This window comes from Xiphophorus maculatus, chromosome 23 (genome assembly GCF_002775205.1).
Source record: "Xiphophorus maculatus strain JP 163 A chromosome 23, X_maculatus-5.0-male, whole genome shotgun sequence".
NCBI lineage: Eukaryota > Metazoa > Chordata > Actinopteri > Cyprinodontiformes > Poeciliidae > Xiphophorus > Xiphophorus maculatus.
In genome coordinates this window covers 10,974,465-11,046,553 of record NC_036465.1, presented here as the reverse complement: position 1 = coordinate 11,046,553, position 72,089 = coordinate 10,974,465, and the positions used below count along the sequence as shown (strand labels likewise).

At 35.7% G+C, this 72,089-nt stretch overlaps 2 protein-coding genes across 3 annotated transcripts in view; both read left to right on the top strand.

The window, feature by feature from the left end:
* Window positions 1-15,338, top strand: part of LOC102236241 (GDNF family receptor alpha-4-like) — a 49,016-nt gene extending 33,678 nt beyond the window's left edge. The window contains exons 2-8 of the mRNA XM_023328301.1: window positions 2,985-3,260; window positions 3,450-3,530; window positions 4,918-5,263; window positions 5,803-5,912; window positions 6,593-6,727; window positions 12,104-12,255; window positions 13,794-15,338. Coding sequence (XP_023184069.1) covers window positions 2,985-3,260; window positions 3,450-3,530; window positions 4,918-5,263; window positions 5,803-5,912; window positions 6,593-6,727; window positions 12,104-12,255; window positions 13,794-13,934 — 1,241 coding nt within the window. The 3' untranslated portion in view covers window positions 13,935-15,338. The remainder of the gene's footprint in view (window positions 1-2,984; window positions 3,261-3,449; window positions 3,531-4,917; window positions 5,264-5,802; window positions 5,913-6,592; window positions 6,728-12,103; window positions 12,256-13,793) is intronic.
* A 15,484-nt stretch (window positions 15,339-30,822) lies between these two features.
* LOC102235983 (sodium bicarbonate transporter-like protein 11) lies at window positions 30,823-53,550 on the top strand. Of its 2 annotated transcripts, none has more exons than XM_023328328.1 (20): window positions 30,823-30,985; window positions 39,578-39,628; window positions 40,435-40,530; window positions 40,714-40,757; window positions 41,613-41,832; window positions 41,926-42,007; window positions 42,153-42,276; window positions 43,529-43,738; window positions 45,465-45,549; window positions 45,629-45,754; window positions 45,840-45,953; window positions 46,227-46,359; window positions 46,633-46,706; window positions 46,973-47,255; window positions 49,394-49,500; window positions 49,750-49,915; window positions 50,087-50,260; window positions 50,751-50,946; window positions 52,342-52,511; window positions 52,887-53,550. In XM_023328328.1, exons 1-20 carry the CDS (start codon window positions 30,925-30,927, stop codon window positions 52,951-52,953), a joined length of 2,583 nt encoding a protein of 860 aa, XP_023184096.1. In that variant the 5' UTR covers window positions 30,823-30,924; the 3' UTR covers window positions 52,954-53,550. The 2 variants fall into 2 exon arrangements, with proteins under 2 accessions (XP_023184096.1, XP_023184097.1); XM_023328329.1 differs by lacking the exon at window positions 30,823-30,985 and adding an exon at window positions 34,521-34,603.
* Window positions 53,551-72,089: the final 18,539 nt, after the last annotated feature.

Here is a 72,089-nt window from a genome sequence, read left to right as displayed (position 1 = left end):
TTCACCAAGTCTAACAGACACTTTAAACGCCTCCTCATATTCTTAATCAGGAGAGAAATGTCTGACCATCAACCTTAACAATAAATGAAACTCGATACAAGAAAATTCAGGAGATTTGAAATTGTAAAAATGTACTGCAAATTAAAAAGTGTGAGGTTCCAATTATCCAAAATAACTTTAGTAGTGAAAACTTATTTCTTGCTCTTTGAACTAAATAACTCACTATTAATCACAAGGAAAAAAGATATAAAGGCATTCTACATGTATTTATGCAAACCTCCATGATGAAGGATTGGTAACAGTTGCACTCAGGAGATTTAAATCTCATCTGTATGTTTTGCAAAAGTTTCAGACATACAGTGATCTTGCTAGTAATTTTCAACTTGTTGGCACCTGAGTGATGGATATATGGCAAGCTATTGTATGATATATTGCTATGTCTTACAGAAACCAGTTATAACCAGTACAACTGGTTATAACTTGATAAAGTTATAAATGCCTGATAAAGTTACAAATGCACCACAGGATGTTAATTTTTTTTTATATAAATGCCACTATTATTTGAATATATTTCACTTAATTAAGATTTTTATTTGACCTGTGTCATGCAAGACACGCTTACATCAAACTTTATTAAAATTATTCAAAGATATTTTACTGTGATGTAATAGTAATCTAATTTTCCCTTGATGAGCACAATCTTTACTGTTAGAGCTTCTTCTTGGCAAGAAGTAGTTTATTTGTGTGTGTTTATTATTTTAATGGTATTGAAATTTTTTATGTCTTTTTGCAGGTTTTTTGACTTGTTCTGATACTTGTTTTTTTTTCTTGTTTTACTTATTTTTATTAATAAATAACATTATATTAGTTTGGAGGATTTATGTAGATTTTGGAAATGATCAAATTTTAATGAAAGTATTTTACTCAATGCATTAATGCTTACCCTTAAAGCTGTGGTGGGTAATTGTGTCTGTGTTGAGCTATGCTGACTGCAAGAAACAGACCAGACATCTGAATTATTAATATCAGAACAAATTTAAAGGAGTCATATAGTAAAGTCATAAATATAAATATATCTACCTTTAATGAGCTGCTAAATAGTAAACAATGCTTTTCTGTAAACACAAATGCCAAATTTTATTTTAAACTCAGCAATAACTTAGTTACTTTTGTCTTTTGTATTAAATATTTGTACATGACACTTTAAATTCATTTCCTCTGTTTTAGGTCATGTTCGTATATTACAGTTACATTTTCCTGGTACTACGTTAAAATAAAGGTAGACATCACTGGTTGCTAGGGGGGCAGCTGAAGTAAATTCACAGATGGCTGAACCAGATTTTAGAAAGGGCATAGAGACGCAGGAACACAAGGGCTGCAAGGTTTTGGGAGTCCCAAAAAATGTTTTTGTTGTTTTGTATGCATGCTGCAGTGCATACATGCTTGGATTTTTATGTAAATACTGTTATCCCTTTGAAAAGGAGTTTGAAAAGTCAAACAGCAGAAAGCTGAAAATAAATGCTCCATGTCATCTTTGAATTTAGTATTTTTCAGTCTCTGCATTGCATTGCCACATACAGGCCTGGCATATGTACCATACTACTTCCGTATAAGTAACTTTTTTTTAATTTTTTTTTACAAAAGACAACTAGAATAGTCATTTTGGAAAAAGTCAACTTCCATGTAAACAAGGCATGTAACACCTTGAAGTTGATGTGTTTCTAACTATCAATTTTGTTTGCATGCACAAAAGAGTCTTTCAACACAGGGTACCACATTGTCCCAAATCCATCTTGGCAGATTGTACATGAGCAGGTATCAGGAGACAGAGCCAGCCTCCTTATACTTGAGTCATTTATAAAATGCCTTGATCAGGACCTATCTGATACCCAGGATACCATTAAGACATATCTAAAATTAAACAAACAAATAAATAAACTGATGAAGTTTTCAGGAATCAATAGTGCAGCTCATTAAAGAGAGATTAGTGGAGAAGGTCTTTAAACTTTAAAGGCCTTTAAAGACCAACAAAGAACTGTATGTGTCTCTCTTTGAACGGTTGTTCAAAGCCATTATTCATTTCTTTTATTTGATTAGTAAAAGACTACAGCTGCCCAAACATACCCTATATAGGAAATAAAAACTATACATTGGAGTCACCACTCTTCTCACTCAGATTATTCCATGTGCATGTAAATGTGCATTTAAACTAATGTTTCTACTAAAGACCTTCCCTAAGAATTAACCATTTTGCTCCTAGCCTCAAATGAAGATGATACAGTGAAACTTAAATAAAATAAATGAATGATACAAGAATTATTATTTCTTATACAAGTCCACTTTGGATAATTTCAAAGACATAACAAATCCATTCATTTTGTTTGTAAGTTTAGTCCTTAAAAAGCCAAATGGGCATTTTTTTTCAGAATAATTATGGATAAATTACTCTCAGTTAGTGCATAATGCAATTAAATCAAAGAGAATAGTATATTCAAGTTTTGCCAATGTTAAAGTTTTTTGAAATTGCATGAAAAAAGGTGGATAAAACCAGTAATTTTATAAGACACTTGTTAAGAATATATAATTTACTGTTCTTGTATAAAAATGAATCATCCCACCAGTACTGCAGGATTTTTTTGTTGTTGACCTAAAGCCAATAGGATGTGGTGATTCAGTGCTCCACAAAGTTTAAAATCTCTAATATATTCCAGCTTTTAAAGATGGGCAGCACACATTACATTTTCAGCATGTTGTATGAGAGCAGTGGCATAATCACTGCAGGATTTGCTCATTTTCACAATAAGCTGCTGGCTTATTTAACAAATTGTTCAGCATCTCCATAGAAAGGGATCACATTTGATCCCTTAAAAGGCTTTTCACATTTTCTGTTTTCATCTTCCTAAGTTAATCTTGTTGTTTTACTTTGGACCTCAAATATCCTAATCCATTTGCTCTCTGCTATGATTTCTTTTCCTCTGAAACAGCTCTGCTAGACGTTTTACTGGCTGGAACTGACTGTTTGGTGGCTGGAGACTCGTGCTCCAGTGATGAGACTTGTAGTCCGCGCCTACGTACTCTGCGGCAGTGTGTGGCCGGCAACGGCAGCATGAAGCTGGGCCCCGGTGCCAGAAGCCAGTGTGCCAACGCAGTGTCTGCCCTCCTGTCCAGCCCATTACGTGGCTGCCAGTGCAAACGAGGGATGAAGAAGGAAAAGAACTGCCTCAGCATCTACTGGAGTCTTCATCAGTCCATCATTCATGGTCTGTAATTTTTTTCATTTTAGAAAGAATGTTTTAATAAATCAAAGACACAGTGACTGACCAAGTTAAATGATTAATTTATGAATTCATCCTTTGGGATCTTTCAGTGACTAAATATAAACATATTTATTTTCTACATTTTTGCTTCATTCTCTGATCATTAATTTAGGCCATCTGTTATTCTTTCAGGACTCAACCTTGTGGAGAGTTATCCCTACGAGACAGTGCAGAGGGATTATGATTATGTTCGCTTGGCTTCTATTACAGCAGGTTAGCTAGCTTTCTCTTATTACCTTTCCCCCTGTTGTTTATAGCATTTCATCCTTCAAAGATATTTTGTTGTGGGAATAAGGCACATAATCCACTGACATCCCTGGAAACATGCCTAAGACAAACAAAGATCTCTTGCAGTCATGTAAGAAAATGTCTAAATATTTGTATAACTTCCAAAATCAAAGTTATTTGTTTGTCTTGTGAGTATTTTTGGATACAAAGCTCCTTTATATTCCAGGCTCGAAAAAAACATAATAATCTTTGTGTGTTACAGCATGCTAATGGGGAATTTGGTTTAACCAACAGATTTTTAGCAGTATCCTGTGTTTCCTTCATAGCCTAAGGCTTTCTAAACAATAAAATCGCACAACATATTAATGAAACCAAAACAAAAATAGAGAATATTGGACATTCCATTTCTGGTAGTGACAAAGATTGCAGACTTTGTAATAAAGTATGCATTTATTTTCTTTTACAATAATGTCTAGGATCCTCAAAGAAAAATGATTATCTGCTCTTTTAGCCAGTTCTTCTTCCAACCCTCAAACAGCCCTAAAAATGCTATGATGATATGAAGATGCAGCCCAGTTTTCATACAGAGCCCTTCTCAACTATTTGTGTCATAATAAATCCCTCACAAATGCTCTCACACTGAAGTTTGATCTAAACATTTTAGATGCTATGTGATTTTATCTTTTGAGACATAAGTTCGATGGTTTCACATAAATTTTTCATCCAGTAAAACAGTTTTGTCCGCGTGACATTGTCTTCTCGATTTAATTGAATAAAAGTTCCTTTTCAGGAGCAATTAATTCCTATGAAATAATACGATTTTTTATAAAAAAATCTCTGGAGTTTTTGAAACTCAAAAATACAGGACAAGCATGATAAACTTGACTTTTTTTTAAGTCAAACTCAATGGGAAAAATCCCAGAAAAAGCACTGAAGGAAGATGGCAATTGAGTAGGATTTTTTTATAACTCTTGCTGAAAATAAATCAGAAAGTGCTTCTGATTTACTTCCAGTGTCAGTTTATGTTTTGTTAAGGTTGTCCATACTTGTCTTATTTTTATCCTGCCCATATACATTGTGCAGATAAAATTTCACAACAACGTGGGAAACATTTTGAAATAATTTTATTGTGGTCCCATATACTGTATATCTCAGCACTATCTGAAAGAGTCTTGGATGGCTGTGGTTTTTCTTCTGTTAATGAAAGTTCACATGAACATATTTAGGTCAAGGAAAATATCTCAGCACAAATGATGAGTAATTTGAGTAGCTGCCACAGGTCGTACTTATTTACATAAACACAAACGTTTCTTGATATATTGCTATTACTTTTCCACTGACTTCTTGACTTTGAGCTTGCGTTCATCCACAGACTCGGACGTTGGCATGACAACTGTGAATCGGTGCCTGGATGCAGCCAAGGCTTGCAACGTGGACGACTTGTGCCAGAAGCTGCGCACTGAATACGTCTCAGCTTGCATCAAACCTACTGCCAAGTCTGGCTTGTGCAACCGGCCCAAATGCAACAGGGCCCTACGCAGGTTTTTTGACCGGGTTCCTGCCGACTACACGCATGAGCTTCTCTTCTGCCCCTGTACGGACACGGCGTGCGCAGAGCGTCGGAGGCAGACCATTGTGCCAAGCTGTTCCTATGAAAGTGGGGAAAGACCTAATTGCATTGCACAGAAGAAGATGTGTGATGCAGACTATGTTTGCAGGTTAGAGCAGAGCAAAATTGGAGCATTTTATTGTTTTGCATAGATTTTAGGCTGTAATAGAATTGCAATTCCCAGCTGTTTTTAGTAAGCGGTAAATGAATAAAGAGTAATTCATTCAGCAGAATGGATAACTATTTTACCTTAAAGCTTTCTGCCACCATTGCATTAACCACCCCACAGAAAGACTGTTGGAATAACCTGTTAAATATTTAGTTCAGACAGAGAAGCAGATGGATCAGAGTTATTGCTCATTGCTATCTCCTGTGCATGGCCATTATTTTTCCTCAGCCCCATTACACTCACAGGGCTTTACTAATGATCCCAGGTCTGGGGGATGAAATATATTATTCTTTCTATCACTTTCTGTCTACAGTTCAGTAGTTTCAGTCTCTTTAGCATTGCAAATAATATATCTTTCATGTCATGTTAATTAAAGATAGAGCGACATAATTCATTTAAAAAACTGGAAAGATTCTGCATAAACTTTACAAGTTTCTGTCATGTTCCTGCTGACTTGTGCCCTTGTTGTGCTTTTGCAGGTCTCGTCTGGCACAGTTTCAGTTTGACTGCGAACCCTCAAAAACATCTGCCAGTGGCTGCAAGGAGGGGAACTATGGAGCGTGTCTCCTCGCCTACACAGGGCTTATAGGTGGGCAGACATGTTACTCAGAGAAGGAAAACATGTGCAAAACGAAGCGATATAAGAAATGCTGCAGGAGAAAATGGTGATGTGTGAATGGAGGTGTGCACCATATGTCGTGTGAGAGATGGAAAGAGGCAAACAGATAGGAATGAGCAGAAGCTTGCTTGAAGAAGAATCAATGTACACAAAACACATTAAGAGTGAGTGGGAGACTTGATAAAATAAAATAAAAACTAAAACAAAAGTTCACGGTGAGCATCTCTCTAGGTAAACATATATATACATATGTTGAAAGGTCTTTTATATAATGTAAGGTGCAATCTCTTTTATAAGACTCTGTGAAAAAAAAGAATGACTGCCTCATTTCCTACACTGACCTAATGCATTTCAATAACTTTAAATAGTGCCCCTTAGCAGAAACACTCACTTGGCATTTTCAATCCTGCCTTGTATGTACTAAAGCAATTGGAAACCCACCTTCACCATGCTGATTAAAAACACAACCAAGACTTAAAATGGTAGAATTATAGTATTAAACCAGTGCACACTCTCTCAGACTTCTAATATTACAATGTCATTATCTCCTCACAACAGAACAGGAAAAGCAGTGTCCATTAATGTTTAGAAATGCAGTGTAACAATTCTGAGAATAATGAATATTTAATACTAATGCTGTCTGTCTGCAGGAAGCACCATAACTCCCAACTATGTTGACAACTCTACATCCAACGTGGCTCCATGGTGCTCCTGCTCACCAAGTGGAAGCACGAGGGATGAATGCGATCGCTTCCTGGGATTTTTCACAGACAACAGCTGTCTCCGTGAGTCCATAGCAACTGAACACGTTTAGCATCTATCTAGAGTGCTTTGGAAACCTTTTCATCACAACCACAAATTACATTGGGTTTTTAGGGACTTTATGTGAAAGTCTTACATAAAGTAAGGCTACACTCTGACAGTGTCCAGACCTAAAATCAGTTAAAATTATTGTCACAGATGTTTTCCTTCCGATTTGACTGCGCGTGAGGTGTTTTACAGTGAAACAGGCAAAGATTTTCATCTGGAGATGTTCAAAGTCAGTAGAAAGTAAGACTGCAGCTGCGATCTCAGCAAAAAGTGGTTCTACAAAGAACTGACTGTGGAGGGATGTGGAGTATACATGTAAATGGCAGGCTTTTCAGATTTTGATCTTTTTGATCTCTATTGTCTGCCATAATGTGTACTTCTAATATGACAAAATTGAAAAAGACATTATTAGGGTGTGAAAACATTTTAAGAATCTATACTCTCATTTTGTTTATTTTGGTGAGAAATGAGACTACATATACATTCAATAGATTAGAATAGAAAAGCCTATATATTTCTGGAAGTGTATTAATTATACACACATAGATGTTTGAAAACCTTTATTTCTATTAAATATGATTATGTTCCACTTACAGGTTTTTTTCAGCATTTTCTTTCAATCATAAACAGCTTAGTTCTGTCATGAATTGTAGAAATTTAGCACATGGCTTATTTCTGTTTTGTTCTGACTCTTGCTGTTTATTTTCTGGCCTCAGGCCCTGGTTGTTAAACCCCTTTGGCTTTAACTGACTGTACCTAATTAGACACAAAAGTCGACAAAGTGAATGGCATAGGATATATTTTGATGAAAAATGTTGTAAAACAACCCTGAACTGATTTAAATATGCAGCAGGTTTCTTAACTGCAACTTCATGGTTATAAAATATTTGACAAGCTTCAGTTTTTCCACACTCAGAAGACCTTGAATCTGAAGTTGAAGCACTCCTCACAAACTTTGCTGTAATGGAACTCCATTGTAAGCTCTCTGCAGTCATACTGAATGACTTCCTGAGCTTTTTGTGACTTGTGCAGAGTTAGTCAGACATTTTTCCACAAAGAATATTACAGAAACACTATTATTTCAACCCTGTTGGACATCTGCTGCTGATCATTGCATAATTAGCCCTTCAACAATAACTGCTAAAGTAACCAAAATCTAAATTGTATTATTCAGAAATGTGAAATAATTTAATTCTAATTCTTTTATGCACACCAACTAAGAAGAAACTGACATGCACATCATGGGAAAGAATTACATTAATTGAAATAATTGCTTGTGCCATACTTTTGTATGGAACAAACGGGACATAAGGCTGTATTGTATATATATATATATATATATATAAAGTTTATCACTTGACTGACATGTATTGCATAAAATTGATTAAATATCATTATCCAACTAAATCATTCAAACCAGATATTTTAAGCAACTAATTGTCTTTACAGGCACAGCATCTTCTACAGTTATACGGTGCAGAAAAAAGATCATTCAAATTCAAGGACACAGTGATGAACAACTTTACAAGCCAACATTAGACAAGCGCTACAGCTTTAGTTAGTTGAATTAGTCTGGATACGTGGAAAAAAATATATATCTTGCTAATTTGCTTTGACAGTTTGATTCTGATTGTTTCTGAGCTTCTCTTTCAAAGAAATCTCTTAATGACTGCAACACAAACTAATGATTTTTGCACTAGAGTGTTTATGTTTCTTTATGATAAAAATAAAATATTTAATTCTAGAATTCAATTGCCCAAAGTTGTGATTCCAGACTAAACACACTTTTTCAGATCAATCACTTTGCAGTAACTTAATGCATTCAGGCATCAAGGCATGAGGAAAACCATAGTCAAACTGAGCATCAGGACAAAGATGCTCAGTTTGACAGGAAAGAAATGAGATTACTTTAATGGCATGATGATTGTGAGTTCCACATGTTCTGGTCTGAGTATTTCAGAAACTTGAAGTTGCTGCAATTTTTATCCATATCTTGGCTGTTCAGAGCATGGTCAGGAGAAGCTTCCAATAAGCAGGAGATGTCTGAACAAATATGTCATATTTTGTTGTCACTGTTCAGATGAGAATGGGCAGACAAAAATAACAAACTGAAGCTGCAATTCAAGCAGATTCACCAAAAGTTGACTATGAAAGACAGCAAGAACATTACCTAGATTGATCATTCTTGATTAAAGTTGTAACATTCAGTTCGTAGAGTCAGAATATGGTATAAGCAGCATGAAATCATGAATCTATCCTGCCATGTATCAGTGGTTCAGGCTGCGGATAGAGGTGTACTGGTAGGGGTGACTTAGCGGAACAATCCTAAGATTGTTCAACTGGCAGTTCAGTTGTTGCTGAACTGCCATTTCTTCGTAATAACTGTATGTTCATCTTCTGGCAGGATGATGCACCATGTCACAAAGCTCAAACTGATTTCTGTAGTATGACAATGAATTCACTGTGCTCTCCACGGTCACCTGGTCTTAATCCAATTGAACACCTTTGTGATGTGGTGGAACAGCAGATTTGTATCAACGATGTGCAGCTACAACTCTGCAGTAGCTGTGTGCTGCTATCACGTCATGACTCAAAATCTCTGAGAAATGTTTCCAACACCTCAGTCAATCTTTACCACACAGAATTAAGGCAGGTTTGAAAGCAAAATGAAATCCAATCTACCACTAGCACGGTATACCTGCTGTTTTTATCCTAATCAGATTTTATAAAGAAATAACTTAAAGCTGCATGAAGCATTTTATTTGTTTATGCTGAATAGCTTCTGGACATACGTTATCATACATTATATATGATTAGCAGCTACATAGAAACAAGGGGTAAGATACAGCTCATTGTGATTTTTGTTTGTCTGATATTCTTTTAAATGCATAATCGCACTGCAGAGCAAATTTGTTTTTTGAAGGAAACAAGAAAATCATATTCACTAATCAGAGTGAATCATACATATCAGCTGAAACAGGAAGGATTCAAATAGACTTGATGTGAAAATCAAAGAGCACTTTGTGGCTGCAAAAAGTGATAGGACGAAGTTGTTTGGATTCTGCGAGACAGATGTTTCCCAGCAGGCTTCAACAGAAGCAAAACGAGATATATTTAAATCAGGCATTTTGTGGGTTTAGGAGCATTATCAGCGTGTGCTTGCTCTGTTTTCCATTTACATGCCCAGTTCGTCCTCAGTATTAGTATCCCCCTTGTCTGCTTACCTTGATAATGCTACCCGAGAGTTCACAGAGTCAGTTCCTATGAATTACAAGTAAGTGGCCCTGCAAATGTGAGGTCACTGCATATTATTTCCAAATGTACTGATTTTACTTTTTCATATGAAAAAAAAAGTACAGGAGTATCCCTAGCGATTAGAACTCTTTTTCAGTTCAGTCATTGAGTTAGTTTGTTAGATTTTTTGTCTGTCTGAAAACTGGAAAAAGCTGGTGTTGCTCTTGATTTGAATACTTATGATTACAGTAACAAATGGGGCATTATTTTACCCTCATTTATTAAGTCAAAGACTCTTGTCTGATTTAAACCCTGGTTTATATTTTTGCTAAACTGCAGGCTTTAAATGACTGGTATAAATAACAAGCCATTTCACTTTATGCTGTTGATTGCCGTTTAGCACTGGCAATTTTTTTTAAAATTACGATTATTTCCTGGCTGGTGCCTTGAAGGTACAGGAATTGGGGAAAACTCTGTCCGCAACAGTCTTTAGGAAGGTGGTGTGTGTCAGTACCATCAATATGAATGTGCAGTTAAAAGTTTTATTGCTGAAGAATCTTGTGCTCTAATGAGATGTAATTCATTTCTAAACTGAGCCACAAATGAAAGGCATTTGGTGTAAAACCACATTTTGTCCATTTCATATGTATCTGTTTCTGCTTAGCTGCAGAACTTTAATAGATACGCATGATTGAAATAGGTTCAAAACAGGGGGTCTCATTTTACATGTTTGAAAGGAACAAATGTAATATGGCCTTGTATTACAACTTTGCGGTCTGCTTTTAGTCTTTATATTGCAATTTAAGCCATACCTGTTCCATTAGCTCAGTTAACCTTTGGGAGTCTCAGATAGTTGATGTGCTATAAAAAAACATTCATGATGACTAACAGCATCCTGCAATCAAGGTCATCTTATATGTGTGCTCCTGTGATTTAACTATACAACGTTCACATGAAGGATGGAACCATTGTTATGTCACTGAAGTAATTTGACTACCTTCGTCATTTTATCATCAGGTGATGCAGCCATAATTCATTCAAGTGCAGGTAACTAGGAAACCATTAACTAAAGGGCAACACGTCATTGTACAATTGTGATGAAAGAGATAAATCTCTCTCTTCAGTATGAAAAACCAAGAACTATCTTACTAAATAACTGTCTGTTTTAGTCTAGAAAAATCCAGAGTTTGCCTTTCTAATTGAAAACAACTGATCACAGGAGAAGAAAATGGTTGAGTATGATGTGAGCTCCAGTAGACTTGTCTTTTTTTACTTTGTACCAAGCAGTTCAGTATTCTTACAGTTTATTGTGGTTTCGGCTGTATAGCTACCTACTGAGGTGGAGTGGACCATGATATTCTTTGTTATGACCTTTCACTTGTTCTTGAGCTGTAACTAATAATCTTGTAGAGCATGGAGGAAAAGACTGATCAGAAAAGGCCTACAAAGAATTTGTGAGTAACACATAATGTCATAAGATCAAACAAACATCCATTTGACAGACAATAAAACTTTTAATTAGCATTTTATTAGCTATCACAATTGAAAAAATATTATCAAAGGATGTCATAGTTAGCAGAAAGGTAAATTTTAATTTAATTATTGAACTTTTAAAGTACGTTTGTGAATTAATGGCATTTTCTGTTCTTCTGCTGCATCTCCTCAATTTTCCATCTTAGTTGCTTTAGCTTTAGACCCCTCATGACCTATTCCCTAAAGTGTAAATAATTAACATCCTTCTTACTGACCTATTTGAGTCTTTTTTTCCTTGCTTGTGTTGCGATGGTAAATCTTTGGCAACTCTTTTAACGGGCCTCCTGCCTGGAAAAGACAGAGAAAGAGGGATCTCAGCATTATTTAGCCAGTCCCAATGGCTTAACAGTTAATGAGGTCAATGCGAAGATGCAGATGCAGTCTATACGTGTTAAGACTGAGTACTTGCTGTTTTTCTCCTTTGCTGACCCTGTCCAAAATTGTTTTGGCCACTAGAAGTTTTGGCAATTAAAATCAGAAAAATTTGGAGGTGAAATAATTGAATTAAACTTTCAGGGAAAGAGTAAATAAGACAATAGATTGATTAACTCTGATAGTACATGTTTTATTATATTGTGTTTCAGAAAATGCTTTGAAAATGTTTGGAAGAGAATCAGAGCAGCAAACTCCTCTCAGCACACCGAGCCACAGTGGAGGAGACAGATGGAGCAGCACTTCCCAACCACAAACCACTGAAACTATGAGAAACATTCTGGAACCTATAATACCTACACAGGTGTGCACACGCTTTCTGTCCTATTCACCACAGCAGCCCTTCACTATGTCATGACCAAAATCTAGAATTAATGCAAATTAATTCTAGATTTTGATCTAGAACTCACAGTTCTAGACAAAGCATAAACCTATTTCAACAAATGTATTTGCATAAATTTGTTTTCATCCTGGCTGATACAGCAAAAATGTTGTTAGCCATTGCTGCAGGATGAATTATTGCTGCTAAGTTATCTGTTGATCAAAGCATAAATTTCATCTCTGAATATCCTCAAGAGTCACTGTAGCATGGCTTAAAGCCATGTTTCTTGGGTTTACATACTTTTAGCACCCAAAGTTGCACAGGTAACCCATACTGTGTGTATGAGATACTGTTTATGGTATTTCAAATTACTTCCAATACTCAAAATCAAACTATCACCAATAAATACATTTATTATTTGTCTAGTATCTCCTCCTAATTTTAAGTGTTTTGATAGATTTGGCTTTTTAGAAGGTAACATGCAGTAGTAGACCTTACAAAAAATGAAAGTACAATTTTAGTTTAAAAAACATTAAAAAATCATAATATATCACAAATAAAAAAAATGTATATAAAATAATCTGCATTTGCTTTGAAATACTCTCCATTAAAAATATTCATTTCCAGGTTAGACAAGTCTATGAACTTTTAGTCTATGCTTGCCAAAAAAATCTGAGAAAATGCTCAAAATTAAATTCTGTCAAATGAAAAAAAGTTATAAATCTTACATTTTTGACTACCTTTCAAAGAATCTCTTTTAAATTACATAGTTTAACTTTGGTCAGTGTTTTTATGTTCACTTGGTCAAATGCAGTCTATACTCTTTAAAAACTGGGAAATAGTACTTGACTTTAGAATGATTGGAGACTCAGGAGCATAAGGCAACTTTAGCATCATTATTGCATTACACAGTACTAAAAATGTTTCCACACAAACAACTTGAAAGAAAATGTGGGAATTTAGAAAAAAAATAGCTGACCCCAAATTACTCAGTGAAAACCTTGTTTATTTACTCTTTATAATTTTATGAGCTCATGGAACCTTTATATAATTATCTAATAAACTATTAAGCAAAACATATTAGGTAGTTGTACAACTCTGTTTCAATACAGAAAAAGAATAACATGTATAAATTAATGGCTTCTGGATGGTAAATCAACAATAGCACACTTGTCCTTTCCAGCAGCCATTGTACTGTGCATACAGCAGCAAAACCAGCTGACCAAATGTTGTGGAGCTCTGCTTATGTTGCTAGGTGACGGGTTGAGCTTTGCAGGATTTGCTAAGTAACCGGCTGGGCTTCCCACAGGCTTCGGTACCTGCTGATTTGTGACGTTACATACCAGATGTTTTTGAAACCGTTCCTTTTTACAAAAATTGGCTGAGTAGTTTTGAAGCACTTGGGCTGTTTTTAGAAACAGTAAAGACCCAAACGGAAGTACAAAAACATGCAAAATGTGAATTTTGTATAATTTTTCCCCTTTAACATTATACTATATTTACATTTTTCTCCATTTCAGGCTCTGGGAAATGAACTACTGGTGGGCCATGACACTCTTTCCTCCAATAGTCTCCCAAATTTGGCCCCACCTCTCAACGAAATGCTTCAGGCTGCCTTCAGCATTCTGTTGTTGCTCCTCCATTGCCTCTACGGACATTAAACGCTGCAGGGAAACTCGCTGAGGACCCTTTAAGCAGATGGAAGAAACAGAAGAAAACTGACATGGGCTATTATTCCTTCTTCTAAACATGAACAGTGGCACAGTTTTTTTCTTAATTTCTGTGTCAAAACAGTCTGACTCCACATATGTGGACGACCTTCTGCAGTCAGGCACCAGTGTGTACATTTGTACATTGTGTTTAAGCAAGCTGAAATGAAATTAAAATACAATTTCATGGACTAAGCCAGCTGTGTAACAATGCTACGTTTAACACAAATATGTGTGATAATGTACCATGTGATTAAATATATACCTGTAAAAATTTGTTTGTTTTTTGAAATGAAAAGGGAAATATCTGAAGAAAACCAGTGAACTTCGTGTCTGCACTGGTCTCAGTGCTTTAACTGTCCTGGAAAAGATGGAGTTTCCCACTCTCTCTAGTTGGCTCAGTAAGGAGCTTTATTTCTTCACGATACTGGAGTAGAGGTAAAATAGATTGTATTTAAACATCCTGAACTAAAGCACAGATTTCAAGTCCAGAAAGATCTACAAAAGATGCCTCCAGCTGAAGTACATAAACAACTCTGACATAATTATTGCCATCTCTGTCAAGACTGGAGAGCTTTGTAACAAGACTTTCCATCAAGGCTGTTGTGCTTTAGCGATAACACCTCTGTTTATAGAATATATAGGTCTTTGGTCTTTATCTGCAAAGACATGTTGGACTTGAAAGGAAATAACCAGAAAAGCTGTAGGTCTACCTGTAGCTGCTGTGCTTTGTGTTTGTGACTGTAATACCCTTTTATTTCTCATTGTGTTAGTGAATATTGCTATAAGCTGCACTCTGTTTTTTTTCTGCCAAAGAAGGAAGTGAACAAATTTGACATATTTAGTTTTCACCAAATGGAGCCTATTAGATATTTAACAGTAAAGAATGATTCTGGGTTTTCTGTTTGGGAACCTGCAGTGGATTCTTAACAGAGGCAGAGTTGTATTGAATAAAAGTTCTCATATACTTACAGACACCTGTTTTGGTTATTTTAAGCTATTTTTGTATAACCGTTTGTTCTCCCTCTTAGAAAGGAAGGGAAAAGAGCAGAGGTGGAGGTTCAGGGGAAGCTGGGGGCGCAGCGGGCTCCTGGCCCGGGCCTAGAGGGGGCCCGGATGGGAGGCAGAATATGACTTCAAGGATCTAAGCCTTTATCACGTCTGATGAGAGCTGGAGAAAGCGGGACCTCTCCTGTTGAGTATGGTGTATGTAGGATTATGTAATGTGGTGCCCCAGCAGATTATATAGTATGCTACCCCAGTCATTGTTGACTCATGGTTGCTAAAATCTTTACAAGATCAACTAATTTTAGTGACATAGTGGGTGTAAAATATTGAATAAAATGTTGTGCTACATGACTGGCTTTATTTTCACTCTTACATTTAACTTTATGACACACAAAATTACAAGTGGATCGTCCATAGTGTCTCCAAGTGTATTTTGGGTAAAGCTTTTTACCAGCTGTCTACCAACATCATCATCAGTCACTTGGTAACAGATGGCAAACTAGCTACAGCGTTTCTACGGACTAAGTTAACATGAGTGTTCTGTTTGAGCGCGTTTTTGAGCAGTATGGCGTTTATAGTTAAGGTTTACATTGGAGCCGCCTGGAAGAGCATCTTCCAGATTGTCCAGTTTGTGTGAACGGCGGCAGTTCAACGAGTCAAACAGGCTTCAGGCTCTGAGTTGAAATTCATTAAGTGTCAAAATGATCCGAATCCATCCGTTCAGAACCGTTCTGAACTGATTTAATTTGTGTCGTTTCATCATTAGTGACCAGTACCCTGATGTTTCTGTTGTTCTCTTGGTTTGTTGTATTTAATGTCAGATGGATTTCAGAATGACATAGTTGCATGTCTATGTTGTAAAGTTAAATTATCATGAGCTTTATTATTTGGCCCCCCTCATTAGCCCCGCCCCCCGGCCCGACTTTGTCTTGTTCCGCTAGTGGAAAAGAGCAATACAAAGGGACAATATTCTATCACATCATTTATTTTATAATTTATCCTGTGTATTCTGCTTGCAAAAAGATGATGCCCTGGCCCCTGACTGAGCAAATGTGTTTGTTTTTTGCTTGCTTGGGTTTTGGGTCAAAAACAAAATCTATTGAGAATGAATGTTCTGAATTTTAAAATACATTTTGCTCCACCATTTTACCATTGAACTCTGTTGTTATCTGCTTCTTAAAGGTTTTTGGTTAGACAAATAGGTATCATTTTGTCCTCTTATAACCTTATAAAAAAGGAAGGATTCAAGGAAAAATCTGCAGCAATAACACTTTGCGGCCTCAAACACAAATTCATGTAGAATCTTTCAAAAATTCATCCACAAACATTTCATGCCATTATTTTCCTTTGTAGAATTCATATAAAACTTATTTATACAAATTTCAGTTTAATTAAAAGGGGTGCATTCCATTAAAATAATACATTGCTGTATTAATTATGTTATTAATTGTTGATAATAAAGAACTAACTAAATACAGTATGGAAAAGTTTCAGGCATTCTATTAAATACTTTGTTCTTTATTTAGAAATATTTATATAATGAACTTCTTTTTATTTATTGCTTGTAAATTAAGTGATTTTGTTGCACTTAAAAATGCAAATATATATTCTTTATTCTTTCCACAAATTCAAATTCAAAAATACTTTAATAATCCTTAGGGAAATTAAATATTGTTGTAGCTCATTAATTCAGATTCTTTAAAGAGTATTTGGAGATGGCGATGGCTGTTGGCAGGAATGATCTAAGGAAAGATGTAAACAACAATTTTATCCTAACTGAAGGAAATTAAGAACTCGTTTATAAAAATATCATGTTTCCAGTATTTTCCAAAATAACCTTGGATCAAGATCTGGGTTTTGACAGTAGGAACTGTCCTGTTCTTGATTTTTTCCTTTTTGGGTTGTTGTCATGTTGCAGTCTCTTTCTGATTGTAGAGTGATGCATTCTCATGTCATTAGTGGAAAACACTGTTACAGATCCTGTGATTGGGATTTTAGAAGCTTCTTTCAGAGCGTTACAGTCCTCTCTTGGGGTGAACTTGCTTGGAAAACCACACCTGGGCATGTCGGCAATTGTTTTGTTTGTCCTCTACTTTCTACAAGTTGCAGTGAAATATCGCGTCCCACACTCATAAGCTGCTGCCATCTTATTTTTTAAGACTTATGTATATATATATATATATATATATATATATATATATATATATATATATATATATATATATACTTTATTGGGGAGTAATTTTTTTCCACATGGCTCTAAAATAAACTACAACAGTCAGAAGTAACTGAAATCTGCTAAATGAAAGGTTTTTTTGTGGCAGTAAGTGAAGCTTACCTAGAAATAACTTATCAACTTAATACACTGAGATGGAGGGAAAAACCAAGCTGTCAATTGATTGTATTGATGTTTTTCTTCTCTTAGATAAAGAGAGAAAAAAATGCATTTCAAGAGCCATAAATTAACAGTTCAGACAAATAAAGTTTTAATAGATTGCTATTATTTTCTCAATGCTTCTCCTCCTCACAGCCATTCAGGAAATTAAATTTGTTATTAGATTAAATTTCTAACAGGGGCTTGATCAAAAAAAAAAAAAAACATGATTCCCTAACCAAACATATTATTCCACCTAAAGGCAACTAATGCAAAACGTGTACTTCCTTGATGTTCATTTAGATATATATATAAATACATATTTTTAAAATAAATGGAAGATACCCATTACCAGATATGTACATAAAATAAAATAATAATAATAAAAAAACATTTTTATTTCAGGCAGATTGTAATGTCATTTTGATTTACCAAAGATATTTCTATTTGCATAATGGCAGAATAATCAGAGAATGATGTTTTTTTTTTTTGTTACTCAGATTCTGAAGTTTACATTCTCTAAGATTGCTAGAGTATCTTACATACATTACTATAGTAATGTATGTAAGACACTACATTATTCTAGTAATTACTTACTAATGAGTAAGTAATCTTACTTACTCTATCAACTAATCTTGATAGCGTAAGATTACTCCCTTAAAAAATAAAATAAAATAAAATGCTGCAGCTGTGTCCAAAACAACATTTGGGAATTTTTTATTGCAGGACAAGATATTTTAATATGATTAAAGAGCAAGACTTTAACCATAGTCTTGTTAAAATCATAGAAAAAAAAACAGGCAGTTATTTGCATTTGTATCATGTCATCTCAAAAAAATGTGTTTTTGAGGTGACAAAAAAACTTTTGTCACCTCAATATATCTTCAGTTTATATTAGAGATGTAAACTGCAAACTTGCACTTTTGTGTGTTTTTAAGCACATTGTGTGTATGTGTGGGCTTTTTGGGGGGGTATTTGACAGAAAGCGTGATCAGCAGCCAGGCCTTTGCATAGGACTGTGGCCACTGCCAAAAAGTAGAAAGATCAGTCTTTAGGATAGAACAGCTCATGCTCAAGCATGGTTAAAGCCAGGCTTTAACCATTGTCTTGCTCTTTAAGACTACGGTCTTTAAATGAATGAGACCTCATTTATTTAAAAGCTTGCATACATGCTTTGTTTTACCTTCTAGTAGGGACTCTCACTAGCTTTGCAAATGTAAAGAAATAGAGGATTATCATCCCAAGTCCACAGGTGCTGTTTCAATGCGTTGCGACATAAAAAGTATCCATCTGTGACACAATAGTGTTCAGAAACTAAATTAAAGCTGTTGTACCATGGGGGCAAAAGGATTAGGTCATTGTTCATTAGGTTTTCAGTATGTATTTCACAAACTTGTGACTAACATGAAACAAAACACCATCTGCTTAGCTGAGATATATTTCTTACTGTCAGCATCAGTGATTAGCTCTGCCAACAATTGTAAACAAAATGAGTTTAATTTAACTTGGAATTCCTAAAGTATGACAGACAAAAAATAACAAAAATCAAGTTAAATTAGGGTCCCTTTTGTGCCAGTGTAGTAGTCAGAGAGGAAGCAGAGCTGTATAACTTTGGGTGGCAGATTGAAGATCCTGAGATAAAAACTGGGAGTAACGTCAGTGAATAGGATTAGAAATTAGCTGATCAGAGAGAGATAATGTTGGGTGGTTTGGAGATAAAGTCAAAGGGGTTGAGATGGATTGGACATATCCTGAGAAGAGATAGCAGATACATTGGAAAATTGGATGTTGAAAATGGAGCAGGATAAGAAGAAGACCCCAGAAAAGATTTACTGAAGACGACATGATGATAAAACACATGAAGAAGCAAAGGACCAGGTGAGATGGAGGCTACCCCTGAAGCTACCCCTGAAGGAAATACCAGAAAGAAGAAGAATGGCATTGTAATATTTTTATTCCTAACATTTGGAACCCAGGCTGCATGGTGGTGATTGTATCCACTCTTGCCTCCAAGAAGGTCCTGGGTTGAAGTCCTGGCCGAAAGGCTTCCTTCATGGAGTTCGCATGTTCTCTCTATTCAAGTGGGTTCTCTTTTTGTTCTCGTTTATCCTCCAAAAACATCAATCTTACGTTAATTGCCAAAATTGACTTTATGTATGAATGTCTATATGCAAGGGTGTTAGTCATGTCCTGGCGACCTGTGGAGGCTGTACCTTGTCTCTCAGTCAATCTTGTGAAATCTAAAGGATTAGGCAATTATAGAAGAGGCATTGACGGATGAATGTCACTGAGTTTAATTAGGGTAAAAAAAATCCTCAAATCATCTGATCTAACTTGAGAGAGAAATAGGAAAGATCTAAACGCAATTCAATATTGCTTTGCAGTGTAAAATGAATATCTTGTCATATTTATCTGTCTTGATCATCTCATACATATTGTGATATTAAGGTATTTGGTATTCATAAATTAGAATGCTTTGCATTGTGCAGGTATTGTGGAAATAAATTTTGACATAAACTACAGTGTATGGACTTTACTGACTTTTCCTTATAGGTATAAAAGAACCATCCTGGTTTCAACTGTAAACATGGGAATATTTGCCATTCATTGATAAAGATCAGAACCTTGCACATGGAGTATAATAAGATAATCTTCTCAATATTGCTTAGATAAGCTGGTTGCCAAAAAACTCACAATCACAAAAGCTTTGGAAAATGATCCCTCGGTTTTCAAGGTTCAGCCTTGGTTAAGCCTTGCCATTTGTAGAGTTAAGCAGGTTTACATAAACATGCAGTTTCAGCTCAAATACGACCATAGACTTTGCAATTTGCTGTTGTTTTCCCCGCCCGGTGGAAAAAACCTTGACACAGCTCCCTGTGAAATAAAGTCTTTACCTGAGACAGTACAATACAGGACACCAACAAAAGATAAGCCAACCCAAAGCTCTGAACTCCTTACCCTTTCTGACATTTCCGAAATGTCATCCTCAATCAGAAGTCTGGTTTAAATCTTGTACAACAATCAAAAATACATGGCCATCATAATTCTTTGTAAGGCATCTTTTTGATATTTGTAAGATAAAAGTAAGAAGGGATTGTAAAATCTCAGTCGAATAAAGTTGATTACAGTCCCAAAACCTGCAGAGAAAATCTGAATTATAATCTGAAATATTTAACCTCCTCCTTAAAATTTTTGGGACTCATCAAGTCCTTTTCAAAGAACATAATTCCTCTTTGGCTAAAATCTGTTAGAATTAAGGGCTGCATAAAGCCAACAGAGGCAAATTTGTTAACATTGCCATGCCACAATTGTTTAAAGTTTTTTGAATCAGTTAAATTGAAGTTGCTTGACAGCTGTAATTGTCAAAAAAGAATTTGAAACATAACTAAGGAATTCATGTGCTTTTGATAATATACACAGAAAAGCAAAAGATTTTTGCTCAACCCTGCAGATCAGTGATTTCAGGTGTTTCAATCATTCTATGTCCACATAAATATAAAATCCAGCACCAGGAAGCAGACAGCCAACTACAAACATTGGTGACAGAATGGGTTGCTCTCAGGAGCTTAGTGAAATTTTCTGGTTAGATGTACATTGGACCCCTGGTAAAGCTGAAATCCACAAGCACTTTGGACCCCTCTTAAAAATACCTAACTGACCTCCATTTTAGGGTCATATTAAAGTAAAGACTCTGAGCCAGGCTTTCTTGTCCAACATCAGTGCCTGACCTCACAAATGTGCATCTGTAAGAATGGTTAAAAAGTTTAATAAACACATTCTTAAACCTTGGGAAATCCCTTCCTAGAAAGGTTATAGTTTTAAAGATAAATGTTGGGCCAATGTCACATAAAAATTTCTTGAGATGCCAAAGAAGTTAACATGTGAGACTTAAATTTGTGGCAATATAGTTTACAAACAAATGCATAAAGATAGTCTGAGTGAGTTAAAATCACAGAGGTCAAAGAAAGAGCCAAAACATCTGGGAGAGGTTGGTATTTCATCATAATGGAAGGGCCTTGGGTATACAAAACTTAAAAAGCTTTCAAGACTATTGAGACAATTTTTAGGAAATGTACAACTCATTCAAACCTAGTTGGCTGCGGTAGAAAATAATTAATCAAGAGTTCTTAGCAACTTAATCAGGACAAGTCAGAGAAACATGCATGTAAAAGGAAAACACTTACAACATGACTTTATAAGGGCAGATAGACGGGCTTCTGTGGCAGCTATAAAACATGCACTACAGGAAAAAGCACCTTGTATGGACTCCAAAACCCAGACCATTTTGGACCACAAAGATTTGAAGAGGAGTACAGGGTTTGGGGAGACAGCACTATGGGCTGCTAAAACCAGACTGGAACTTGTTGGAGTTATTAACCACAGGTATGTGTGCCTTGCAAACAGCCAAGCATTTGACCTGAGCAGCCTGGCCAGTCACCAGATTTAAATGTGACTGAAAATGTTTGTGTGATTTAAAGAAGGAAGGTAGAAAAACATCAAACATCACTGAGTCTGAGTTCAGAATCTGACTCCAGAGTGTTTGAAGCTTTTCAACACTTCTTTAAAAAGTTGTAAAAGCTAAAAAATGCCTTGAAGTTGAGGATGTAACACAAAAGTTTATATTTTACTTAAAACTTCAAAGTTTAACAAACTTAATACTTCATCCACATCACCAAATGCCTTTAAAGGAGACATATTTTAATACTTCTGATTGCAAGTTTGTATACCAAAATAAGAAAGAAATCAGGAAAATATTATGGTATTGTAGAAATAGTAGGTAAAATATTGTACTATAGTTAGAATAAGCCAGAAAGAAAATGTGGGAACTGATAATACGTGGCAAAGTAAAGAGTATTCACCTATTAAAGTTTTGTCAGGTTTTTCTTGTTTTAACACTTAAATGTTGAAAATGAAACTAATTTTAATAAGGGCCAGCAGTTTTCAATTTTCTTTTTATAAAGAAAATAAGATTTTATTTTCCAATGTGAAACATATATTACTCCCTCTTGATAAATCATGACCTAACTGTGACTGTCCACATTTTTTTGGTTCAGTATTGAAATCCAACTCTGTGGTGGACTGTCAGTCTGTCCAGGATTTACCTCGCCTCTCCCCCAAAAACACTTCATGCCCAGATGATCTAAAGACATTTAGCACAGCTTACTGCTTAAGCTCAAGATTCCAGCAACACTTTATGTACTGAAGAACCAACATTATTAACAGAGGAACACATTTGGCTCAAGCATTCTTCACTTCACTATCTTTGTCCTTCTCCATGCACCTTGGAAGAAGGTGAAGTTGTGCTCAAAACCTTTAAATCCGTTGTCAGAATGGTTTGAAGCAAATATAGAAGTTTTTAAAAGTGTGTATCCATTACAGAGCATTTCAGAAAAACGACATCATGTTGATAGTATGATGGTGATAGTTGTGATGCTGATTCAGGAGTCTGAATCAGATATTTCTAAAGGAGAATGTTTAGCCATTCATTCATGACCTGAAGCTCAAATGTAATTAGATTGTGTATAGGACAATGATACAAAGTCCATAAGTGAAAACAATTTTGGAAACAAAGTTGGATTGGATATTTTTTCCTTTTAATTTTTTATAGTTTCTGTACATATGCATAGCTTTAGAAGCATTTTTTAAATCTCATACCTATGAGATGAAACATTTTATGGAATAATTTTCCTACTAGCAAAGAATCTTCTAGCTGTAAGAAGCACTCTGTGTGCTTGATGAAATTTGTGAAATAGGATAATTACTAGGATCTATCCAGATGAAAACATTCAGCAATGTACATCAAAATATAAAAATCCTATTTCCAGGAGTTATGTAATATTATTCATACAGCAACATGTGCATCATCAGTAGAACTTAATTTCAAACTTATTTATGATAACTGATAAGACTTGGCACGTCAATGGTTAACACAGCCACAAGTTCAGGAAATGTCTGCCTGAAAATGACACTGCGATGTTTGGTAGAAGTACTAGAGTTTATTTCAAGGTTTTCTCAATTTGGTTCAGTGATCTTCACTGAAAACCAAATAAGCACCCATTGCAGCACTTCTAAGTAATGAGCCTTGGTGTCTGTAATGATGGTTCCAATAAGTGATTTTCCAGTGAGATAAACAGACAGATGTTCTGACGAGCACATTTCAAAAAACATGTTTAGAATAGAGGAAATTCTCCTGGAACATATTGTTCAATTTAAATGGGATTTTATGAATGAGGTTTGCAGAGAAACCTATGAAGTTTCATCAAGAGTAAAATGTGGTTTTACTCTTTCTGTAAAACCACATTCATACTGTATCTATTAACATGAAGAAAGACCCTTTACATAAGTGACCTTATGCAATCAGATTTTATTCCCATCAAATTTAATGTGTTGGGTATTATACTTCAGCTTGATAGTGAACATAGTACTAGTGCAATTAACTGAATGGCCTGAGTAAAAAGGACCCTTTTATATTTTTAGCAAAATAGTAATCAAAGAAAAATGTTCCTGATTAACATCAATTAAACGAATTGGCAACTAAACTGTTTTGAATTTAATTAGCTAGACATTCAAGAGAAAACATGAGCTCTTATCTTTTTTACAGTTTTAAAAGCAAGTACTACTGCTGACCTGGAAGCTCAGATGATTCAATCTGTTAACCTTGGACCATTTCCATAACACTAATGTCTCAGAACGTTTCTCTCTGCATTTCTGCTCTGCTGCTAAATGAGACATTCTGAAGGCAACGGGCTGGTAGGTTCAGTGTATGGAGATGTCATTTCACATCCAACTCTCATACTAGACTTGCCCTCACTCAGTCACTATCACTGCATTGAAGCTGTTCAGACTAGACCAAGCAGCAATTTAGCCTGAAGAGAAGTCTTGGTCTGGGCAAAAGACTCTCCGTCTGTCTTTTTTCCTGCAGATATCCACCAACGTTTCTGCAGATTTAGGTCCAGATGCAGACCAAGTCAATACCTGCCTGTTGGCAGCACTTCACTTGATCTAGTGAGACCTGAAAGAAATAATAGCTCTTATCCTCTACAACATAAGAAGTAAAAAATAGAGCCTTAAAGATTTATTAGAAACAACTGAAATAAAGATAGTAATGATAAACAATATTTCACCAACTAATAAATGTTTATTAAATATAGGAAACCAAGAAATTACATTTAAGTAAGAGTTCACAGCCTTTACCGAACACTTTGCTAAACCTCTGGCAGAAATTATAGCCTCCACTCTTTCTGAATATTTTATGCTACTACCTATAATTGCCTGGTCTCCCTTGAAGAAGAAATTGTTAATTTGAGCATCAAAATTGTTAGCCTCAGCACTTACTTCCTGGTTAAATAACTATTAAGTAAATAAATAACATGCCACAAGCTTAGCACACCCACCTTTAGGCAGTTCGACTCAAGCTCCATCACGCTGGGATAACAGACATCCGTCAGTGATTTTCAGATCTTTCCAGAGATGTTGAGTCAGATTCAAGTCTGGAGTCTGACTTGGCTTGGCCACTCCATGACATTCATAGGACGGTTCTGAAGCCTTTCCTTTAAGATCTTGTCCATGGGCCTTGGGTTGTTGTCCTGCTGGCAAATGAACCGTTGCCTCATTCTGAGGACATCCTGAAGCAGGTTTTATTCAGGATGTCTCTTGACATTGCTGCATTCATATTTCCCTCTGTCCTGACTAGTTCCTGCTGCAAAACATTTCCATAGAATGATGCTGCCACCATTCTCCAGGAGATGACGAGCCCTGCCCTGGTTTCCTCTACACATAGCACCTGGCATTCACACCAAAGAGGTCATTCTTTGTTTCATCAGAGCAGAGCATTTGGTTTCTCATGAACTGAGAGACATTATATATAAAGGCGTGTGTCTTTCCAAATCAAGTCCAATCAACAGAATTTATCACAGGTGGATTCAATTCAATCGCTAAAAAGATCTCAAGTACAATCAGTGGAAACAGCTTAATTTTGAGCTACATTGGCAAAGGCAGTGGATTTTTATGTAAATGTTATTTCTTGGAAGATCTTTTAGTAAAACTTAAAAAAAGCTTGTTTGATTAGGAATGTGAAAAATTAAAAACAAATGTGAATAGAGCTATTACCTAAGAATACACAGTCCCTGCCAATAATCAAAGTTCCTGAATAACCACATTTCATTTTCATCAAGTTCATGGTAAGGGATTCCATCCAAAAAATATATGTTTTGCTGATTGCAACAACATGCTTACAGGCTTATGTAAATTTTCATTTGCTTATTCTACTTATGTTTACACTTTTTCATTTAAAATCCAACAATGATAAATATAAAGAACAAGAGGAAGTACAGCACGGTTGTTGCAGGAAAGTGATCCAGTATTATACTGCCCCCTAACGTTGTTGGTGAGCTGTAAAAATGTCTTTAAAACACATCCATCACACTTAGTTTCTCAGAACATCCACATCAGTGTCACTGAAATGACTGTTGTAAGTGCACTAAGGGTGATTCATTGTCTTCTCCGATCGTTCTGACGCTTCTCTCTGTAAAGGAGCTCAGACATTCAGGGTTTTTTTTTTTTTTCCATAAAGACAACTTGCACAACTTGTCTCTTTCTGCTGTCATGGCAACAACACTGTACTATACAGTATATGGAAGGCCAAACAATTATATATTATACTCAGAGTTTCTCTCAGACCATTTGAAAATGGTGTCAAATTTTTAGTTTTTAGGTTACAGAAATACATAACGTCAAGACGTGACAATTAATATGTATTGATTCATTAGTCTCAGACATTTGAAACATAAAACTAAAGAATATGCCATGCATCAAAAGGTTTTCATTCTATTGTCAAACAGCAGAAAGTTATATGACATATGCTTCTTCTTTCTCCCATTTTCTTTATCATGATCAGAGATTTTTACTAACTGAAATGACCTCCTCAGTAAAGCTAATCAGATTTTTAACACTGCTTTAGAGATGAAAGATTGGTCCAGGAACTGCTTCTGAAAGAGCTGCAGTGAAAGAAGTTGATGTTTTATAAATATCATCCTAAAACTGGCAGGATTTCATATGCCCCTTGTGCAGCATAATAGTACATTGCAGCATTAAGCTACCTTGATCCAAGTCCTCCCTCACCCCTTATTAGTGCTGCCTGAGTGCCTCAGGTCTACTCAAGCAGAAAATAAGCCCCCCATCTGAGTTATTATCCCTGTTTTTGAAGCTTCTAGTTCACCTTTCTGGCTCACTGTGGTTTATTATCTTGTTCAGACTTTACTGCTAGACATAGAGAAGTAACATCTCCAGCAGGGTCCACAAAACATAGTCACTTATTACCTTATTTTTGCTTCATTAACCCCAAAGCACCTGCATGAACCCTTTGCAGCAGTTTACCTCATTGAAAAGAATCTTCATCCTGCTGAAACCAACCACATTAAAAAGACATTTAGCGTGTGTACATAACACTTCAAGCGATGGACTTTAAACCATTGCTGATTGCTAGTTAATAACTATGTGACTACTCACTAACAAAATATTGACAAAGTGAATAATTAGAGCTTAATAAATATAATAAAAGGCTTCCCACAGCATTTTTAAAAATACCTTCATGTCTGACAGAAAAGGAGTCCAACACTGAGTAAAAAGTAAGGGAGGCTCCAGAAAGGTAAACTAAAACAAAGTCATGTAGTAGAAAGGATAGACTGCAGAGATGCATTCCTTGACTACATCACATATGGATTGCAATTTTTTTTTCAAATAGCCTACTGTATGATTAAACAGTAATGGTGTGAAATTGAATTGATATTTAAGTTTTCTTGCTTCACGTGATCCAAGTCATTTTCATCAGATTAACATTTTCTATTATTTATAAACAAACCATCCTTGTAGACAATCAGGTCCTTCGAAAACCTAGACAAGGTCTGTGTCCACATTGTCTGAGTAAAGTCAAGCTTGTTCCCAATGCAGGATGGACTCCTGCTGGGTCAATGCTGTTTGTAGCGTTCAAGGACAAGATCTCAAAAATAAAGGGTCTCTGGTGTAAAAGCATTTGTATTTTGCTGACAAAATGATTCTGCTTGTATCTTAGCCCTCCTGTTATGTTCATTTCTGAGGTGCAGCAATAATGTTCCTGGGTCAATTTGATCCATGGAGTATTTAATCATGCAGTAGTGCCAGAAACCAAAAAAATCTTCCAAAACATTTTTATATCTGATTATTAACTCCAATACTAACCATTTCAATCAATATTTGGGCAATTTGGGCAGTTTTTTTTATTTATCACAAATAAATGATCAATGACAACAATTTACTCATTTACTCGTTTGGACATAAAAAAAATTATTAAAAATTTTTATGTCCACTGAAAAAAAATCTAGATACAAAAAACAATAATTTCCTTGAAATTGATCTTTTGTAAAAAATGTTGTATTAAATTTTGATAAGTTTCTTTCAATGGGTGATCTTTATAATTGAACTTGAGACACATATACTGTTCAGTAATGGTGTGAAATTGAATTGATGTTCAATTCAATTTCACACAGGACATATAGAATTGGACATTTTTTAAAATCTTTTTTACCCTTCAACTTGACAGCCATGTCAAATTGACCCGAACAGTATCTATGTAAAAAGTAGGTGCGGGGGGATTGCAAATGTGTAAAATGTATACGTTTTCAATTTATATGTAGAGTGCACCTATTAAGACAAAGAGAAAAAGTTTCATGCAAAAATAAATATGTCTGACTATTTAAAAAAAAAAAAAAATTAAACTTTAAAACGGGTCAATTTGACCCGCAACATAACAGGAGGGTTAATCCATGGCCTTCAGAGTGCTCAGCCAAGTGAGAAGCAGCTGGCATAAGAGTCACTCCCTCCATGTTGGAGGCCATGGATCTCAACCCGATTTGGGTTTATTTCTTTCTCAGGGGACACATTAGACTTTGGCTCTAGGAGTTTAAATATCCTGGTTTCTTTTCAAGAATAATGAACATGTGGTCTGTGAAATTGATAGGTGGATCAAGCCATATCCGAAGTAATGTGGGCACTGCTCCGGTCTGACTTGGTAAAGAACGAACTGATCCAAAAACTCACTTTCCTATTCATTGATCTATCTTTATTTTAACCCTCATGTGGAACATTATAAGATACAGCATTGAAGAAAGTCAAAATATGCCAGGTACCAGTGGTGAATTGAGGTCCTGCTGTGTGCAGGCTGTGCCTACTCTCAGAAATACGATGATGAGCTCTTTCATCTGGGAAAGCTCAAAGTACGGTCACCGTTTCTCCACATCTGACATGTGAGTTCTCCAACATGTGAGTTAAGCATCTGATTGATTGATTGATTGATTGTGGATGGATGGATGGAAGGAAGGAAGGAAGGAAGGAAGGAAGGAAGGAAGGAAGGAAGGAAGGAAGGAAGGAAGGAAGGAAGGAAGGAAGGAAGGAAGGAAGGAAGGAAGGAAGGAAGGAAGGAAGGAAGGAAGGAAGGAAGGAAGGAAGGAAGGAAGGAAGGAAGGAAGGAAGGAAGGAAGGAAGGAAGGAAACAGATCATTGAGAAAATATTTGCACCCTGTCAGATTTCTTTCATTTATTTTTTATTTTTTGGATACCCTAACCCAGTTTTCACATCATCAAACAAATAATAAAAGAAAAAATAAATAAATAAATAACCTGAGTAAATACCAAAACCCTTTTTTAAGAGGAATAAGCTATCCACATCAACCTTGATTTTCAGAAGTGTTTAACAGATTGCATTATTATTTTCATATTTTTGTGATGTATGTAACAGGCCGCTCTTATAAATGAGACAAAGAGTCTCGAGATATTTTTCCTGTATAAATAAAGGATTTCATATGCTAAAAAGTAATCCTCCTCCTTGTTAATTTTTAATTGACGGTGGGTTAACCTTGCTTTTTGCAAAGCTCAGGTCAAAGAGATGCTATTGCCAGACCTGTAGAAAGATAAAATCATTCAAATAGAACCAGTTTAAGCAACATAAAGTAGAGGAAACGTACTCAGAAGTACATGCACAAATTTTCTGATTTACAGACATTCAAGAACAGAGGACACATTTACTGAAAGTCATTGTTCAGTGTTCATGACTGAACAATAAGAGACTGGGAAAATGTATCATCCGTAAAAGAGTTCAAAAGCCAAAATTCCTGCTGGCCAAAGAAGACACAGAGGCACTGCTTACATTTGCCAAAAATAACATCTTAACTCCTGAGACTTTTGCATAAATATTCTGCAAAATGATGAGAGAAAAGGGGCGTTCTAACAATTCTGGTTTGTATTTACTCAAGTTTTCCTTGATATTAAATTAAGTAAATGATCTAAAGTATTTAGGTGCTACAAAAACGTAAAACAGAAGATATCTGTTAGTGGGTAATTCTTTCTTAGAGCAGTGCCCATATAGCAAATACTTTTTTGGCTCATCTGGAAAACTCTGGTACTATACTCTAATGTAGAAGTAAGAATATTAAAAAGGCTAATTAAAATAGAGTTTTTAAAAAAAAGATTGGTCATCAGTGAGATAAAGTTCTCTATAAACTACAATACATCTCTACACAAACTTTTACAAGAAAGCAGGAGTGGAAAGGTCGCATGTGCGTTGAATATGTGGTGTTTGTCTTTGACATAATCAGTGACAGATTACACAAAGAGGTAGATGATTTCTCTAAATTTAGATTTTTTTGTTTTTGGGTGTGGCTCATACCAGTAGTGAAAAAGCGCTGATTTTCAGGAACCTTACTTTTATTTGCTTTAGTTTTAAAGCATATATTTAAGTGAGGAAACAAATATATTTTATTTATAAAGAATCTTACATAGGTAAAATTCCCAAAATCTTTTACAAAAACAAATCATGCAAATAAAAGTCGGATTAAATACAAAATGAAATGAATTATACAGACAATTTAAAAAAATACATTTTTAAAAGATCTTAAGGAAGACCCTGTTTGAGAAATAATATCTTTAGATGCTTTCTTTTAACAAGTCAAAACTCTCATGGCAATATAATACAAAGATAAACATAAGCAAATGAAAAAATGCACAACAAAGTTGCAACAGTGTTCTGCATTTAACTCAAAATATTGAAAGTGCTCTAAATTTGTTTGCATTGCTATAATTGTTAATGTGACTAATATTAAAAACAGCAGGTCTCTTTCAGAAAGGAGAAGTAAAAAGTAGGGAGGTGGAACTCATAATTAGACGCAGAAAGGATTCATACATGTCAACAAGTCACAAAAAAGTAAAACCAAACATCAAAGATGGCCAGCATGTGCTAAAAATAGTTTACTCACCTTTTTCCTGAACCTCCCTACATCTCTATCATTCTACTTTGCCCAAAGCCCACCTTAAACTTCTTTATTAGTTTAATCTGTGAAAGCCAGATCGTCTGTGATTGGCAGGAAAGACATTAAGGTGTTACTCATTGGCAGTGACCCGGTTCCCATTTACCGGGATGTCTGTCTGGGAGTCCACTCCTGCTGCAGTTCTTACAATAGAAGAATTTTGAATTTTCATCTCCTTCTTAAATGACCTCTCACTTCTTGCTTGAACTGGAAATAAAAAAGCCTGATGAAGAACAAAAAGGAAGTAGAGGAGATGCCAGGAGTCACAGTAAATCGTTATGCCGAAGGTAAGGGCTATGCAATAATGTTAAATGCAAAATATTTGTTGTTTTGTTTTATATAAAAAGCTTGACATGATGACCATTCTACAGTATTTATGAACTCATTCTCAGCTACACAATTAATTATTGTGCCTCCAACTAATACTTTTCATGTTTAGAAATAGATTAGTTAATGGTTGTGGATGTAGCAGCGAGCGCTGAGAGAGGAAAGTGTGTTAATGATAAGTACAAGTTAAACAAATATACTTGGTGCTTCTTTAAACAATTTGGCCCAGTATTCCAATGATGTATTAATTTGAATCCTTAAGGCTTAAAGTTACAGAACCGTGGAATATCAGATAGGCTAAGCGTGATATTTATTAATCCATAGCACAGCTTTAAAATCTCAGTTCATGATGTACATGAGCTGCAGTGTTCTCTCTGTGAGGCTCAGAATCAACAGAGGGTAAAATTGACTGACCTCTCATATGAAAAGTCAGTAAGCACAGTTTGTCCACACGTGCGTTCATATTTAATGTTTGACTGCAATAAGGATCACTGTAAGATCTGACATTCAATCGGTTACACATTTATAGTTTTCTGTCAGAAATTACTTCAGTTGCTCTTATACATCATTCACTGCTTAATATCTGCCTGCTGTTCCTGACCGTTTATAGATTTAACCTGAAATATGTAGGAAGTATTTTTATTTATTTTCCTTTGTATTTATTTTATTTTACCCCAATAATATTAGCCTCTCAGGGGTTTACAAGAGTGTTTGATCCAGTTTATGCCTTCAGGTGCTTGTGGAGTTTGCCTTCATTAATGTTTCACAGAGACTAACTGACTACATACAGTACAGTACATATTAACACACATGAAAAACACACATAACCCGCACATAATGACTAAACATTTCCTGTATTAGGTCAGACGGTATTACCAAGATGTTCTTCTTTAGGTCTTAAAAATAAGAGCGATGTATTTCTTAATATTTTTTCATTACTTTTAGTGAAATTCAGAAGAATAAACACACTGAGCTTAAACTACTGTACCATTAAGTAATTTGGCAAAGTCCAAATGGTAAGGCCATTGTTTTTTACGTTTCCAATTAAGTCAAGTCATGTTTATTTTTATAGAACATTTCAGCAACAAGGCAACTGGACTCACAGTCAGTAGAGCCTTTATCTACCAGGACTAAAAGGCCACTAAGTGATGAAGAAGCCATAAATATAACAGACAGATTATGGTTTGCAAATGCACTCAGGGACAAAGACCTTACATTTTGAAAATATTTCCTGTGGACTGCTAAAAATTTAAATTATACCTAAAAATGTTTGGCCATAATTAGCATTGGTACAATTGAAGGACATAGGAAGCCTTACAACACCTAACTGTGAAGCATGGTGGTGGTAGCATCATATTGCTGCAGGACAGACTTTTACATAACATCATAATAAAAGATTCTGGACAATACAAGTGTAAGATCTCAGCTAGGAATTTAAGTTTAGACTCAAATGGGTTTTCCAAATGGACAATAAGCATAGCATATTGCCAAATTGTTTACAAATCGGCTTTAGAGCAACAAAGTACCATTATAGAGCCCTGATCTCAGTCCCATATATGTCCAGAGTTTAAAGTGTGTGTTGTGAAGTTGGCTACAAATTTGACTCAGTGAATCCAGTTGTGGAGGAACAGGCCAAAAGTCTAACAAATTGTTGCAAAAACCTTGAGAAAGGATACTCACTACATTTGACCCAATTAACATTAGTTTATGATTAATCTCTCTCAAGACCATTTTCAAGGTCACCCAAAACTGAAAGTTTTCACAGTAAAAGGTTTAGGAATTAAAAATGAGATAACATGTTCTCTACAGACGTTGCTATTTGCATTACATAATGGGAAGCGGATTCTTTGCTACCTCAGAACAGACTCTGCTTCCATCTTGTGGCATAAAGCAGACTTACGTCCACTTTTATTTCAATTATTTATGTTTGTGTAGTCATGAAGCTGACAAGAGCATTGTTTTGTTCATCGTTCTGATCTCCTGCACCTGTTACCACCATGTGATAAACTAAACAGGATTCTTTGGTTTTGTTTGCATCCACCACCACAACAAATCTCAAGCCCTGCATGAAATAAAAACTCTGCTGATTACCTAAGTTGTTCTCCACAACTACCTTTGGTGTTTGTTACGACCAACCTGTAAAGGTTTTATAAGGGTTTTAACTTGTTGCACAGCAATGGCAGTGAGAACGAGTTTGTCTGGTAATCAAGAATGTCAAGGTTGGCTTTCATGTATTCTTATTTAATGTGATTTTTTTTTTTTCCCTGCTGAAAAAGTGATTCATTTCTGCAAGGCTAACAGCTATTTTGTGTTTATAAGATAATTAGACTTTGCCAAAACATCACTGAGCCCAGTTTTCTTTTTACACCACCTTGTCCCCTCAGATTAATCTGAACATTTACTTAAAGCAATACTTTTTTATGAAATTCTTTGAGTTAGGTTCATTGATTAAGTACTATTGCTTTTCCTTTCCAATTTTACATCTCTTTCACAATTTTGTGCTTTTTTTAGATCTCATTTTTATTTTATTTATCAATTTTATCAAGAGTGTTTTCAGGGAATCTATATGTATATCTATTTATTTATTTATTGCATCCTTTTTAAACCACATTGGCACTATATTGAATGCCCAACTTAGATTGCATCGTGTTTCTAACTCTACAATGCTGTAACAGTTGTTATCAGCTGATGGCGCTAGTGCACTGAATGTAGCATGGAGCCAACACAGAAATCAGAATAAATAACGTTTGTCATTTTTAGAATCTCATATATTGATATTCATTTAGTAAAGGACAAAAGTTTGTGGCTCACCGGTGTGAACTGTTGTGGTATGAGATGTTGCTATGAAAAATATGACTAAATAATATAGATGTATACCAAGATTGATTTTCTTTTGAATCAGGTGGACTGGCAAACATTGCTCAAACCATGCTTGTTTACTTATCACTTTTCAGGTAACGCTTAACAGCTCGACAAACCTATTGATGTTTATTGAATTTACTGGCAGTTTTGAATGTGGGTTAAATGTCCAGGTGCATGGACAAAAAAATTTGCTCATCATGCTAGTAATGGCAGCAATTTTTTGAGTCAATAACATTTTGCTAAAAATGTAGTAAGTTATGATATTGGTGTACCACGATACTAGCACTCATCTAATGTTATAATCCTCATTGTAAGGTCCTAAAAGGAGGCTCCTAATGTAGCATCTAAACCTTAAGTCAAATGTTACAAAAAAGAGATTAAAAAAATACCTTGCTGTCCTTAGAAATATGTTATTGAAATGCTCTAGTTCTTAAACTCAAGAACCCAGAATGAAAGGGAGAGAAAAAAAAAACAACTTCTCATTCTCAATCTTTTTTTTCTCTGCCCTCCCCTCCCATGCTCTCCTGGAGGAGGTGCAGGGAGGTGACTTTACCTCAGTGTCCAAGCCCATGATGTGTGTGTGTAGGGGGGGATATTAACAAAGAAAAACTGGTGGATGAAGGGAAGAGGGATGATGGGTTGACTTTTGGAAAGCATCTTTATTGAAAACCTGAAGAACATGAATTCCAAAAAAGTCCTCCATTTTGCTCCATCTGGTGAGTTCACAGGGGTTTTAATGGGGCTAGAAGGTCTTTTCATAATGCAACCTGAGCCAGCTGTGTCAAGTGTATGAGAAAGCCTGTTTACAGAACGCAGCTTTTTGTCTGGTTGAACTGTTAGTGTTCATTAAACAAAACTTTATGCATGATATAAATTGTCAAGGAAATTGTAATTACGTTTATTTACTGTTTTCTTTTTTTGTTTTGTTCAGTCCTTATTTAGAAACCCCTTTGTTACAGAGGGCAAAAAATTATGTTTTGTTGCCAGGAGGGCATATGAGTCAATATTTACGTCATAGCAATAAATGGCACTTCCATCAAGTGTTTTAAAAAAACAGGAAACAGGCAGGACCTAAATTTCCTTCTGTACAAATGCACTACAACTACAGAAAGAAGCAACTTTTAAAAACTTGATTATTAGACTTTATATTCATTCTTAATAAAGCAGCACTTGAGCAAACTCTTTGTTCAAATTGTTTGACCTCTAAATTCCAGGCTGTAAATTCTTTTGTCTCTCAGCTGGAACAGGAGGATACGTTTCTTTGTTGTTTCTCTCCAAGAACTCTTAGTTGGAATGTGTCTGTGTTAGTTTGACCAAAGTACAAAAATATTTTATATGCCCATCTTTCTGCTACTTCATTAAAGAGTTAAAGTAGTACCCAGCTTAGTTTTTTTCACTTTTCAAGGATTATGAAGATTAACTGGCAGAATCTAATCTAGTGAAGTCTCATTTAGACAATTTCAAGACTAACATTGATGTATGTATAATAGTAAAGCTTGGAAAAAAAAATAGATTATTTACATTACGCCTATATCAGTCCCATGCTTTTTTCTTGATTTTATGATCAGACATAAAGGCTTTTTATAAGTCACCCCTGTAATTACTGAGAAATGGCTCCTGAAAACCCATCTGTCGTACAAGGGTTAGTGCCACGTGTCAAATTAACCTCCTTGATGTCTAGTTTGGGGGGGAAAGGCATTCAGATATGTTCTTTAGCTGTTATACTGCATCTGATGTGTCACTGGTTAAAGTTGGTCCAGCAGTCAATTTCATGGATTCAGATAAACACACATTAGTCTGTTCTTATCACCATCCTTTGAGGTGTTTAAGTGGAATGAGCTGCAGTTCCTGCTTCCTGGTATTTGTTTTATAACATGTGAATGTGTACATTGTGAAATTATAAACTTTTCATGGTACATTAGAGGAACCTGAACTGTGAGTGCTGTCTTGACTCAAGTCGTTATTTTTAAGTTATGGTTGGTTTAAGTATATTTAGGTTAATTTTAAGCTATTTTTATGCTTTGTTAAGTTAACCCAACAGTTTTTGATGTAGTATCAGTCTCTCTTTTTCCCAGAGACCGAACAAGCATTTTTTTCTTTGTTTTTGCTCAAGGACATTCACTTTCCAGCCTCAGATAACAGAGAGTCTGTGAATAATAAAACAATCCTTATAAAGTTGGACTTTTTTTTGAAGAAAATGCTCTCAATACAGACATCCAGTCATGTTCAATAGCTTAGCAGGGTTACAGAATCTCAGATTTTAAGTTAAACAGAAATTGATAAAAGACTAGTGACTCCTTTTAGTTTGGTTATCTAGGTATGTATTTCATATTTATTGACTCTTCTGTTGCCCAAACTACATCTTTTATCAAGTCTGGTTAAATATCCTAACTTTTATTTATAATCTTGTTGATAAACAGACAACAAAAAAGCACAGAAAACACGCCTCCATTTCCACACTTTACATGGTGTACAATATATTTCAAGATTATGACTAAGTGAGAAAGCCTTTTTCAGTGTGAAGGGAATTATGAAGTTTCCATATTCTAACCAAAGGTGGTAAATATAGCTCAATGCATACCTCAGGTTGTATTGAGTCACAGTTCTGAAACAAGTAAAGGTTTTTTTATTCAATAGAAAGCAAAACTACTAGACATTTCTGACAACATTTTTATTCAAGGAATCTGTTATAATAGTTCTCAAGTGTAGCCTGCACAGAATTGACCATTTTTTATAGTTAAAGGATGGATTATAAAACAAGAAAACCACTTGAAATTGATTAGTGCTGCTGTTTTGGAGATTTTCAATAAAACTATGCCAGCATTTAGTAATAAAAAATGCTCAAAATACTTTGGACCTCTTTTGATATATAAACAATCCAGCTTATCAGTTGTAATCAAATGCACAAAAAAACAACTAGTAAGAAAACATTACTTTTTGATGAACACCTTTGAGCTGTCCGTTGACATATAAATGTGTCATAAAGGTCATTAGAAATAAAACATTATTATTATTATTATTATTATTATTATTATTATTATTATTATTATTATTATTATTATTATTATTATTATTATTATTATTACCTTTATGCACAGAACTGGTGTGGTTGCATGTCTGTACTACTAAAAGTTATGTTTCATCAAAAACATAATATCACGTCTCTGATGACATGATCAGGAATTCATTGGAATAGTTACCAAAGCTCAATATAGCAGAACACCTTTGGGATGTGGGTTTGAATATGAATCTGCATTGACTGTGTGATGCTATCTTGCCTACATAGACAAAACTTTCTGAACTATTTATGATGCCTCAATGAATCTGTGCTATTATTTTTAAATTTGTGGCATCTGTTATGTAAAGAGGCAAGAATCATGAACAGGGAAATACAAATTTAAACTTTCTAGTACCATGAGAAGAAAGTGCTGTGAAACCTTTATTAAACAAGGTCAAAGGAGCAGAGAGCAGACTGTTTTGGTTTCAGCTTTGCTCTGTGGAAAAAGTCACAGCTTAGCTTTACTGTTCTGTCCCAAGACTCCATCATGTTTGAGATAGTGGGCCAGGTTCCCAGCAGACTCACTGGCAGAAGCTGGCAGGACAGCAGGTAAACAGAAACAATCTAATTTACTTCCTGTGCTCTCTTCTGACCAAACAACAGCAGGTAGAGGAGATAAAACTGTAATTTTCTAATTCTAATTGTCCTGCATATTTTCTTTTAAAGCCTAAATGCCACTTTTGTCAGCACAATTTAAAAGACATTATATTTCAATACCAATGCTGCATCTATCGTTGAGAGTATTAACGTCAAAGCTGACCTTATTTTGAGACAAGACTTAAAAGATCTCCAAAATCATCCACACACCTAAGTTAGGGCCAAACTGCTTGTTGCAAAAGGGCCGTGGGTCCCCTGTTGTCTCCAGACTCCTGTGATGAGTCTGGAGAGTCTAGAATAGAACTCTATTCTATTCTATTCTATTCTATGTGGAGGAGGCCTGGGAATGTTCTGTCTAATCCGATTTGAGATATAGCCTTGCTCTGGAGCCCCTGCAGCCAAACTCTGCCTGAAGCAAAAAAAAAAAAAATCCCTTCTGCACAGCTGCAGCAGCACCTTGAAGATACATGATCACCCATACAAACACTGCACACAGCTGGCATCAGGTTTTTGTTGTAACCAAATGTGAAAGAATTTTGCTGTTTTTTTAGCCTCCCAAATATTTTCCTGACCCACACCCACCATTCGCTTTTTAAGAAATTTAAAGGTTAAGTTGTCACAGTGGGATGTAAATTATTCAGTAAGCTCAGATGGTAATGGGTAATTAGTAAACCATTTAATGAGAAATTTTACTCTTGTGTGCAAGTTAGAGAAGGGTTGATATTTTTCTGGGGTACGTGAACATGTTATTTTATCATTTTTAAGAGAGCAACCTAATTGTAGGTGTTTTTAGGATTTCAACAGAGAAGACCATCCACCCCATTGCAGTCAGATAAATTAAACAAACTTACTTGAAAATATTGTAATTACACTGTATTTATGTTGCATTTGTTCAATCAAAATAAATAAGGAAGATAGAAAATGATGCCTGGAAGTCACTGGTTAAATCCCACTATGTTTTCATCTACACAAACATTAAGTCAGCCTCATGCTTTGCATAGTAAACTATGAAAATACAGTAGATTGTTGAACTTTATCCCTCTTTTGTATTTTTCAGCTGGGGCTGATGGTTCAGCGACTGGTCACTGAATGATGGGAGCTCTTTGTGTCTGCAGTTTTTGTCTTCAACTGGTGTAATGCAGTTTAACCAGCTGAGACCTATTTAACAGTTGTAGACTGAAGGATTTTACATCCTTCTATCAGTGACTTTTTATCTGAAGCCATAACATGGCTTCAGACATCTTTTTATTCTTACACCTCACCCAAAAGTAGGCAATGATTTGTCTAATTGGTTCTTGGGATTTTTTCAGTTCAATTTACAGTAAAATGTCACACTGATGCACTTTGATTTACACATACTGGTCTATTTCAAACCTCAGAGAATTAATCAACTGCTTTCAGTCACAGCATTTCCTCTAGTGCATTTGCAAACTACAAGTTAGGTTTTCTATGTTGTTATTGAAGTAAAAGCTTCTTCATAGCAGAGTGGGCTTTCATCTCTTTTTAGCACGGGACTCAATTGATTGTAGATATTAACACTCTACGAGTTTCAAGAGGCATCTTTTGTTCTTTTTCTGTGGCCGATACAAACATCATTACCTACGCTTTCCTTACTGTATGCAAACTTATTTTAAGGAAGTATAATTATTTTTGAGTTTAGAAAATGTTATGGTAAATATCTAAATATCTTTTAAGAAAAAGTAGTGTTATCATGTATTGAAAAACTTTAAATGAACAACTTTATCTGCTGACAGAAATGTTGCCAATTGTAGCACATAAAGATGGTAAAAAAATAAAGTTTACTCTGAAAAAGCAGTACAGGTCCTCATACTGCTCAAACTTTTGGATGATTAACTTTTTTCACTATTCTCCTCTGCTTAGAGTTCATACGATTCTAACCTTTCCATATCTGAGGTGAGGGATGGTGACTTTCCAGACAATACAAACAACAATAAAAATCTTTAATAAAAGAGACAGCCAGCTTGAAACTGAGCCTGAAGCTTTGTAAACATGTTTATTTTTTTCACTTCCACAGAGGCTCCATCCACTGGGAGGTCTAAGAATGGATATGTTTTCCAGGAGTTGGGTATGTAGCTGCATCCACACATAATGTTTACCAAGACTGCATTTCTCAGCCTAGTCCTCCCCTCTTATGAACTCTATGTGCTCTACATTTCATCAAATATTATTTGAGATATTTTCCTGTGGGATGATACATGCATCAATATATTTAATTGGTTCTTTATGCTAATATCAAAGTTTCTCTTTGCTCACTGATGGCCCATTTCACATCCTGCTGAGCACAGCCGGTCCATTCTCTCTGTGGTGGAAGGTTAATTAATAGGTGATAAACAAGGCAGGTGATCTCTGAGTTAATGATGAGTTGAAGGAATAATCATTGCACAAAGCTGTGCTTGTGAAGGGTTAATTTTCTAATTCTGAGGCGGTTTCTCTTCCTCCCATAAAAGTCGCAATCAAAAACCCATATTTATTTTCTATACATGAAGGAATTTACGAGAGGCTGCTGTTGTTATATTGCAGCATGTCTGGTTTGAGGGGGATTTTTTTATTGGGTCTCTCGCTCTCTCTCCCTCTTGCTGTTTTCTTGTCAACAGATGGCAAAGTGGAGGAAGGGCAGAATAAATTGTCCCTTACTGGAGATGCTGTTAATGTGGCTAGCATCCCATTGATTCAAAAAGCAGTTTTATCTCAGTGTGATCATAACGCAGCAGCTTTGGAGGCTCTCTAATGACATTTACAGCTACTTTTATGCGATTACCTCAGTTGTAAAACAAATTATTTGTGCCAAAGCTGAAACTACAGAGTGAGATGTGTTGCCAAGACTGAGACTTGTTTGTTTTTGTGATTGCACTTTAATGTTTTAATCCACAGAGCTGAAGGATGGAGAGAAGGAAGATTCAGATCAGGACTCACCAACCATCATTACAGACAACATTTATGAAAATGACATCCATCTCAGTGTTTCAGGTTTGTGCCTGGGGAAGACATGGAGTTTCTTCTGAAAAGTTTATGGATTTAGCCCCTCAGGTCAACTAACAAACTACAGAGTAATATTGCTTTATACGAGGCATTAAAATAAACTGGAAATGTGAGAAAAAATTTGGATATGATGACAAAATCTAAACATTTTATGTACTTATTTTTATACAGATGCTGAAGGTCCTGGATATGGACTTTTAAACACAACAAGAAAAGTAAGATTTTATTTCTCAGGTGTTTTTTTAGAAAAACAAAAAATAACTGCAAAACAGGAAACTTTTTAAATCTAACTTTAAGATTCCAAAAACACAACAAATTGCTTATACAAAAACCAAATAAAAATTCTGTATTGGAAAAAAAATCTAAGAACATTTTGTAATTCAAAAGCTTGTAGAATCCCCCTCAGCAGTAATTCCTCTCTGTAGACGTTTTTGTGTTTTGCATTGTTTTGGAAGAATTTTGATCCCCTCTCATGTACAACATTGATTCAATGTGAATAGTTTCCGAACTGATACATAAATAAGGAATCTGGAATTTAAAGAAAGGTATATTTTATTTTTATTACAACAGAACAGCTTGGAATGACCAAGATCTCGTTTATTTAAGTTATATAAGGTAAACAATCACAACAAAGAGCCATTAACATAATAAAGGCAGCTTGCCAGTAAACTTTTGTTGTCACAAAATGATAATCAAGAAGGGTCAAATAATTAAAAGTACAAAAATAGAGTCCACAAAAAATATCAGCATTCAGCAGCATAAATGTGTGACTGTGTAAAACCCAGGTGGAAAATAAATGGTGGTTTCTGAGAGAGATAGCTGTAGTAACTGCCTGAAAAAAAGAGTTATTTTAACAAAGTTAGAGTGAAGTAAAGTGATTAGTAAAAAAGGTTTTCAGCCTTTAATATTTCTGTGACATTTCTTGGAAGTACTGTAAATTATATTTCTTCTAGCACTCAGTTAAAATTAAATGTCTTGAGTTCAGTTTCTCGTAAAAGGCCCATAAGATGACCAATTTCCTTTTGAAGTTCCTAATCACATATACCGTATTCTGTTCTCCTTCCTATCAGTATGTAAAACCCATGAACTTCCAAGAGGAAGTGCGTGCACACAGAGATCTAGACAGCTTCCTTTCTCAGGCGAGCATCCTTCTGGACGAAAAAGCTGCCACTCTGGATGAGGCTTTGAGACGAATGATTGCTCACATGGTGGAGGACGGCCATGGCAACTGTAATGTAGAAGAGGTGATGAACTCGCTGTTCACAGATGCAGGAGGCAGAGATATTAATGGTGAGTGAAGAAAGGAAGTCTTCACAATTATTTTTTGGCAAAAAAGATTAAAACCTTAATTGTCTTGTCTTGTCATTTGCTCTGCTTCTCCAGTTCACCTTCTGTCGGAGACTATTCAGGGTGTGACTGCTACTTCAACCGGTATTCATTATCAGCAGTCTTGGCTTTGTATTCTGTGAGTTAAGCTGTGACAATTAACCTTTCTTACCATGTTTATGATCACAGAATTTCTACATTCTACCAGTTCTTCTTGGTGGTGTCAGATCATTCAGACTTATCAGTTTTAAATGCTACAGCATCCCCCCCTTTTTTTTAAAAAGCTCCAATGTGAGAAACCTGCAGAGGCGTCATGTTTGCATTACCCGTCTGGAGATTCCACAAAATTGGGGAGTCAACTGCTGCGAGGCCCGTTTTGTTATCCTGATCCTCGCACCGCCCAGAACGGTAAAGCAAAAATTGTAAATCAAATACTTTGAGCATTCTTGGGAACTTTGTATGAACAAGCTTTAGCAACAATGTTTTAATAATTCCATTACTTTAATTATGAATTTGAACAGTTCTTTTATCAGGCTGGAATAATTTTTTGAGTAGATTTAACCCCACAAGTCTTTGGTTAGCTTCATATTTATCAAAGATTCCAGCTTCTGGCATATTATGATTTTGTTTGTGATTTTGAGAAGGCCACTGTAAACCTTATTTTTCCACTTCATAACCAGTGAATTTCAGTTTAGATCAGAAGTTTTAACTATTTGATCTAAACTATCGCCATCAGAAGGAAAGGGGGATGTTAGGAAAGTTGTGATTTCCAGAAAAATACAAGAACCAATAAGGTTTGTGGTTTTTATGAAGTAGAACCTGCTACAACATAAGTCATTGTTCACAGTAACTTACGTTGCTGCTGCTGACCGAGAAATAAGGCCCTGTTTCTAATCAACACATTGAGGCTCTACTGAACAATGCAGCTACCCACATGACCAAATGTCTTTTGGAGAAAAGTTTTATGGTCAAATGAGTTAAAGCTGAAGCAGTTGTCAGTCTAACAAACTGACTTATGTACATTGTAAATTGTACATAATGACTACAAATTGCAATGGTACCTGTCAAGCATGGTGGTGGTAGCAGCATGTTGTGACTAGAAGTAGTCATGGATTGAACACAGTGGATAAAATAATGAAGAAGCAGGTCTGCGTCCAAATTAAGGGTAGATGGTCATCACCTGGACATAGCTGAATGTTCCAACAAATTCCAGCAATGATACAATGAAAACATAAGAATTGGTTTTAATTAATGAAGCAGGTTAACTTTGGGGTATTAGAGTGCTCCGACCTCAACCCTATCAAAAATAGTTTAAATGAACTCTGACAATTCTGCCAAGAGTCATACTCAAGTAGCAACCCAGAAAACTCCCTAGAAACTTGTTGATGATTACAAAAAGTGTGGCTTAACATAAAGGTTGCAAGGGAAAATTGTATATCAGTGGAACTGTATGTTTGTTTTGGAGTCGGTATGTATAATTTTGACCATGTGTGGATTGGAGGAAAACAACAAACTCAAATTTGACAAGCCATTTTGGGGGGGGTAGAAAAATCATTGAGGTTAAGGATGATATCTAGCAAAATATGTGAGATTGAAAAAGTTTATGTAAATAGGACACTTTGCATCTGTTAAATTCCTTTTTATGAACAATGTTTTGCAGAAAAGCACCAAGACAGCTGTTGAACTGGGTAGGACATTTGCCACAATGTTCTCTGACATTGGCTTCAGGCAAAAGCTTCTAGAGACCAAAACTCAGGAGGAGTTCAAACAGGAGCTGGTCTCCCAGCGACACCGGCTCTCTGTAGCCAGTGAGAAGACAGTCGTAGAGGAAGTGGAGGACTCAGACCCACAAAGAGGAAAAGCACTCCAGGTGTGTAATAAAAGTGCAAACTCATAATACAGGCAGTTCTGTGTGTAATCAGTCTCGAATTTACTGATATAGGAGACCATATATACAACAGGGTGATAAATGAATGCCAAAACACATTAACCAACGGGAAAAAAAATGTCTGATAAAACATCCTTATTGCATTTGCGCTAGTGTCTGCACTCTGCACTGACTTCTCAAACTCTCCAGATGTGGAGACCACCCTTATGTTTTCTGACACTATCCAGGCATATAAAGATGTGGTGCAGTAAACTAGATGAGCCAAATTATCTGAGTATCCTGTTTGTACATTCTATTAGCTAGACTGGTAGAATGAGAAGCAGCTGGGCAACAGTACAAAAAACTGGCAACCCCTTCACTATGCTGACGGCAAAATGTCTGCAGCTAAGTGAAACGATAAACTACGTACTTCATTATATGCAGTTTTTAAATTTGGAGGAAATGTTTGTGTTAAGCAGGGGAAGAAGAAGGAACACCCAAAGGCTGAAGGGAGAGAACATGCTGGTCTGGGTTGTAAAAAGGCTGCAGCTCCCAACAGGCTGTTGATCTGACTGGACTGAAAACAGCACTTTGGATTGTAGCTGTCAAGCTGCCTCTTAACCTGTGATTTAATTCCAGTATTGTCAACTACAAACCAAACAAAATAATCTGGTACATTTGTTTTTATGGTCATTTTATACTTGCTACACAAAATTTAAACACCTTATGTAGCATGCATATGAAAACAAATTATTTCCAAATAAGGAGCATACACTCAAATTATCATTCTGACCTCTCTTGCTGATTAACCAGGACATTCCCGACCTAATATCTACATTTCATCATAGGAATGAAGAAAATTACCCACATTTTCATTGATTTAGCATTTTTTTACCCAAAGAAAATGTAGATTCGCAATAAGTTTCCTTGATAATTGAATCGTAAACTATCTCAACTTTTACACAAGAAATTATTTGCTTGATTAGGAATATTCTGAAGGCACATGTTGAGGATCCAAATCCTGCATGATGTCTTTCCTAATCTTTAATATGCATGCTGTGTCAACAACAATCAATGTTGCAACGTTAGAATGTTGTCTGTTTTTAATTCCTAGACAGTGAAAAACACAAAAACACTTTGTTTAGTTTTTGATTCATGAGACAGAAATTTATTCCAGATTCTATTAACGATCTTATACACACTGGACTAGATAATAAAATCTTTACTTCAGTGAATTGCTGCTGGTTTTACCAAGTGGGTTTAAAATGTTTAGGTATTAAATTTTGTCAGTATTAAAAAAAGGTCTTAGATGGATGTGAAAATTTTCAGTGAAAAACATTTGTAATACAATGAAAAGAAAAAAAAAACTATCCTTCATTATAATGATAACCATACAGGAAACTTTCTAGAAACAAGCGTATACTGACCTGTTACAAAAGGTCTCTGTGGTTCTTTTCAAGATCTCACTATTAAAATTTAGCTGAACAAATCATTGAATTGAGTTTGTCCACGAAAGAGAAATAGCTAAACACAGAGGCACTGGGCTGGTTGTACTTTCCATGGGAAAGAAATGTGAAAAGTAGACAAAGATAATGGCAGCAATAGATCTGTCTTTGGCTTAACTGCAGGAGAGAAACATAGCTACACACAGAAGCACTGGGCCAGAGGTACTTTGTATATTAAAGAAAAACAAAAGGCTTCAATTGCTGACTATATTCCTGTCTCACAGTGCAGAGATTTCTTCAGAGCCGGTAGAGGTGTTTATGATGACCTTCGTCGGAGACTGCCTCTTTATCCTTCAGACTTCACAGACGGTATGGCAATGTTGTGAAGTGTTTTTTTTATTTAATTTTCTATTTGAGGTTTTTACATCTTTGTTTACCCAATTAACAGGTTTAACAGGGAAGGATCGCTGTTTACTTAAATATACCACCACGGCTATCTTCCTCTACATTGCCATTCTCCTGCCTGCAATTGCTTTTGGTTCTCTGAATGATGAAAGCACAAGAGGGGAAATAGGTATTGACTTTGTCTTTATTATTATCTGATACATCACTATTTTTATATATCACATGCAACATTTTTTTTTTTTTTGCATGGATAGATGTTCAGAAGACCATTGTTGGCCAAAGCATTGGAGGAGTGATCTACTCTCTGTTTGCTGGTTCCCCTCTGGTCATTCCTCTGACCACTGCACCACTGGCCATTTTCATCAGCGGTGGGTGTTGTTCTGTAATTTTTGAAAAAACAAAAAAAACCTAGAAGTGGACTTAATTTTTACCAGTTAAATTTTTTATTAAATCAACAGAAAAACAAAACATTTCAGTTTACACACACAAAGATTCATAGACAGGGTGAAACACTGCTATGATATTCAGAACAGATAATTACATATTTTTCCAAGTAGTTTTACAGAAAAAACTTTTCTGAATTTGAAAGAAAAAAATATTTATGAGTTGGTGCCTGTGTGTCTTGTATGTATAATTCATAGTTATCAGGGGTATCTGTGATGACTACGACCTCGACTTTGATGCTTTCTATGCCTGCATCGGTTTATGGAACAGCTTCTTCCTTATCCTCGGGGGCTTATTCAATGTCAGCCTGATGATGAAACTCTTCAAACGGTGAATACACAACATGGCTCCTTTTCTCCTTACAGACTCTGATTTGTAACACATTAAAAGAAGCATTGACCCATGGGGCCACTTACTGAAGTGAAATCAATAAGAAGAAAAAGTTTTATTTGTTATAAAGTTCTGGCTTCACCAACATTAATCGTGTTCTTTGTTGGTATAGCTTCTGTTAGGTTGCCTTGAATAGGCTGTTATGTCTGTGTTTTTATAAGTAAAAACATAAAACATGACTTGTTATTCTTTTTTCTTATCTTTATCTCACAGCTCAACAGAAGAGGTTATTGCATTGTTCATCTCCATAGCTTTTGTTGGGGATGCAGTGAAAGGCACTGTCAAAAGTAAGTCTAGAAAAGGTCAGGATACATTGGCCAATTTGTGAATTTGTCCATTACAGATAATGTTGACTAGAAAACATGGTTTCTGAGGTATTAAAAAATACTGATATGTGTGACTGCTCACATAAAATGTAAAAATATTTTTATGGTCGATTGGAAAACAAGCAACAAGGAACGCTCCTTAAAACAAAGATTTCAAATAATAATAAGCAGGTTTGTATGGCATTTTCCCAACTATTTTTACTAACCTCTCACATCCTTCCCCATAGTTTTTGAACACTTCTACTACGGGTCAACGTTGGCAACCACAAACAAAACTGTGGTGCTTCAGCAGATAAATGAGATACTAGATGGGACTGAGAACCAAACAACCACCAAGCTGGAGCATAAAACTGGGGCGAACATGTCACTGTTTGAACATCCAGAAGAGAAAATGTTAGTCTTCCTGCCGGAGACACTGGTGGAATGCACAAGAGAAAGGCCCATTCTCTGTCTGCTGCTCATGTTGGGGACTTTGTGGCTGGGTTACGCACTCTACCTCATCAAGAGGAGGTATGGCTCCATTTCACATTTTGAAGCCTTGTTGCTCCACCTGGCTTGTACTTTGCTTAAAACTAAATTAATTTGAATAAAGTTTCAGTATTGTCTTTCACTGTTGACACTTTAACATAATACAATTTGATCACTAAATAAGCCAGGTTTGCATTGATTCTTTGAACATACTAATATTTCCTAGATTGTGACACCCTATACAACTTAAATGAGATATTTGTATTCATTATTTTAAAAAGACAAAACCTTTCTTCTATTTTAACTTCTATTTTAGGCCAGTTAGGATTAACACAATTTTTTATACTTAGTAAGTGTTAGAATGAGGGAAAGTATTTTTTAAGCACTTTCTTTAAATACAAAAGTTTACATACAATTCCTTAGTATTTGTTCAGATTGGATTTTGAACTGAATGTTCTGGCTATCCTTCCACAAGCTTCTCCCAAAATGGATTTTTTGGTCCATTCCTCCAGACAGAACTGGTGTAACTGAGTCAGGTTTGTAGGTTACCTTCACCTTTCTGCCTCTGCCCTGAAAATTTGTGATTTTGGGGCTTTGTTACTAAAATATTGTCTTTGGAGTCTTTAAACCTTAGAAATAATTTAGTGTAATTCTTAGGATCACTGTCCATCTTAAAGACCAATTTTTTTCCAAATAACTTCCAGGCTAAGATGATACTTCAACATTGGTACATAATGTTTAGTCTTAATGCTGTAATTTGTGATGTGTTTCCTGCTGCTTAATACCCATATATAATGATGTTGCCTCCACAAATGCTGGCATGATAGTTGGGTTGTTCTTCCAAATTTTTACATTCTCAGCATGGTCAGCCAATTCAGTTTTAGTTTCATCAGATGTCTCCAAAGATTAATGTTTTGATTTTGGAGTTATGGCTTCTTCCTTGATGAATAGCATTTCGACTCGTATTAGTGGATAATAACACTCTCTTAACAGGTTTGGCCAGCATTTTGAAAAGGTTTTTTGCTTTGCCTGTCTCCTCCCTGAGTGGTATTTTTTTCTGAACATCAGAATTGCAAAAGTAAATCATAAAAGCCACCAGGGTGAACAACCTGTTGTGAAAGGCATTTTAAACGATGCCTACGACACCAAACTGCATTCTCTAGATCAGTGTTTCTCTGCTGTCCTTCATCTTTCATATGTAACTCTTCTCCGGCATGCCTGATTCAAATAATATTACTTCCTGCATGTCATTAAGTGCTGAAGAAACCTGATAATCATACTTATTTTAGTAATGTGAATATGAAAAGAGCAAACCCTAAAACATGCAGGATAGTGGGCCCTGAAGTAACTGGGTTGAGAAATAGTGCTCTAGAGTTAGTGCAGATATTGCTCTTGAATAAATATTAACAAGAGAAGGTATTAATGTTAAAACAGGGTGCACCACCCCTTAAATGCCTCCCAAGTAAAGGCAATATTTCATTCGTGTTGCATCAGTTTAGGCTGGCATGAGAAAAGGAGAGGGCATTACATCAGCCCTCACTTTCAGTTCAAAGCATCTCAGCGATCTCTATTTGCTCACGTCAGGATGGTAAATAGACAATTTTTTATTTCAGCTTCCTTTTCAATAACGATCTAAAGCAACTTGAAGAATCATCATAGAGTTAAATAAATTCAGCATTCACATTAGGCCTGCAAGTTTCCTTCCCAACTCTCCATCTGGGGAGTTTGAAGAGCATCTGTTATGCTATTACTCTGGCACCATTAAGTTATTAAACACATTTACACATTTGTTCTGTCAGCAGGAAGTCTTAGTGACAAATGACTTTGCAGTTGCACTAAAACTGACTTTTGTGACAAACATGATACTAGAGGCAGCAAAAAAATTTTAGTAAAAAAAAAAAAAAGTCACATTCCATAATGCAGGCGGGAAGCACCAAGCTATTTATGGATTTTAACTAATTTCCTGTAAAATAAAACTTGAAAAAGATTCACATTACCAATATAGAAATGTTATTTTCATAACTTTTAGTGCCAGTCATGACGTTACATGTTTTGTTATTGTTTTCATCCTAAAAGAGTGAGTACAGCAGCAACTAGTGTGAGTACCATGCAGTCTTGTATAACAGACTGCATAAAAGTTATAGAAAGTTGTACTATGTGATGCTTTATTCCCCATGCAGCCTGTACCTGAATGGTAAAATCAGAGAGGTGATGTCTGACTGTGCCTTGCCTATCTCTGTGGTGACATTCTCCTTCATTGGCTCCTATCTTTTCATTGACATACAGCGTGAGTACAGAGCCGTCAAATCAAAGCATTGATAGAAGATTACCCTTGAGGTTTATACACGCAACCTTGGCACATAACACCTTTTGTGATTCAACGCTTCTGTGGCTTTTGATGTATTCAAAAGACGAGAATATTAATGTTCCCTAAACAACACCTGCATGCAAGAAAGGATCCTAATTTTAATTTCACATTTTATCCTGACTTGTTTGTGCTGTGCATGTGTTTATAATATATTTTCTCTCTTATAAGTTCCTGTATTCAGTGTCCATGATGGTCCGATCTTCAAGTACCCTGCATTTGAAAAGCTGTCAGGACTGACTCCACTAGCCGCGGTCGGACTTGGTTTCCTGCTTGCACTGCTAATCTTTATCGACCAGAACATCGTCATCTCACTTACACATGTACCAGAACATAAGTAAGGCTCCAGCTTGATGTTTGAATACAGCAGCAAGACAAGAAAGTATGACAGAAATTATGTCCTATCCTTTTTCTATGTAATAGCTTCTGAATTAGAACAGAGGAACTCCTCCTTCTACACTTGCCAACAAGTTGGACCTTTATGTGTGTGTATGCACATTTTCACCAGGTTGTTAAAAGGCACAGCGTTCCACTGGGACTTAATGCTGACTGGCTTCATCAACATCCTCATGTCCTGTCTGGGGTTGCCATGGATGCACGCTGCCTTTCCTCATTCCTCCCTACACGCCCGTCAGCTTGCCAAAGTAGAACAGCACGTAGAGGACGGACATGTCTACACAACGTGAGTAAAGTTAAAACAAGGTCCCCCGAAAAATCTAAATGGTCCAAATGCTTTTCTCACTATCCAGGGAAGACATGTTACACTTCTGTTGGATTTTTAGTGCACTGAAACATGCAGAGATTATAAGTATTTGCAATTTGATGACAAAATTAAGCAAAGTTTGGACATAATTGGTTTAAGGTTTTGCTCTTGGAGAAAGCTGAAGCTCTCTATCAGTGTCATGTTTTTGTGGGGTCTAGCCCTCGAGAATTGGAGTTGCCAGACCGCTGGCAAACAATACAGCAGGGTACCAACCTATTTTGTATTGAAATTAAGCAATACAAAATCCTTTTGATCCTGAAAGTTTAAATTTCCTACTATATAGGACACGTCAGCCAACCACGATAGTTCACTTAATTGCTTCACTGCTAAAAATAAACCACATTCTTATCGAGATGAGCATCAGTGCTATGAAAAAGCTGTTTTTTTAGCTCTGTTTCTGTCTTTTTAGGATTGTTAGTGTCAAAGAGACGCGTCTAACCTCACTAGCAGCGAACATCCTGATTGGCCTGTCTGCATTCATGCTACCTATCCCTCTTCAGTGGATCCCCAAACCCGTCCTCTACGGCCTCTTCCTTTACATTGCAGCCACCTCACTCGATGGAAATCAGATGGTAGATCGCATGACCTTGTTGCTAAAGGAGCAGGTGAGCAGAAAGACCACAAAATGTTTGGTTCACCCATCTAGTGATAACTAAGATACATCTTTCAACTACTTGGTTATTAATTTCCGTCCTGCTGTATGCTTAATTACAATGATGAGAAATACTGGGATTCAAAAATAGTGCATAGAAAAGAAACAACAAAACAAAAACATGTCGATTTAGATTTTTAAGTATCAAAGACTTAACAAAAATAAAGGAGGACTATGTTTTCTGGTTATAATAACGATAATGTAATAAATACAGGAATCATTGCCGTAATACAATGGTGCTGTGTGTGCCAGATTATCTTGCTATAACGAAGATTTGTCTTTTTCTCTATCCATTTCGAATTTGTGAAATAACAGAATTACTATAAGATAGGGTCAGCAGCAGTTTTCATATTGGTAATGTGGCTCATTGCCCAGGGCAGCACAACCTTGATGAGGATTATATTTATTTTATTTTATTAACAAATCAGCCATTTGTGCTCCAAAGTAATTTTATCCTTCTTATTTGCATGTCTCCAGTGCTCTGCATAGCATAGTCACTGTAATAAATGTTAATTAAACTGCAAATGGCTGAAGTTGGTATGTGATTTAAACTGTCGGCTTAGGCACAGAAGAAAAGAGCTACTAAAGTCTTATTTCTGATACAGAATCGTCATGTGACTTGCTAAATTCACAAAACAATGCCTTTGCCTTCAAAGATGGCAACATTTGTAATCTTTTACAGATGAAATTCAGAAAGCCTTTCTTCCATGTCATTTGTTTTTCACTAGAGATAGTTTTTGCCTGAATGTCTACCTGGATGAGCATCTCCCTTTCTATATCATTGACACTAAACAGACAGGAATCCTGAACCAATCATATTCCAGGAAATCCTCTTACACGTGTGGTGGGAAAAAGTGTTGTGGCGCCCCAGTGTGGCAACAGTCTGCGTCTAATATCAGTAGTAAACAAGATGCACCTACACTAGGGGTAACTGTAGCCCTCCAGTCCTACTGCCCTGCAACTTTTAGGTGCATCCCTGCTCCAATACAATGTAATGAAAAGGCTGAATTATCTCCTCTGCATGTCAGCAAGTTCTGATTGAGGTGTGTTGGAGAAGGAATGCCTCCAAAAGTTGCAGGACAATTTAACTTGAGGACTGGAGATTCAGACCCTTGGTCTGCACAACACCCAACTAGCCTACTACGCTACAAAGCTCCACATGAAATTATTCATTACAAAACTTTGGGGCACAAATGAAAGAAAAAAATGTTCTCCTTTTTTAAAACTTCATCTGGTTGCCAGAGAGCATCAGTTCTAATTCCACCCTGGGCTATTTCCATTACATTGAACTCAATCTAATTTAATACAGCATATTAACTGTGAGCATATCCACTTCCCATCTGTCTAGACGTCTTACCCTCCAACCCACTACATACGCCGTGTACCTCAGAGAAAAGTGCACTACTTCACAGCAGTGCAGATGATCCAGCTGATCATCTTGTGTGCATTTGGGATGTATCCTCTGCCCTACATGAAGATGGTGTTTCCTCTGCTGATGATCCTACTGGTCCCTATTAGGTGAGACATTCACAGCCAGCAGGGGGCAGAATGGCTTCAAAAAGCCTAAGGTTCAGTGTCAGAAGATTCAGTTTGATCAATGCTTTGATTTTACTCCTGAAATATGACTCAGAATTACTTTGACTGTGGAGTAAGTTTATATAAATATAACATTATTAAATGTATAGTATATATGATAAGTTTATGTACACACACAAGTTTATATACTTGAATTTTTACCTCAGACCTAATCTCTACATGTCCCAACTTGTAAAAGGAGAAATTACTCAGAAAAAAATATTGTGACATTTTTTGTGGTTTCAACAAGTTGCCTTCATGATCATATGTTTCAAATAAGAAAAAATCCTTTTAATGTGTTGTGTTTTTTGATCTCAGGATCAGCTTGCTTCCTCGAATGATTGATGCCAAGTATCTGGACATCATGGATTCCCAGTACATGTAGGACAGTTGGTCAAACTTGCGAAAAGATGGAAGACAGAAGGGAACAGACTGACAAGTTAATTAAGGTTTTAGTCACCAATGTACCTACAAGATTTTGCCTGAAGCACCTAATAGTGACAGACTTTGTTTCCATAAACTTCACTGTAACTATAACTTGCATCAATCTGAAGTATTTCTGCAGTTTAGTGGCACTCTCATAGGTAGAAAAAAACACATACACAGATAAACATATGTGTTTGTCACTTTTGAACGAAATACAATTTTTTATTGTTTTATTCAGATATTATATTTTTTAAATGAGGGTCACTTCTGTTTTAACACATGCTGATGAGGTGACTTCACTACAAGCAATTTGGCCAAACAAAACATCTTAACACTTAAAAATTATCACCTCTCGTAAGCAGATTTCATTTAGTTATGAAGCTTTTATTCTGATGAGTCACATGACGTACTATACGCTGTCATGGCTGTGACAAATTGTTTTTTTATTTAAATATTATAGGGTCGAATGAAAAAACTGTTAACCAAACTGGTTTAATACAATTTACCACAGTAAATTTATATTTTTCAAAGAGAAATATGCACAGACATTTTTTTTTTTTTTGCAATTCAAGTCTGAAAATACAAAACCATCCCACTGCAGGGCTCTTATAGCTTGGTGGAGGACGGCTGAGAGTATTTTGATTGGAAAAGGAAACCAATAGATGGCAGTGGAGGATCACACCTCATATATTCAAATCCCACCTTGTGCATGCATGTTGTGGGGTGTGTGTATGTGTATGTGTATTATCCATTGTAATACAGAGAAAAGGATATATTCATGGCAGCCTTCATCTTGTAAAAGAAATGGTGATAATGAAGTTATGACCACCCAGTTATTAAGCATGAGTGGTTTTCAAATGCCACCAGGTTTATATGATCAGACATCTAATTTGTTTCATGTGTTTGTTTTCCTGCACAGCCACTTTTCTAATCCAACACCTGCAATATTCGTCTGTTTTCATTAAAACTTTCATTAATACTTCAACGTTGTCAAAGCAGCTACTGTTTTCTATTTTAACTGTCTGTACTCGGTGCTCTCCATATATACTGTATGTAGAAATGTGTGTTTGATGTGAACTTACAATAAAATTCAAAGCATTCATATTCACAAGCTGTCCACTATAATGAGACAATAAAGTGGCTATTAAAACAATCGGAGAGAGCAGGAAGTAAGGGTTTTAATTCAAAGGATTAATTTGCTTAAAGAAAAATACCCTGTGTTGCACAAATTTTGTTACGTATCGAAAGGTAAAATGCCAAAAAATAACAAAAAAACCCCATAAAATTCTAACATTCAAAAACTAAAGAAAATATTACTGTTTGAAAATTAATTAGAATGTGATCTGAATTGAGGAAGAGAAAACTGAATAAAAAAATTGAGAAAGGAGATCCACAATATCAAAACACAACATGTTTCAAGAAGCTGGAATGTTGTTGTATTGAAATAAAAAAGATATTTCTATTCAACAATTTGGCTTATTCTCATCAGGGAAGCAAGTCAGAAGTGTTAACAGGTTAGTTTTGTACACACAAAGACATAAAGTCGCATGATTATACTTTTTGATGCACCAAAAATCATACACGCCTTTGGCAGAATTAAATTTAATAAGCTTGATTCCAAAGGGCAATGAGAAAGCAATTACTTAATGCTACAGAAAACACAATGGGAGCTAATCTGTTTTTGATTGCATTTTATTTTACTTAAAAAAAATTCATGTCATTTTCTCGTTTTGACTGATATCTGCTTTGTAGAGTATGACTGGAAGGCCTCCTTGTTGTCCCCGTTAGCTTTAAGACAGGTGACAAGGTGATTCGGCATGGAGTTTGAACATTCTCTCTGGATTTTCTCCAAATACTCTAACTTCATCTTTCAGAACAACAAGCTTGTTTAGTTATTTGGCTTTGCTAGATTGCCCTTTGGTGTGAATGTGCACATGTCTGGTTTGTTGTGTTGTCTGTCTCAGTGCTGCCTTGTGATGGGCCACCGTAAGCCTTTTCCCAATTCCCAATAGGGAACTATGCAGGTCTGCAATCCTGACAAGAAATAACCTGAACCATGTCCACATCCCCTGCAGAGGGAAATAAATTTAAGTCATTTAAGTGAACTTGTTTTGCACAGAAGAATTTCTTCCTGCATCCAAATAAAAGGGCAGGTTTAAACAGGAAGCCTTAACGGTTGAAATCACATCATGATGACCTTCATGTGTGGCTCTTAAGTCTCAGTTGAACAGGAATGTGAACCATTTTCAGGAACGAGAGGAGAAATCCAGACAATCCTGCCATGGCTTCACTGAGATTGGTTCTCTAAAGGGATTTGAATCCCATGAGGAAAAAACGAGGCACAGATGATGCTACTGTCACCACCGGGATGCATTAACCTCTTGGTCACCATAGAGATGCTGTCAATTAATTTGCCTTCAGAGCAGTCTTAAGTTTCATTTGTCTGACAACTATATGGAACACCTCAGCCTTATGTGAAATCTCTGCTGAATAAATTGTGTTTTTGTCAGGGCAGGTAGTGCCCAGCATCTTCATTAGTCCTTTCCTGCACATTTCTAATGGCCTTTAGGTACCCGTATTGCCTTGTCTACCTGTCGTCTCCTGCACATTAAGGAGGTGTCACCAGCAGAGTCTGTGTGCCCCTGGTAGCCTCTCAAGTCAGAGAAATTCCAACGTTCCTCTAGACTGCCTCCCTCTGACACCAGTCAGCTCAGCCCGATGGTGCAGGACAGCTAGAGAAAATGAGCCTCCCTCTCCCAGACACATAAAGAGTAGCAGCTCATAATTATTAACTTGCATGAGTCCATAGAATCTATCTTTCTTCCCAAAATGACAGATCATTTTATCATGATTCAAAGTGTGAACCAGCTTTAGAAAAAACAGAAACTGTATTTGGATTCTATGCAAGATAATGCAATTTATTCCTTGTGATTATTTGCTTATTGCAAACTGAGGTAAAGTTCCATGACTTACTTGGATCATTGACCAGTTGAGTGGTCCAATTTGAGACAAGCCTCATCTACTAGACAAACGGTTTGCAATTTACTGAAGTTTATCTTTGGCCTAAGGTCTGTCCTGATCTGCAAAATAACCCCAGAGTCATCTTTCCGAAACAATGCTTAAACATATACAAGAACGAGAGGTTCACATTTGAAATATCATCTGCATGAAAAAGATGAGTTTCCACAACTACTGTTTTTTTTCAATTCAACTCAGCAAATTTATGACTTGCACTGTTTCTTTCCAGCAGAAAGACATTGTCCTTATCTATTTGTATTGCTTTGAACATTAGCATTTAGTATTTTACCTGAGACCTGTCCTGTAGGTTTTAGAGTTTTTATTTTTTATTTTATTTTTCTGATCACTGCTCAGTGCTGCATCTGAGTAAACTTTGAATTATCCAATAAGGGGAAGACTCCAAACTTTCTTTCTTGAAAATAATTTCTCAACTCAACAATTAGATTGTAAAAAAATTTTATAACAGCTTCCATTTCAGGTTTCTGGGCAGCCACAGAAGCATAGAAGACTAGAGCAACTGCAAGTGTCTTAATGGCATTTGCTTGTTGGTTACCCATTAGATTTTCTGAGGTGTAAATGTGGCTTTAGCATTTTAGAGTGTTACTACTACTAAATGGAAATGGGACACTGTCTAGTGAGCTATAAATCTTTATAATGTGAGACAGATTTACAAAATTTCACAAACTAGTTAAAATATTTACAAATGTATTGTGAAGTTTGGTATGAAAACAGGTGTCTGTTTTTTCATTATTTTTGGTGAAATGGGATTTTCTTAAATAGCATATTCTGCCATTTTGTATAAGTCATATAGCTCAAACTCACTGTGGAACAACAATCCATAATGAGACTTCAAATGTTCAATAATGTACTACTGTGAGGGTCCTGCATATTTTTCGAAGACAAACCTTTATAATCTCAGGGTTCTCATTGCAAGTGCAAAGGTTCAAAATGGATGGATTGACATAACTTTCACCAACAATTTAGCACCTTAATTAAGTCACCACCTGTAAGAAACTTGAATAAAATTCTAGACATTTCCAGAGTGCATAGGAACCCTTTAATTATAATGCAATAAATGACAATATACCCCTAATTGTTGTTTTAAACATTCAATTAGATCTGGCAGATCCGGATAAAATAAGTCAGTTCTTAATAATCGGTAATATGATGACCAATGTACTCCACTCAAAGAGAAGAATATCATGTCTAAAGGGCTGTGTGTTCAAAAATTTTTCCTGTAATTATACTAGAGAACATACAAAGTGACACAGGCTCCCTTGTGTGAGAGTTTGTCTGCATGTCTTAAACAGAGAGAGCATCAGAAGGAAGCTCTTTTCGTCTGAGTATGTGTGAAGATGGCACCCTGTAGAGAAGACAAAACAGAGCAGACTATTTTTGCTGTATTTTTTTTACACCTACACCGTATAACATAATTTATTGTATTTTTAGAATCACAGATGGTGAACTTGCTTGGTTATTTTAAATACTCAGCAATATTAAGTGGAGTTTGCTAATTCTTAAGCTTTGATGTTGATAAGGTGACACATTTGTATCCCTTCTTTGGTCAGCAGCCTCTGAGCTTAACACAGCCAACAATAGGACAGCGCAAAAAGGACTTTCACACACAAATTAACAAAGGCGTTCTCACACATGCTCTCACCTCCAATATTCACACTTCTGCTTGCACTTCATTTTTATTACCCTTGTACTTAATTCTTCAATGTTCTCTTCAGTCTGGTGAGAAGAGGAAGCCTTTGCAAGGCAGGACTTACACTCGCTGAACCCACGAAAATCAAAATGGCTAAGGTGACAGCAAAGACACTTCTCTACTGCACGAGCTGTTGTAGCTAACACATAGGATCTTGCGTTAATAAGTAGGCTGTTCAAGCCACGTGCAGATATCAGGATGAATTATCATCATGTAAGTCTGTCTGGTGTATCATTACTGACAATGGAGCTGTGACTTCTCATGTGCAACCGGAGCAGGAGAGACCCGCTTATAGTTCAATATGGGCTAATAGAACAGAAAAACAGGAAATGAAATCACCCAACACATACTAAAGTAAAATTGCGCTCTGCATTAACAGCAGTTAGATATTTAAAACCTAATGCAACAAAAGAAAAAAAACTCTAAACCTGAATATCAAAGTAAGGACTTACTTAGATTTTAAAGTCGGTTCCAGGGATACTGATGACTGATAAGATCAAGAAAATTCTGACTTCCTAAAACCCTCCACTGACAGAATGAGGCGACCTCGACAAGACGGTGGGCATGAATAAGCTCATCAGAGAGTTGTGGAAATGGGGATGCGTGATATAATTAGTAGGCAATAACAGCAGAAGGACAGAAGCTGACCAAGGAAGCAAAGACCTCCTGGCTCTCAGAGGCGCAGTCGAGACCTCAAAGGTTAGCACTAACAAGATATTGACCAGAGGGAAGGTCAGGGGCTGCAGTGCTTTGTGCTGCATCAGGACAAAGCACTGCAGCTACTGTCCATGACCTCTATGATGAGTGACATGCAACATGGAGCCATTACTGCAATACGTTTAGCAAAAAATATCACTATAAGCGGCTGTGGCTTGTACTGTAATCAGAAACTCTCTATTATACAATAACCAGGCATAACATAACAACATTCGGCCGATAAATGGAATAACACTTTTTATTTAGACATAATTATCATTATCAATATAATGTCTTGCTCTTTCTGTCTGCTTAACTAATTTATCTTTCACCTGACTGCATGAAAAGTGGTCACGTCTGATTGAGCTGAACACTTTTCAGTGGGTGGCTGGGGGGGTATATAAGGCAAAGAGGGAACGTTTTGTCCACAAAGTTGATCTGATAGAAGAAATGGGCAAGTTTGAAGATCTGAATGAGTTTGACAAACAGACATCCCACAAGACTGCAGCTGCTGTGACATGTGCATTAAAGTTCCTATAATACCAGATGGACCAAATATGCAAACAGTACAAATGTTAAGCTGACAGAATATTAATAGATTTTATGCCATGAAACTGAATAAATAACCAGGTTAATAAAAAGCATGATTTCATTTCAACATCAACTTTAGAAAAACAGGCTAGATTGTATGGAAAAAAAACTATTAAATGGTGGGATGAAAATCAGTGGTAGAAATACATTTGGTTGTTATACAAAGCTGTCGGACCCACTCATCACAAAAAAATTTGTTTTTTGTTTTCTTACTCTTTTTAAAATCTTACACACATGTGGTTTTCAGTAACAAATAAGCAAGAAAACAACCCTTCAGTATCGCCTCTTAGACAAACCAAGAAAAGCATAGAAACTCAGCACTATACTAATGAAAATATAAGGATTTTGTTATCTTGAACTCAACCAAACCAGTATTAAAACACCCACCCATCCTCATGGGACCCGGTGAGCTGCCAGATTTTGTAGACCCAGGTATCATCAAGAAATGTGGTGGTTGAGTGGAAATCAAAAGACAATGAGAGAACTTAATGGAACCAGGGGGGGCAGTCTGCATCGCTAAAGTCTGCATAGAAATCATAGCTTGAGTAAAAGGCTGTGTCTGAATTTATGGAATCTAGATTAGTTTTGACCAGCTCAAAACTAAATTGAATTACCGTACTATAAACCAAATATATTCTTCAAAACGAAGTTTGTTATTTGTGCCATTTCTACTGTATTTGTTTTTTTAACTTATTCAAATACAGCAAAGGTTTGACAGTTCTCTCCTTTATTTATCATCTTCAGCAGATGATTCATCTGTAAAGTCGTCTCCCATAAAACCTGGCACAGGACCTGGGGATGCATCACGTTTCAGCTGACCATCTTCTTGAAAGCAGGTTTTCAGCTGATACAGCCCATAAATATTCATAACCCTGGCAAATTTAGGTTCAGAATAATCCTTTTAGCAATAATGTTTCTTTTGACTGAAGGTAAAAATAATAATGTTTTACTGTGACCCAGCCAGAGCCCCAATGTGAATCTGATGGAGAAAAAGTAAGTTAAAGATTGCACGATGCCAAGGAACTCATCAGATTGTCTCATCAAGACAAATAATCAAATTACCACTGAAGGAACATTAAAAGCTGGTCAGAAATTATAATTGCAGTAATTCCAACAAAAATATTCTTTACTGAATACTGAGAAAGGTATAAACAATTTTTAATAAGCCATTAAAAAGCAAAACTAAAATAGATTATATATATATTCGATATGTTTTGAGGGATATCTGTCTCATTTTTTGTCAGAAACAAACTTCTTGTTTGAATAAAAGTTTCAAATCAACAGAACGTTATGAAAAATTATGGGATTAACACTTAACACCTAACTTCCATGAACTTTCATGTCAAAAGTCAGGGCCTTTTTCTGCCTCAGGGATTTGTAGATCCAAGAGCTATTTTGTTTAACAAAAATAATAAAGTTGTACATTTTGGAGAGCTGTTGATTAATGCCACTTTAAAATACTGCACCACATTGTGGCTTTTTGGGGTGTTTTAAAACTGTTGCAGAATAGTGCAATTTAAATCGTACATTGTATTAATCTGAAGAAAAACAGGAGAACTAAAATGATTAGTGTGACAAAACCTATTTAAATTCTCATTGTGTTGAAAAAAGTGTAACATTATAGGGCTGTATGATCACCAAAACCTAAGGGATTCTATAGTAACCGTTAGGTCAGGACTGAAGTCAGTGTTTTGATCTGACACAAAGTATTCAATAATTACAGCAAGTATTAAATTCAATACAGTTAGGTTTATTTGACAGGAACAGACAAACCTTAACATAGGTTTGGGATAATTCAAACCCCAATTATTATTCAGCATGGGATTGCTGAATAAAAAAACAATCCTATAGTTCTTGTAGTGTAAGCTAATTTGTAGCACTTTTCAAATAAGGGGCAGTAAGGGGCAATTGAGAAATTACTTAAAAAAATTATGCTTAAAGCACTAGAAAGGACAAAATCTTAATCATTTAAAATATTTTAAAGAGACTCAAACTACTTCTTTTTGATATTCTAAAAAACCCCAACTAAATCAACAACGGATTATTCATAAATCAGGGTCATCGTTGTGCTGGAAGTGTAAATGCCGCAGCAGTAACCTGGCATACAGCGGGCCCATATGTCAGCACTGCAGGGAATCAAACCGATGTCACTATGCTGTCCAGTATGTGTGTGTTTGTGTGTAGAGCTGGTTGTTACCTACTGTAGGTTCCTAAAAACTGCAGCTAGTAGCAGATGTCTCTGTCCTGGCTCTAAACAGATGGACATGAAAGGCTAAAATGATTCCAGAGGATAAACAAATCAGTCAAGCAAAAGTTTTAATTAAATTGCCTAAATATGACATAACTGGTTGCAAATCTCAAATCTCACCTCTTTAACTTCAACATGCAGTTAAATAAGTATTCCTCTTGACTGAATGTGAAACTTAAAGTTGAAAACTACTACCTGTATTCTGTTAGAAGACTCTTATGACCTCAAAATACAGACTTTTTTATGACAAATACAAGCTGTTGTTACTCATCAAAGCTCTGTGATACTGGACTTCTCCAAAGAATATCATCCAACCCATCTGTTACCCTCTTTAATGGATCCTGAAAAAAGGTAATTCTGCAGAGGACTGCTTGTTTACGAATCATAGTGATGAGAGCAGAGGACAGATGAAACTCATGAAGTCACAGCTAAATCATTTTTGATGAGCATTTTTCTTCAGCATGTGCACCAACCTGTTTTCTTTACTTAGTTTTTTATTATATATATATATATATATATATATATATATATATATATACAGTTTTGTTTGATTTTTTAAAATAAGGACATGCTTTGAGGTTTCAACTAAAAAAAATATCATAGGACACACAGGCTCATATATTTATTTATCCAGACTTGAAAAACATTGTTTACTCAAGATGTTTAGAAACTGAAGTGTACCAGCAGACAATAGGCAAAATAGCAGCAAGCAGATTCACACAAAGGTAAAGTATAAAAACAAAAAGTAACAATAAGAGAATGTGACTGTACAGTAGGGGCAAATTTATAAAATGAGAAAAATACTATGTAGTTTTTTAAAACAACACACTTAGATTAACAAAAATGTGCAACTGAGTAAGATTAATCAAAATATAAATGCATTTAAAAAACATTCTGATTACAAGAAATTACAAAAACTGTGCATTTATGTGATGTAAACACTTATTGAGTTGGTTTGTGCAATATCACGAGTTTGTTTGGAGCAGTGATGTTGTAAAGTCCAGCAGCTGCGGGGAGGATTAGATGCATTAATGCTCCTTTTTGCACTTAGGATGCAGCAGTCTATCCCACTCTTGGCTGAAGAAGAGACGCCTCACAGCATGATGCAGCTTTTATTGGAATTATATTTCATTGAATAACACATAGCAGCACATTTTTGTGAAGTTATAGAAAAAAAAAGTGGATTTTAAATCATTTACAAAAATTATTAAGTGTGGTGGTCATTTGCATTCAAAAGTCATTTGACATCAAAAGTTAAAATTCAGACACAGATGCAAGATTCCTTTGTGGTGTAATTCTAACACTGAACAACAGCTTTAAAATCATGATGATGTGGAGAGTCCATTCTCCAGCCAGGAGAGAGAAGCTGGTCAGAATTAATGGGAAGATGATGCTGGATAATAGGAAATGCAAAACAATCCTGGAAGAGAACTTGTTTGAGGTTGCAAGAGACTCGAGACTGGGTCAAAGGATAACCTACCCCAGTGGCTTTAAATATACAAAAGCTACAAAGCAATGGTTTAGATCAAAACATTTTCATGTGTCAGTCCAAATCTTAGTGACAAATATGTACACATATTCATGTCACCCTTTGAAGGCATTTGAAACCCATGTGTCAGTTTTCTTTCACGTCTGATATTTGCACTAATTTGCTCTTTTGTGATTTAAGCTCTTCTGCAAGTCACCTGGTTGTTTTAGGTGTCACTAAAAACAATCCAAGGATTGTTATAAGATTTTAAATCCCTTAAACCAAACTAAAAGTAAGTAAAAAATCAAGTCCAAATACTTGCTCCAGATGGTGTCCTACCCTCTCCCTGTTTATTTCTTCCCTTGATGAATTGACCATCGACTCTTACTCACCTGCTGTGGTGCTTAACTCCAACTTTTTGGTTCAACTTCACTAGCAACACGTAGTCACTAACATATCAGTCCAGAAAAGTTTACAAAGTACTTTGTAATGCTTTGGGATGCCAGTGAACCACACTGGGAGCCATTATTCACCATTATTGAAAAGACAGAACAGTGGTAAACATTCCGTCGGAGCCAAACCCACCATCATCAGTACAACGGGCCACTAAAAGCTCATCCAGAACAGCATCTAAGAGCTGCAGACCTCACTTTCCTCATGTAGGATCAGTGTTCAAGACTCAGTGCATGTCAACTGTATGAATGGAAATGATACCAAATGATGCAGTTATTTTGCCAGGTCCTTTCCGAAATAGAGATTGCAGATCTCAACAAGGTTGTTTTTTTTTGTTGACTGGTTATGAATTAGTATTATCAAATCAAATTCCAAAGGATGCTAAAAATAATGTTAAAATGTATGAACAGTAATTTCAAACCCACTGCCATCTGACCACAGAAAAAAAGCTCCTTCATCTTTCCTTTTCACTTCCCCTTTCATTTTGTGTTGAAGAGAAAAGTTAAAGGAATATGAAACTGTTCATTTGCATTCACTGGTAGGGTGTAAAGGGAAGGTGTAGAGTCCCAACTTGCTCCCTCTTTTTCCTGAGAAAAGAAATCTTTTCCCAGAGGAACTCTATGTCCCCTTTTTATCGCAGTGTTCCCTAAACGTCTGTATCAAACATACAAATAAAAAGAAGAGTATTTAAGTCTGACATGAATAAGCGTGCAGATCTTTTAAAGAGGCTGCAACCATCATTAACTATTTTTAGACTAATTAAAAGAGTTTAGTTTGAAAAAAGGCAAAAATTATTTTAAAAAGCCACTATATATGCTTCTTGCTGACAGAAGTTCTCAAAATCTAACCTGCATGTGCAACAATGAGCAGCAAGCAATTGTCCAGTGTCGATACAAGCTCATCCAGCAGACATGATTGCTGAAAGTCAATGACTTGGTTTAATCTGCTGGGTTTACTTGAAAGAAAACTTTTTAATCAATTTTAATGATTAAATAAATTTGACTGCATTGTTTCATAAGTTAGATCAATTGGAATCTATCTGCATAACTGAATTGAATTTGCTATTTAAGTAAAGTGCCTTGAGACAACTTGTGTTGTGAATTGCGGCTATGAAGTGGATTGAATTCAATAATCTTTTCTCTTTTCTTTTCTCATTTTTAAAGCATTCTTTTGTAGAATTAAACCTTATTGGATTTATCAAGGTGGGATTTTTTTTGGTTTAAAGTCCATTACTCAGCAAGTAAACCATGTAGCAGCGGGTGGTATATACAACAATCTAATTAGTGCTACACATTTCAGTATTTGCCTTCAAAACATTCACCATAAAATAACTAATATGACTAATTATGAACAAACTAATAATCATCCACAAAAGAAAATGTTTCCGGCAATCTTTCAGAGCAGTAGCTTTCATTTTCTGCCAAGGCAAAGCCCAGTGATGTGGGATGCCTTCCTTCAAGGTTCCTTTGTTCTGACTTCCTGGATTATTACACAGATTTCAAGATAACACACATTCTACAGTCTTACTTATAGTGTAGGAAATATGGTATTTGATTGTGTTACAGAATGGCACTGTATATATAGAATGGCAATAAGACCAATCTGTTCAAATTATTTAAATGTTACAAATGTGTTTTCTTGCTAAAAGGGTTGTGAAAGCCCATGGAAGTGTTCTTTAGTAGTGTGACACTTTTAGTTGCTTTAGTTATTATTAGTTAGTTATTTTGGTTGCATCTTGTACACGTTTATATAAAACAATATAAAGAAAAGTCTAAAAAGAATTTACAAATTTGTTCTAAGTTTTGTGTTGCTATCATGAGGAGACATAGCCGCTATGACATTTTCTCTCCCCCCAAAAAACAACATCTTGCACTCTCCATCCCCTCTGATTTAGCATGTCCACATCTTTCCACTGTCTGATGTGTGACAAGTAACTGTGAATACTCACTGCATAATTAGAATGCAGCACTGCATTCATGCAATGTAAAAAAAAAACGATCAACAACGATCTACCCTTTTCTTCTGGCAAGCTCTCTACCACAAAACGTCCAAGTGGGGGAGTGAGTGACTGGACAGTTCAAGACACTGAGATAACAAATTACCAAAACAGGTAGGAAGGAACTATAAATATGAGGACTGACAAGAGTCAAGTGACAATTGCAAAAGTTTGGAAAAGCATGAAACTGAGGCAACATTTTTTTTATTAATGACTAAATATTACTAAACAATAATAAATAAAACTCATTAAGATAGTTCTCATAGTTAAAAAAGCAAAGAGAAGTTGTTTACATTTGTGTAACCTACTTGACATAGTTGATTAAATTTTGTCCTTGGAAGAACTTACACTCAAAAACATCTAAAGCAGCCACAAAATACAGCTAAAAAACCTATTTAAAACTTGGTAATAAATAAAGCATTCAAATGGAGCCTTGGGATTTACCAAGATTAATAAAATGTTATGTCGATCTACTGACCATTGTTAATGTATAGTATTGGGAACAAGTATTTTTTTCTTTGCAGTACCTGCAAATAATAATATCGACAGTACTGATAGTACTATTTATATTATCAGTATAACATCTATCCATGCTGATAGATGTCAATGAGTTTGCTTATCTATTCCTAAATATCAGTGACATGATCTGTTCCTTTTTTAAGATCTTTTGACTGATTTTATGTGTAGATGGCTTCTACACAAGTGATTTCTTGATTCTGTAGTTCAAGCAGTAATCTGGCCTGATTTTAGCCTCAGAAACTGAATCACTACATTTTTATGACAGTGAATTTATGATAAAACAACAAGGGGTATTTGTTACCACAAAGTGTCAGGTTGGTTTGGAGAGCTTTTTTCTCTTATTTAATGAAGTCATCATTTTAAAGCATCCTCAATATTTTAATGGACTGACTATTTAGTTTTGATTATGGTACCCACCGATGGTGGCATCAGCTCAATAAGCTTCTGCAAGGTCACAAAATTCTTTCCCATCCAGAGTTTTATAAATTTTTTGCCAATATCTTGTAGAGTTGATGGGAGAGTTGGACCATTGTGCAAATTCTTCTTTATCGCCTGACCTACTGTATTGCAGTAACCTGTGATCATATACTGATCACACAAGCTTATGAGGTAGATATGAGGCATGACGGACACATCAACTTTGATTACTAAGCAAAGTTATAATTTCTATAGTTTTTTTGTCATTTCACAATTTGGTTTTACCAATGTTTAAAGCAACTCTAACAAAATTTTAGTATATACTTTATTTGTTTGATGGTTGCTAATAATTTTACCATTCTATAATAGATCTACAGTATATCTTCTCCTTGACCACAGTATGGTGGTTTAAGAAATAACAAGCTACTTACTAAATCAGCCAGTGTTGGATAATTTGTTGCGAGCTGAAACATAGCCACCAGTCTGAATTATTGATACCTGTCTGGTGTGTAAATTCAGATGGTGATTTCATGGGCATGTAACACATGTATAAATTACAACAGTCATGAAAGCTAGGCTGCTGCAGGTAACAACAAAAATAGAAAATATGTAACATTAAAAAAATGCAAGAAAATATGTTAAACATAAAGAAGATAATAAAATAGCAAAAGGTTAAATTCAAAAAGGCAAGACAAGTGAGAGAGCAATGCTAAATCTAGCTGCTGTTTATAAGAGCTTGTGAAATATATCATGTATATCATGTGTCTGATATACAGACACAAGGGTATAAGAAGTACACTTTGCAAAGAAGAAAACCCTTAATATGTGTTTTGAATAGCCAATGTGCCTAACATAATAGTAAATCAAGATGTCTGCTTTGCTTGTTGCTGTCTAATGAGGTCAGAGTGGTTTTGTTCTACAAAGAGAGTCTGAGCAAGTTTCCATTTAAGTGTGAAGATTTACTCTATGCATATCTGTCTACGCTGCAGTAAAAGTCCTCCATTTCCTAACCCAATTGTGTCTAGGTGATTTATTCAGTGACCAGTGCAGCCAGTACTTTGTGATGACTGGCCACCAATGATATGTCATGTCAGTGGAGCAATACAGGGAGCAGTGGAGAGGGAACAAGAAGAAAAATATGCAAAGAAAAAGGAAAGACAAACGTTATTCAAGACTCCGATTTTTTTTTTCCTGCTTCCACTGACTTGATTAGCACTCCGTTCGCTCCTGCTGTCATCCTGCTTTAACATCTCAAGCTGGAGTTCATTAGAAAAATGAGAGGAAATGTCAATGAGAAACAAGTCACCCACTAATGCAATCAGACATGCCAAAACTCACTCTGTATCCTTCCATGGTTCCTTCAGACACACACCAATGAATGCACATAAAAAACATAAAAAACAAGCCCCATCTGGAGCAACATCAATGAGACTTGGTTTCAGCAAGACTTTTCTTTTTAACATTTGAATACGATGACACAATTCAAAGGAATATGACTTTCAATATTTTTAAATTTATATAATAATTCAAAAATGTTTTATAAATACTGTCATACTGTGAAATCGACATGTTTTTATTTAAGATTACTATGAAGAGACTCTCCTGTCTACACCTAAATAAAGCCATACTGCAGCATCAAACTTTCACCAGTTACCACCTTCAGTTCCATCCAAATGTGTTGTTTTCACAGTTAGTAGCAGGCCTCACAAATGACAGCATCAGAAGTTAAATATGAACACCTGGTTAAAACTTAAAATCTTCTCCCAGCATTTTTTCACCACACACCCAATATAAATTAATTGGGAGAGCAAATAAAAAAAAAAACATTTTAAATATTGATAAGTTTGAAAAGGCACACTTTTCATAGCATTTTGAGTCATGTTTTTAAGTATTTGTGTGAAAACATTTCCACTTGCCATACATGTAAAATGACAAGATGGGACAACAGAGCTTTCTTGCATGCTTCCAGTAGGGCCCCAAGGAGAGGTTTTAGCTTTCAGTTTCAATCAGAAGTTTGGTTCTTTTTCTTCAAAACTTTGTTTTGTTTCTGATGTTTTTTGCATCATGAAAACTGCTCGCGTGAAATAAGCAACTTATAGTTGGACAACTGTCTCCTGGGAAAGTGCATGAATAGATAGCCATGTGGCCTGTCAGCTTCTTAACATCACCAGAGGAAATATCCAAACACAACCCCAGATATTACAAACTGTGGAGAGAGAATCCATGCCATATAAAGGTTGTTAAAAACATCCTTTAAAAACATTAAAATACACTTTTTGTATATTTGTGTTTTTTTCTGTGAATTTTGATCACAGGCAGGCAACTTTGGTATTTACCAAAATATTCATATTCCAAAATAAAGAGGAAATCGAAACACTTTACATATAACAGACTATTTTAAAAAATAGTTACATTTTTGTAGTCAACAATAAATTAATGTATAAAGTAGAATAATATTACTGTAGCCTGTTCAGAAATTGTTTTTTACCTCATGATAAAATGTTGCCAAAGAGTTATGAACTATATTCAGGCCTAAAGTTTTAAAAATCATTTACACTCTGGACTGACTTTATGGATAAAAACCAATAAGAAAATGACTATTCTGCTCTTGTAGTGTTACATTAATACAGATCTTGGTAGAAAGAAAATGAAAGATTTGTGTGGGTATTGATTCAGTCTTTTTAAAGATATGCAGACAGATCTTTCTGTTTCACACACCAATACAGAGGTGCAAATGTTTATTGACAGATTTCTTTCAACATTCTAGCAGACAATCCAGGCAGATATTTCCATCCACCAGCATGATGGAAGAGAAAAACAAAAGTAACAGTGTTAAACAAATTTATTCTGATTATTTAGTGAGAAAATTTGCAAATTGGACCATACTTTCTAAAAGTAGAATTTACTTTTTCAAAGTAAAATCAAGTTTTAGGGTTTGTGATTAATCTCAAAGCTATAAAGCTTTGAGATAAGTATAAAAAATGAGAAGAGGCATGCATATACAAAACATCCTTATACTCTAACACAGACAAAAGTACAGAGTTTTGATCCCCAACAAGGTTTCACAGCAGTGATGAAGCTAATAAAGCCTCTGGTAAGGCATAGAGGAAACCGATAACATCACTGTAACCTCAGGATAAAACAAGACTACTAGAATCAGAAAATTTTACTAATGAAAATATTCTCTTCTAAAATCATGTCAAATTTGTATGTAGTAACTAATGTAGTACTCAGGGAGCTTCACAGCATCAAAAAAACAAAAACAACAAAAAAAGAGGTTTTGGTCTGTAGTTTCACACACTTTAAATAAAAGGGGGAGAAAAACTAGATTTGTGTACAGAAGGAAGTGAATCTGTTTATCTTCATAAATGTCAGTAACAAAGTTATTAAAGATAAGCTCAGCAAAATAAAATATGCAATTATGTACAGTAGGCCTACATGTATATGGGTTAGATAATTAAACATAAATGTAGTATGTGTGTTATTTATAGCTAGATTATCTTGATTGTACAAATGTGTTTCTTTTATCTATAGTAACTATTTTGTTTTGAAAACATGAAATGTTAATTGGGAATACAGTCTGTTTTTCATTTAATCTTGTCTAGTTAAAGTTTCCTTTTTTGTTTACCTTTGACATTGCTATCTAACTTTGCTAATGAGATACTTCAAAATGTGCATAAAACATGAAGCAGGACTTTTTAACTGACCCCATCATTAAATATGCATTAGTTTGTTTGACTGAATTCAAAGCATTCATCAGCTACTCTTTTGTTGCATTTCAGGGGAAAATGTAGCTGTCTGCTGAAAACCCATATTATTAAGCTTCAATGGCTGTTCCCATGGTAACCACAAGTGTCCCCAAATCAACCAGGACTTAAATCTGAAGCTGTTCTTCTGTACTGTTCTTTTCTTCTACAGTTCATACACAATAATTGTTTTTAAAAAAATGTTGCTGTGAGTTTGTGTGTTATCTCATGACTTTTTTGAGTTTTTATTAAGATGCTTGGAATTGTGGCCTTTTGGAGAGATTTCTAATGTTTCTTTATCAGTCTGAGTGAATTTAAGTTACTTGACATGAACAGAAATGCATCAGAATATTCTCAAAGTGGCTGATTTATGTTTTGTCTCTAAAATGTAAAGTGAAACTAATTACGAGTTTGAGAGTTCTGGAAGAAAACAAACTTCTTTCACTTACTTTGTGTTTTCCTTTGCTATCTAAGCATTTGAATTCAGCAGGTCGTGCTTTGCTGCCCTTAGTGTATAGATCTGGTTCTTCAGCTGCTGTTTGCCCTCCACACTCCTCTCAAGTCCTGCCATTTGCTCCATCAATCCACCCCTCACTCCCAGCAGCTGATAATTAAAGAAGAAGATTGGTAACTTATTGATGTTCACAGCATTGCCTCACCCTGTGCTGATCTCCTCTGCAACAAAGGGAGAATAAGTAAGAGTGATTGAAAGTTTTAAGACTTTGGTCTTCATTTAGGTTGAATTAAAAAGTTGAACAGAAAGAGAACAAAACAAAGTCTACCATATGGGCTCCTTCATCAGCTTCTTTCACGGCAGTACTGAGCAAGTCATCAATTACAGTGATGATGTGCAGTACATGTCAAGTGAGGAGAAAATTGAGCCCTGGTCTGGGAATGGGGAGTCAGGGGTGATTTAGCTGGTCAGTAAAGTAGCCATGTGTCTAATGAGCTGCTCTGCATGTCAAGGAATTTATTCCCACCAAGTATATTTCTTGTGAATGCTATCTAGACGGATTTAATGTCCAATTAGAGCCTATTTCCTGCATAATTAAGTAGTCTGATTTTTGCTCTTTGGGATGTAAAGATGGCATGTTGGCATTATGGTGGTTGTAGAAATTCAGCAATCTGTCACCACATGTAAGCAGCTGAATGAGGAAAAAGTGAATTTAGACACAGAATTTACTGCCAGAAGAAAACTAAAATAAGATTTATTTTTTTCATCATCAGTTTTGTTCATTTTGAGAAGCAGGGAGCTTGGTGCTCAGCACTGATGAGGCATTAAGATTTTGGTTCTGATAAACTATGGCCCACTGAGGACAAGAGTGTCTCAAAAGTTTTTCACACAGAATGTTAGCAGGTAACCATGATTATCTTATTATCTTGTAACCATAAAGGTTTGGGGAATTGCAACTAATTTCGTGCTTGGGTTATATTCATCCTTGGCAATGGCATGATGTTCAAAAAGCTAGGAGATGTTCCCTATTTTTTATTCTACACAAGTGTTTTAAAGATACCTATGTTCAAAATATACTCCAACCCTAAACTGGCCAAATATAGCCATTACTGCATTTATATTAAATGCAAGCAATCTTATTCTCAAAGTTTAATCAGATGTAATTAATTTAATTCAGCAAGCAGTAGATACATACATTGTTGCCATTTTTCCATTTTAGATCAGAGTATTGCCTGAATATTTGTCCCTGGGTGCAATGGCACATTGCAATCTGGATTTGTTGCTCTTGTAGTAATGGTTTCCTCCTCTCTGGTTGTCAGATAATAATGCTACATATTTCAGCCAGCATCTTCACAAGGCCTTTTGCTTTCATTCTGAGGTTGATGAGCACATTTTGCAACAAAACATGGAACTCATGTTCTTCTCTAACCAAAAGATTGGTTGACATGTCCATAATGTTTATTCTTAGATCTAACTCCCCAAATAGATGATCATCAGCCATATAAAAAATATACCTAATGATTAAATACATTGTGGAGGTCCATGACATCTCCTGAAATCTCAGCTGTTTGATTAATGTCACTCAAGGAATGAGTATCTTTGAAATAAGCCTTAAAATACATTTATCTCAATTGTTTTGAAAAATCCTACTAGAAGTTAAGAAAGCCATCATTGTATTGACTTTTTTTCTAAGTTTTCCAAAGAATACATAAGTACTCTTAAGTTACTTTCCATACAGTTTTGTAAAAATCTAGTTTCAACTGTATATGACATATTACTGA

Bases quoted from the DNA above. Each gene is read 5' to 3' on its own strand.
- LOC102235983 (XM_023328328.1), top strand. From the start codon at position 30,925: ATGAAGAACAAAAAGGAAGTAGAGGAGATGCCAGGAGTCACAGTAAAT. The intron at 40,531-40,713 runs GTTTGTGCCTGG...ATTTTTATACAG, and splicing joins CATCCATCTCAGTGTTTCAG to ATGCTGAAGGTCCTGGATAT. The intron at 42,277-43,528 runs GTAAAGCAAAAA...AATGTTTTGCAG, and splicing joins TCCTCGCACCGCCCAGAACG to AAAAGCACCAAGACAGCTGT.